The 72,089-nt window shown below is 43.7% G+C and overlaps 1 protein-coding gene, 2 long non-coding RNA genes and 1 pseudogene across 3 annotated transcripts; 3 read left to right on the top strand and 1 right to left on the bottom strand.

Moving 5' to 3' along the window:
• The first annotated feature begins 27,875 nt into the window (after positions 1-27,875).
• On the top strand, positions 27,876-32,666 carry LOC109750643 (eukaryotic translation initiation factor 3 subunit C). The gene is made up of 4 exons (XM_020309607.4): positions 27,876-28,145; positions 28,658-28,718; positions 28,851-30,668; positions 31,506-32,666. The coding sequence occupies exons 2-4, from the start codon at positions 28,695-28,697 to the stop codon at positions 32,448-32,450; spliced, it is 2,787 nt and encodes a 928-aa protein (XP_020165196.1). The 5' UTR covers positions 27,876-28,145; positions 28,658-28,694; the 3' UTR covers positions 32,451-32,666.
• A 10,532-nt stretch (positions 32,667-43,198) lies between these two features.
• LOC109750649 (uncharacterized) lies at positions 43,199-55,072 on the top strand. Its single transcript, XR_012183823.1, has 7 exons — positions 43,199-43,253; positions 44,131-44,308; positions 44,393-44,501; positions 44,568-44,686; positions 48,649-48,716; positions 48,908-48,955; positions 51,327-55,072. It is a non-coding gene; the product is annotated as an uncharacterized lncRNA (long non-coding RNA).
• On the top strand, positions 44,909-47,929 carry LOC120965145 (uncharacterized). The gene is made up of 2 exons (XR_005757438.3): positions 44,909-47,163; positions 47,239-47,929. It is a non-coding gene; the product is annotated as an uncharacterized lncRNA (long non-coding RNA).
• Positions 49,158-53,795, bottom strand: LOC109750669 (glutamate receptor 2.8-like; annotated as a pseudogene).
• Positions 55,073-72,089: the final 17,017 nt, after the last annotated feature.

Below are 72,089 nucleotides of genomic sequence, written 5' to 3'. Positions count from 1 at the left end.
TATCACTAAGCACTTTGAGCAAGCAGGCCATTAAGCAACACCTCATCCCCTCTTAATAGTATTGGCTTTCCTATGGACTCAATGTGATCTTGGACCACTAAAATAGAAAATGTAGAGTCATGTGCTTTGAGCTTGAGCCAATCCTTGGTCTTCAGCATTTTGAAGGGGTTCCACATCCTCTAGTACATGCCACTCCATTGTTGAACTTATCTGAAATATACTAGGTAGGAGCATTAGTCCAACAAGAGATATGTTGACATTAATTACCAAAATCACCTAGGGAGCACTTGTGCTTTCAATCTCCCCCTTTTTGGTAATTGATGACAACATACATCAAAGCTTTTAGATAAAGATATAGAGAATAACAAGTAAAGCTTTGGAAAGACATATAACATGCATAGGCTCCCCCTACATGTATCATATAAATGTGGAACATAGGAGCATGTGAATGCATAAGCATGACAGAGTAAGCCATGTGTTACATGTATCTTGGCTATATGCATCAGAGCAAATGATGTGAATATAGGAAATGTACCTTCATGCTCATGAGTCCCTCTTGCAAACAGTATGTACAACAGCAAGAGATCCTCATACACATGACTGTGATGCATATACTTACCTTGTGGTCTTGAGTTGGCTTAGGAAGATATGAACCTGAGTAAACAAGGTTAGATAATCACAGATACACCTACTAGCCAGAGCAAACAAAAGAAACCACAAGAGTACCAAGACATGTAGAGAGTGAGTACTGAGTACTCTATTGGATATAGACATGTCCCCAAAGGTAAAGATATGCAATGAATTCAAGGATTTCCTTCCCTTAGATGTCTTGCTCCCCCTGAATCTCGCATGGGATATTGGGAGAAGATAGGGAACAGAAAATCAGAGCAAAGACAAGAAACAGAACTGATGTAAACAATCAAATATGAACATGTCTTTCCCCTCTCAAAGACATGTGACTTCTCTCCTCTTGAACGCCACGCATCTAGGGTTTCTTACACTCTCCCCCTTTGATGTGATCTCTCTTTAAGCTTTGATGTGATCTCTCTCCCCCCTTTGACATCAATTTCCAAGAAGGGCTCTTCTGGATTTTTATTACAAATGGGTTTGGTCCTTGAGTCACAAAGCAAAGTAGCAAGTCGAATGTGATGCTGGTAGAGGACAAGAATCATTGAGTGGAGCTGGAGCATAAAGAATGCAGGAACAAATGGCAAGTTGTCTTTTCTGCAGAGAAATCGGTAGCACCGAGTTGTGTGCTTCGGTGGCACCGAAAGAATTCGGTTGGGCCGAAGAAAACAAACCGGTGTGACCGAGTTCATCACAGGGAAAACACTTGTCACCTCAGCTCACTAGGCAATTAAGATCTCACAAGGATTTGCAAGGAATTAGCTGAAAGATTTGCAATGAATTTGATGCAGAGAAAGCAGAACACAAAATAAACAGAAAAAGAATCTAGATGAAGTTTTTTTTCTGAAAGGGGAAATAAATATGCACGAGACAAATGCAAGAGCACGGAGAAACACAAGAGAATTTCATCTAGAATTGGGCGGTGACAAAGTCACCTATGTTAGAGTATACTGACTTAGGAGTCAAGTGAGGGCACTTGATCATAGGTCATACTCATCGTTTAAGCTCAAAATGGGGTTACCATTTTTCATTTAAGCATCTTGATGTATTCACATCTTGTTGAGTTGCTTTGCCCCATGACTTGGAGTAAAGATTCTCTAAGATGGAATAACATACCTTGGGTGGTGGTGTTGATCTTGATCATGTAGTTGAACTTGTGTGGGTTGCTCAAGGTTGATGTAGCTTATCAAGAATTTGGAGCACCACTTGGAATTTGAGTTCATCTACCTACATGGGTTAGTCTTGCAAGGAAGAGCACTTGTGTATCCAAAATGACAATCATAGAATTTAATATAGAATTTGTCAAAGGATATGTTTGAAGGGTTTCGTGCTTCCTTGTCTTCAACCACCATTGTGATGAGACTTGGTGATGTAGAAATTGCTCAAGATATGAGTGAGTTGCAATTTCGTGGATTTAGATTTATCCAAGTACCTACAAGGGTTAGATAGCATGCAAGGGTGCAAGTATATCCAAGACATATAGATAGCATCATGAAGGAAATATCAAGGACTAGTCAAAGGCTCATGCCTTGCATGCATCCAAATGGAGTTCCTACTCCAAGTTTGAAGCATCAATGATGTTCAATTCTCCTCTCAAACGGCAAAAGACTTTCTCATCAAGCGGTTTGGTGAATATATCCGCCAACTGCTTATCAGTGCGAACATGCTTAAGATCAATGTCCCCTTTGGCAACGTGATCTCGAATGAAATGATGAGGAACTTCAATATGCTTAGTTCGAGAATGTTGCACGGGATTGTGAGCAATTTTGATAGCACTTTCATTGTCACAAAGCAATGGAACATGTTTCACATATATCCCATAATCTTTAAGAGTTTGGGTCATCCAAAGTAATTGAGCACAACATGAACCAGCGGCAATGTATTCCGCTTCGGCGGTGGATAAGGATACCGAGTTTTGTTTCTTGGAGGACCAAGACACAAGAGATCTACCAAGAAATTGACACGTACCCGAAGTGGACTTTCTATCAACCTTGTCTCCGGCATAGTCTGAATCAGAGTAACCAACAAGATCGAAAGAAGACCTCTTAGGATACCAAATGCCAAAATTTGGTGTGTGTATTAAGTATCTCACTATCCTTTTCACAGCCTTAAGATGACACTCTTTAGGGGCCGCTTGATATTGTGCACACATGCACACACTTAGCATAATGTCGGGACGAGAGGCACATAGATATAACAATGAACCAATCATGGAGCGGTAAACCTTTTGATCAACCGGTTCACCGTCCTTAGTCAAGTCAAGATGTCCACTAGTAGGCATGGGTGTAGACATACCTTTGCATTCTTGCACATTGAACTTCTTGAATAAGTCCTTGGTGTACTTTGTTTGAGAGACAAAGGTACCTTCCTTAGTTTGCTTGATTTGCAAACCGAGAAAGAATTTGAGTTCACTCATCATTGACATCTCAAACTTCTCCGATGTTAGCTTTCCAAACTTCTCACTAAAATGAGGGTTAGTCGAACCAAATATAATATCATCAACATAAATTTGGCACACAAATAGTTCTCCATTAACCCTTTTAGTAAAAAGAGTAGAATCTATTTTTCCAATTTCAAAGCCTTTTTCAATGAGGAACTTGGTCAAGCATTTATACCACGCTCTAGGAGCTTGTTTAAGACCATAGAGGGCTTTGTGAAGTTTGTAAACATGACTAGGTTTCTTAGGATTGACAAAGCCGGGAGGTTGCTTAACATAAACTTCCTCCTCTATTTCACCATTTAGAAAAGCACTTTTAATGTCCATTTGGTACAAGGTGATATCATGGTGATTAGCATAAGCAAGTAAGATGCTAATGGACTCAAGTCTAGCAACGGGAGCATATGTCTCACCATAGTCCATACCTTCGACTTGAGTGTAGCCTTGGGCGACTAGGCGTGCTTTGTTGCGGACGACTTGACCATCTTCATCTTGCTTGTTGCGAAACACCCATTTGGTACCAATGATGTTGTGGTTGTTGTCGGGCTTCTCGACCAATGTCCACACTTGGTTTCTCTCAAAGTTGTGTAGCTCTTCATGCATAGAGTTTATCCAACCAGGATCTTCCAATGCTTCTTCAACCTTCATAGGTTCAATGCTAGAGATGAATGAATAATGTTCACAAAAGTTAGCCAAATGAGTTTTAGAGCGAGTGATTCTCCCAGTTTGGATATCATTGTAGATTTGCTCGACGGGATGGTCTTTGGCTATTCTTGCTCGAACTCGTGGGAGATTTGGCTTGGCTCGGGGTGGAACATCTTCTTCATCTTGTTCTTCTTCTTGGTCTTCTTCATTGTTGACGTTGTCATTCTCTTGTCGTGGTGGAGAAGGAGGTTGTTGATGTTCATCTTGGTGTACTTCCTCGTTTCCTTCGTCTTGGTGTGTCCCACTTGTGGATGCTTCCGTATCAATTCTTGGTCCACCTTGTCATGAGGTAGAAGCTTCCACTTGGACGGACGAGGTATTCTCCTTCACCTCTGTTGGACGAATCTTGCCAATAGAGTCTTGGATTGCTTCCGAAGGGTCTTTGTCTCCTACATCAATTGGCAATTGCTCTACTTGCAAGCCGTTAGATTCATCAAACTTCACATCTACCGTCTCTTCAACCTTTCGGGTGAAATTGTTGTAGACACGGTAAGTGTGAGAGTTTGAGCCATAACCAAGTAGGAAACCTTCATGAGATTTAGGAGCAAATTTAGAACGATGATGCTTATCAAGAATGTAGCACTTTGAGCCAAATACTCGAAAGTATCCAACTTGGGGTTTGTTACCGGTGAGGAGCTCGTATGCCGTCTTGCCGAGTAGCTTGTGAAGATACAAGCGATTTGTTGCATGACAAGCTGTCTCAACCGCTTCCGCCCAAAAGTGTTTTGGAGTCTTGTACTCATCAAGCATCATTCTTGCCATCTCAATAAGAGTCCGGTTCTTTCTCTCAACAACTCCATTTTGTTGAGGCGTGTACGTAGACGAGAACTTGTGTGAAATCCATTCTTCGTCAAGAAAGGTATCCACATTTGCGTTCTTGAACTCCGTTCTGTTGTCGCTTCGAACCTTCTTGATCTTTACGTCAAATTGATTTTGAGCCTTCTTAGCGAAGTTTTTGAAGATCTTTTGGACCTACAATTTGTCATCAAGAAAGAACACCCACGTAAATCTTGAATAATCATCAACTATGACTAGACCAAATGAGTTACCACCGAGACTCTTGTAGGCATTGGGACCAAAGAGATCCATGTGAAGTAGCTCGAGTGGTCTTCTCGTGGTCATGATGTTCTTCATGCGATGACTCCCTCCAACTTGTTTTCCTGCTTGACAAGCACTACAAAGCCTATCCTTGTCAAATATAACATCTTTTACTCCAAGGATATGATCACCTTTAATAAGCTTATCAAGATTTCGCATGCCCACGTGACCTAGCCTTCTATGCCACAACCAGCCTTTAGAAGATTTAGCAATTAAGCAAGTTCTAGGTTGAGCCTTTTTAGTGAAATCAACAATGTAAAGATCACCTCTACGTATACCGGTAAAGACCATTTTATGATTGTCTCTACGAAACACTTGGCAATCTACTTCAGTAAATAGGACATTGAAACCGAAATCAGCAAGTCTAGATACTGAAAGTAAATTGTACCCAAGAGACTCAACGAGCATGACATTTTGTATGGAGCTATCATGTGAGATGGCCACCTTACCTAGGCCAACCACCTTACCCTTTGAGTTATCACCAAAGGTGACATACTTCTGAGGGTCGTCGTTTTCAGCAAGCTCACGAACATATCTTTGTCTCCGGTCATATGATCAGTACATCCACTATCAAGGACCCATTCCTTTCCTCCAGCCATGTAGCCGCGAAGATTTGCCATAAGACCAAAGTGTCTTATTGCATCATCAAGATCATAGTCACTATCATCATCCTCATCATAATATCCATGTTCAACATCGTCTTGTGATTGATCAATTCCTAGAGAGGGTAATTCATTAGATAAATGATCATTATAGTGGTTATCTTTATGAATTCTAATAGCTTCGGAAATGATATTGCTAATGATTCCAACATCTCCTTTGGCACGCATGAGATTTGTAAGCTCAAATAGACAATCACCAAAGCTAGGATCACTAGAATTCATCTTACTCAAGGCAATAGACTTATGAAGAATTTCGTCTAAATTTTTCAAGGAATAATTTGGAAATTGTTCCTCAAGAAATATCCATATAGTATAGGCACAATCAAGAGTAGGTAAACTAGCAATCAAATTTTTTGGCAATCCTCTAATGATAAGATTGATAGTTCTAAGATTGCGAATCATGTCAAGATCCTCTTTGGGTGTAGGATGCAAAGGATCAATATGAGGTGCACAAGGGCTAGTAATGTACTTGTTCAAATGATATTCATTGAAAATCTCAAGCATTTCATTTTTCCACTCATAGAAAAACTCTCCATCAAGAATAGGCACTCTATGTCTAAGACTCCCCAATGTAGACACATCCATCTTCCTCCAAAGGTGTTTAAACCAAAGCAATGGGGACCAATGCTCTGATACCAATTGAAAGGATCGAGAAGAGGTGTCTAGAGGGGGGGTGAATAGACTCTAATCAAGAAAAGTTGCAGTTTTTAATTCTTTAGGTTGATGTGGAGTTTTAGCACAAGTTTAAGCATTCACAATACATATCAAGCAAGCATGACAAAGAGTATATGAGCAGCGGAAAGTAAAGCATGCAAGTTGCAAGAATGTAAAGGAATGGGATTGGAGTGTGCAAACGCAATTTGGAGACACGGAGATTTTTTATCCGTGGTTCCATAGGTGGTGCTATCGTACATCCATGTTGATGGAGACTTCAACCCACGAAGGGTAACAGTTGCGCGAGTCCACGGAGGGCTCCACCCACGAAGGGTCCACGAAGAAGCAACCTTGTCTATCCCACCATGGTCGTCGCCCACGAAGGACTTGCCTCACTAGGGTAGATATTCACGAAGTAGGCGATCTCCTTGCCCTTACAAACTCCTTGGTTCAACTCCACAATCTTGACGGAGGCTCCCAAGTGACACCTAGCCAATCTAGGAGACACCACTCTCCAAGAAGTAACAAATGGTGTGTTGATGATGAACTCCTTGCTCTTGTGCTTCAAATGATAGTCTCCCCAACACTCAACTCTCTCTCACAGGATTTGGATTTTGTGGAAAGATGATTTGAGTGGAAAGCAACTTGCGAAAGGCTAGAGATCAAGATTTATGTGGTTGGAACGGGATATCTTGACCTCAACACAAGTGTAGGTGGTTCTCTCTCAGAAAATATGTATTGGAAGTGTAGGCATGTTCTGATGGCTCTCTCCACGAATGAAGAGTGGGTGGAGGGGTATATATAGCCTCCACACAAAATCTAACCGTTACACACAAATCACCAAACTCGGTGGGACTGATTCAGAGAACTCGGTTGGACCGAAACGTTACGAAAGGGAAACAGAGTGTTTGCATTGCAATCTCGGTGGGACCGATCGCTCATCTCGGTTTGACCGAAACGTTAAGAAGGGAAACAAAGAGATACAATCCCATCTCGGTGAGACCGAGATCCCTATCGGTGAGACCGAAAAGACTAGTGTTTCTGGCAGTGGCTATGTCAATTGAACTCGGTGGCGCCGGATAGAAATTTCGGTGGGGCCGAGTTGGACTTTTGGTTTAGGACATATGTGGATGTGAGAAAGTGGTTGAGGGCTTTGGAGCATATCACTAAGCACTTTGAGCAAGCAGGCCATTAAGCAACACCTCATCCCCTCTTAATAGTATTGGCTTTCCTATGGACTCAATGTGATCTTGGACCACTAAAATAGAAAATGTAGAGTCCTGTGCTTTGAGCTTGAGCCAATCCTTTGTCTTCAGCATTTTGAAGGGGTTCCACATCCTCTAGTCCATGCCACTCCATTGTTGAACTTATCTGAAATATACTAGGTAGGAGCATTAGTCCAACAAGAGATATGTTGACATTAATTACCAAAATCACCCAGGGAGCACTTGTGCTTTCAGAGTTCAATCTCGTTACCGGCAAGTCTCTTTACTCGTTCTGTAATACATCATCCTGCAACTAACTCATTAGTCACTTTGCTTGCAAGGCTTCTTATGATGTGCATTACCGAGAGGGCCCAGAGATACCTCTCCGATACTCGGAGTGAAAAATCCTAATCTCGATCTATGCCAACCCAACAAACACCTTTGGAGATACCTGTAGAGCATCTTTATGATCACCCAGTTACGTTGTGACATTTGATAGCACACAAGGTATTCCTCCGGTGTTCGAGAGTTGCATAATGTCATAGTCAAAGGAATATGTATTTGACATGAAGAAAGCAATATCAATGAAACTGAACGATCAATATGCTAAGCTAACGGATGGGTCTTGTCCATCACATCATTCTCCTAATGATGTGATCCCGTTCATCAAATGACAACACATGTCCATGGTTAGGAAACTTAACCATCTTTGATTAACGAGCTAGTCTAGTAGAGGCTTACTAGGGACACGGTGTTTTGTCTATGTATCCACACATGTATCAAGTTTTCGATCAATACAATTCTAGCATGAATAATAAACATTTATCATGAATAAGGAAATATAAAATAACAACTTTATTATTGCCTCTAGGGCATATTTCCTACAGTCTCCCACTTGCACTAGAGTCAATAATCTAGATTACATTGTAATGATTCTAACACCCATGGAGTCTTGGTGTTGATCATGTTTTGCTCGTGGAAGAGGCTTAGTCAACGGGTCTGCTACATTCAGATCTGTATGTATTTTGCAAATCTCTATGTCTCCCTCCTTGACTTGATCATGGATGGAGTTGAAGTGTCTCTTGATGTGTTTGGTTCTTTTGTGAAATATGGATTCCTTCGCTAAGGCAATTGCTCCAGTATTGTCACAAAAGATTTTCATTGGACCTGATGCACTAGGTATTACACCTAGATCGGATATGAACCCCTTCGTCCAGACTCCTTCATTTGCTGCTTTCTGAAGTAGCTATGTACTCCGCTTCACACGTAGATCCTGCCACGACGCTCTGCTTGGAACTGCACCAACTGACAGCTCCACCATTCAATATAAATATGTATCCGGTTTGTGACTTAGAGTCATCCAGATCAGTGTCAAAACTAGCATCGACGTAACCATTTACGACGAGCTCTTTGTCACCTCCATAAACGAGAAACATATCCTTAGTCCTTTTCAGGTACTTTAGGATGTTCTTGACCGCTGTCCGGTGATCCACTACTGGATTACTTTGGTACCTCCCTGCCAAACTTATAGCAAGGCACACATCAGGTCTGGTACACAGCATAGCATACATGATAGAACCCATGGCTGAGGCATAGGGAATCTATCTTTGTCCCTTGATTCGAAATCGAGGAAAGCGTGCACTCGAACTCCTCGAAGGAATCATTTTGTCTCTATCTTCTGCAGTGGTTGGGATTGAGTCTGACTCAACTTCACACCTTGTAACACAGGCAAGAACCCTTTCTTTGACTGATCCATTTTGAACTTCTTCAAAACTTTATCAAGGTATGTGCTTTGTGAAAGTCCTATCAAGCGTCTTGATCTATCTCTATAGATCTTGATGCCCAATATATAAGAAGCTACACCGAGGTCTTCCATAGGAAATCTTTTATTCAAGTATCCTTTTATGCTATCCAGAAATTCTACATCATTTCCAATCAACAATATGTCATCCTCATATATATTTGAAATGCTATAGAGCTCCCACTCACTTTCTTGTAAACACAGGCTTCTCCGAAAGTCTGTATAAAACCATATGCTTTATTCACCTCATCAAAGTGTATATTCCAACTCCGAGATGCTTGCACTAGTCCATAGATGGATCGATGGAGCTTGCACACTTAGTTATCACCTTTAGGATCGACAAAACCTTCTAGTTGCATCATATACAACTCTTCTTTAAGAATTCCATTAAGGAATGCAGCTTTGACGTCCATTTGCCAGATTTCATAATCATAAAATGCGACAACTGCTAACATGATTCGGACAGACTTAAGCATTGCTACGGGTGAGAAAGTCTCATCGTAGTAAACTCCTTGAACTTGTCAAAAACCATTCACGACAAATCGAGCTTTGTAGATAGTAGCATTACCATCAGCGTCGGTCTTCTTCTTGAAGATCCATTTATTCTCTATGGCTCGCTGATCATCAGGCAAGTCAACCAAAGTCCACACTTTGTTCTCATACATGGATCCTATCTCAGATTTCATGGCCTCAAGCCATTTATCAGAATCTGGGCCCATCATAGCTTCTTCATAGTTCGTAGGTTCATCATGGTCTAGTAACATGACTTCCAGAACAAGATTACCATACCACTCTGGTGCAGAACGTGCTCTGGTTGACCTACGAGGTTCGGTAGTAACTTGATCTGAAGTTTCATGATCATTATCATTAGCTTCCTCTCTAGTTGGTGTAGGCATCACGGGAATGGATTTCTCTGATGAGCTACTTTCCAATTCGAGAGAAGGTACAATTACCTCATCAAGTTCTACTTTCCTGCCACTCACTTCTTTCGAGAGAAACTCCTTTTCTAGAAAGTTTCCATTCTTGGCAACAAAATCTTGCCCTCGGATCTATGGTAGAAGGTGTACCCAATTGTTTCCTTAGGGTATCCTATGAAGACGCACTTCTCCGATTTGGGTTCGAGCTTATCAGGCTGAAGCCTTTTGACATAAGTGTCGCAACCCCAAACTTTAAGAAACGACAGCTTAGGTTACTTGCCAAACCACAATTCATACAGTGCCTTCTCAACGGATTTAGATGGTGCCCTATTTAACGTGAATGCAGCTGTCTCTAATGCATAACCCCAAAACGATAGTGGTAAATCGGTAAGAGACATCATAGATCTTACCATATCTAATAAAGTACGGTTACGACGTTCGGACACACCATTACGCTGTGGTGTTCCAGGTGGCGTGAGTTCTGAAACTATTCCACATTGTTTTAAATGAAGGCCAAACTCGTAACTCAAATATTCGCCTCCGTGATCAGATCGTAGAAACTTTATTTTCTTGTTACGATAATTCTCCACTTCACTCTGAAATTCTTTGAACTTTTCAAATGTTTCAAACTTGTGTTTCATCAAGTAGATATACCCATATATGCTTAAATCATCTGTGAAGGTCAGAAAATAATGATACCCGCTGCGAGCCTCAACACTCATTGGACCGCATACATCGGTATGTATTATTTCCAATAAGTCATTAACTCGCTCCATTGTTCCGGAGAACGAAGTTTTAGTCATCTTGCCCATGAGGCATGGTTCGCAAGTATCAAATGATTCATAATCAAGTGATTCTAAAAGCCCATCCACATGGAGTTTCTTCATGCGCTTTACACCAATATGACCTAAATGGCACTGCCACAAATATGTTGCACTATCATTATCAACTTTGCATCTTTTGGCATCAATATTATGAATATGTGTATCACCACATGTAAGTGCATCTAGTGCCCCTTAGTGATTTTGGTGTATTGAAGACTTATAGGTTAAGGGACTAATGTGTTTATGAGTGTACACAGGTTTATAAGTCTATGAGGAGTTTGATATTTACAGAGAAAGTCGACCCCTAAAAATGAAGTTCTTCGACTGAAGACTTTGGATTTCTGAAGACTTTTGAAGACTTTGAAAGTGAAGAAATTGGTGTGACCTTGAAGACTTGGTATTCATTCGAGGAACATGAAGCGTGAAGACTCTTGTTTTTGTAGTTTCATTTTCTCTTTCTTGAGTCATAGGAAACACCGTACTGTTAAAGGGGGTCGAGGAATACTAAGGAAAAATTTCCATGTGATGTTCAACTCAAAATCCTACACCTACCAATCCCTTCAAGTGAAGCCATTGGAAATATCATACAGTTCAGTCATATTCTTCAGTGACAGAGACGAAGTTCTTCTGGTCTCTGAGGAATTTGTTCTGACTGAGGAGTTAGGAATTCGCCAGTGCGGATTGCCTACACAGTGAGGAACATGATAGCCCTGAGGAATTTGATACTCAAATTTCCGACCGTTGTTGTGCTACTAAAGATGTCATTCCGGCCGAAGAATCTGCTGAAGAATTCATTCCAGAACATGAAGAACGTCGAGCAAATGCACCTGAAGAAAATGGTAAAGAAAATGGTGCTGAAGAAAATGCTGATCAAATTCCTTGACGACAACCAGCTCATCCTCACGTTGCAAAAGAAGTGCAAATTGAGAAGATCATCGATGACATTGAAGCACCAGGTCCTCTCACACGCTCAAGAGCTTCACATTTATCTAACTTTTGTGGGCACTTTGCTTTTGTCTCTATCACAGAGCCCGCTAAGGTAGATGAAGCATTTCTGGAGCCTGAGTGGATTCAGGCCATGCAAAAAGAATTACATCAGTTCGAGCTCAACAACGTCTGGGAACTGGTCAAACGTCTAGATCCTCGCAAGCACAATATCATTGGCACAAAGTGGATCTACCACAACAAGCAAGATGAAAATGGCCTTGTGGTGAGGAATAAGGCTTGGCTTGTAGCTCAAGGCTACACACAGGTTGAAGGAATTGATTTCGATGAAACTTTTGCACCTGTTGCTAGACTTGAGGCTATTCGCATATTACTTGCTTATGATAACCATCATGATATCACTCCATATCAATGGATGTGAAAAGTGCATTCCTCAATGGTAAGCTTGAGGAATAAGGCCCTCTATGGCCTCAAGCAGGCCCCTCGTGGTATGATACTTTGAAGGAATTCCTCATGAAGAAAGGCTTCCAAACCGGTTCACTCGATCCTACTCTTTTCACTAAATCTTATGATGGTGAACTGTTTGTGTGCCAAATATATGTTGATGATATTATCTTTGGCTGTACTGACCAACGTTACACTGACGAATTTGGTTATATGATGAGAGAGTAATATGAAATGTCTATGATGGGAGAATTGAAATTCTTCTTAGGTCTTCAAATTCGTCAACAGCGCGATGGCATATTCATATCTCAAGAGAAATACCTCAAGGATGTACTGAGGAAATTCGGCATGCAAGATTGCAAAGGCGTCAAAATTCCTATGCCCACAAATGGCCATCTATGCACTGATGAAAATGGTATTGACTTCGATCAAAAGGTATACCGCTCCATGATTGGTTCTCTATTGTATCTGTGTGCATCTAGGCCAGATATTATGCTTAGTGTTTGCATGTGTGCCCGATTTCAAGATACACCGAAGGAATCACACCATAAGGCTGTGAAGCATATTCTTTGATATCTAGCTCACACACCAACACTTGGATTATGGTACCCCAAGGGCTCGGCTTTTGATCTCATTGGATATTCTGACTCTGACTATGCTGGTGATCGTGTGGACCGCAAGTCAACATCTGGTACATGTCATTTCCTCGGACGATCTTTGGTCTGTTGGTCCTCGAAGAAACAGAACTGTGTATCACTGTCTACTGCTGAAGCTGAGTACATTGCTGCTGGTTCTTGCTGTGCTCAATTGCTGTGGATGAAGCAAACTCTCAAGGACTACGGTGTCAACGTGAAGAATGTGCCTCTCTTCTGTGACAATGAGAGTGCCATCAAGATTGCTCGCAACCCAGTTCAGCACTCGAAGACAAAGCACATTCAGATTCGTCATCATTTTCTTCGTGATCATGTGTTGAAGGGCGACATTTCTATTGAGAATGTGAAGACTGAAGAACAGCTAGCCAATATCTTCACAAAGCCCTTGGATGAGAAGAGATTTAGCAAGTTGCGGTGTGAGCTAAATATCTTAGAATCTTCGAATGTTCTTTGAAAAAGACACTCATCCTAACACTTATGCAAAATTGATGACTTAGATGTGCAACACATGAAGAAACGTTTTTCTTAAATCAATGAAGAATAACACTCTAAGTGTGAAGAAATTAATGAAGAATTTTATTCTCAGAACCCTACGACAATTGTACGCGGTGTATGAAATCATCATTCTTATGCGGTGGGTCACGCCACCATCAAAAGTTGAAAATCTTCAATTTGAGTTTTTCTTCAGTTTTGAAATTCCTCAGTTGTTCATATTCTTCAACTTTGCATTGTCTTCTCTGTTTCCGTCCATTTTCTTCATTGGATATATGTATATTAAGTTTATGTCCTCTACAGCATTCACTTATTGCTAATTCTTCAAGTTGCTATTTCTGCTAAGTGAATGTGATCGGACCCTTCCCCCTCTATGCTAAACTCAACCCAATCTATTCACAAATTCTTCATGTGCGTTCTATTTGAAACTCATTCAAAGTCTTCACTGTGTCCTTGTCAGCTGAAGAATTTGCGAACGGAACGTTAAAACTTATCTTTTCCAAATTTTCTGCTTTGCCGCTCAAACCGTTCCGCATCCCATGATAATACTTATCTATTCACCCACGATCACACACGATCTCCACTTCTCAGTACATGGGTGACACATGTCAAGCGAATGAGAAGGGTCAGGGGCACGTTCATCCAAATTCTTCGGGCGAACGGTTTTTCACCATGGCTATAAATACCCCTCCCCTTCCTCACTTCTCTTTTACTCCGCTCGACCTCACTCCAGCTCGAGCTTCTCAAACCCTAGCGCCGCCGCTACTTCATCGTCGCCGGTGAGGAAGAGCTTAACTGCCTCGACCTCGTCGCCGTCGTACTCGCACCGGCCGCGGAAATCTTCACTCTCCCGCCGCTGTAGCTGTCTTCCTCTGCCGAGTTAGGGCGTGGAAGATCTGCACTGACGAACTTCACATCTCCACTTTACAATTCGTCGTGTTCTTCATCCAGGGTAATTAGAAGTTACTTTTACTGCCCTTTTTGATTCAAGGTTTTCTACAAAATCTTCAAAGGTGTTTATTCTTCAACTTCTTCACACACTAAACACCTCACATGTCATCTATTCTTGATTCATTTATCTAAGCTATATTTTTCTTCAAGATTCCTCAATTGTGTGGATTTCTGATCTGTACAACTCTGGAACCTAAGACAAAGAACGCTTAGTGAAATTCTTCAAGACTCATCTGGTCAAAATCTTCAAACTTGTTCTTTTTGAAAAACCTCTGAGAACGCATATGACCTCTCCAAATTCCTCGCAACTATACTCTTTTCACAGGTACTCATGTCCGCTGCTGAATCATTAGGTTCTCATCAACTTAACTCATTTGCAGCGTTCCTCGAAGAAAAGTTGCATACATCTTCAGAGAATTCCATTGTTCAAATTCCTCATCTGAAGAAAATGGCTGATGGAAAGAAGCCACAGAAAGGAGGAAAGAGGCCTGAAATCAATACTGCTTTTGAAATCCCTAATGACATATATAAGGATTATTGCACTCCTGATGAGGCCAAGTTTGGAAAGGAGGACAAAAATCAGCGCAAGGTGCGCATCCAAAGGATAGAGAGGAGATGGGCAAGAGAGTGGAGGGAGTACATATATGTTACTCCCAAGTACATGAGGAAATTCGCACTCAATCCTCCATTCCCAAGACCTCCATTGGCATCTGGCCAAATTGCTGATCCCACCAGCCTCAAGGGCGGTGAGGATTATCCTGAAGAATGGGCCAAGCGCCAAGCCAAGCTGGCTAGACAAGCCAGAGAAGCAGTGAGGAAATTCAATAAGGACTCTACCGCTGCTGCTGCCTCTGCTGAGGCCTCTACTGTTAAGCTGAAGAAGGCCATGGCTAAGAAGCCTGCTCATAAGCCAAGTGCTTCACCTTCAATGACTTCAAGGCCAAGTTCCTCAGCAATGCCCTCATGGCCAGAATCTTCAAAGCCTTCACGGCCAACTCCTCATGCTGCTCCCGCTCCAAAGTCCTCAGCTGCTCCGTCCAAATCCTCAGCACCCGTGCATCTCGCCACGTGCCAAGGACTACAGGCATCTCTATTGCCTCAGGAGCATCTGCTAGTTCCTCAGCTCCACCAAATTCTTCAACTGGCCCCTCTCTGCTGAAGAAAAAGGCCACTGCTGGACGAGGCACTAGACCAAGTCCTCACAAGAAGCAGGTCGCCTTTCAAGTGTTGTCTGATGAAGACGAAGCTGATGATGAAGAACTTGCTGAAATCATCAGAGACAGGCAGGTTAAGGCCGCTAGAGCCAAAGGCAGCAATGTGCCTCTTCTTCTGGATCCAAAGCTGACCCTAGACTTCATTGACTTATGGCACAAAGATCCCAACACGCCTTTGCCGGAGATGAACCTCACTCCTGGTCAAAGTCATGTTTTGACTGCCTTCATTGAAGAAGAAAAGTGGAAATTTGAACAAGGAAGAAGAGTGAAGAAAGCGCAGTACAAGAAAGAGCGCTTTCTGAAGCAAAATGTCCTGAAGCTTTCCCCTGAAGAATTCGTTGCCTTGCAAGCTGAGATCAAGCAACTGAGTGATGAATTTGATCGTTACTATGCTGAATGGCTTGGAGCCAAAGTCCGTTTTGTCAAGATTATTGAAAAGTTCACGTCCAATGTTGCAGCCCCAATGCAACAAGAAATTCCTCAGGCTGAGGCTTCTGCTCAGCCGACTGAAGAACATGCCAGCACCGCTGATGAAAATCAGGCTGCTGAAGAAAATGTGAGTTCCAGGGCTGATGACTGCATTCCAGCCGCTGATGAAATTGCCAGGGCATCCACTAGTGGTGCGCCTGAAGAAAATGACGAAGTCAGGGCAACTGCATCAGTTGTGCCTGAAGAAACTCAACCAAATTCCTCTGCTCCTCCTGCGCCTACCCCAACTATGATCCTTCCATCTGCATTAGATGTGAAGAAGACCAAGGCTGCAGAGCGTGCAACAGTGAAGAAAAGGAAAGCATCAACTACATCAGATTCTTCAGTTCCGAAGAAGATGAAGCCTTTGACCAGCTCATTTGCTAATCCCATTGATGTTGTTCCTATCTCAACCATGCCATCAAAGGATCTTGTTCCTTTTGATGAAGAATATGTGATTCCTAGTGAATCAGATGAAGAGATTCCTTCTGCTGCTTTGTCAGAGTAGATGGATGAAGAAATTAAAGCGGATGCAATCCCTTCAACCCCCAAAGTTTCCTCGCCTATGCCTCAGTTCACTGCTGAAGAGGCCGGCGTTGAAGAAATGGAAGATGAAGATGTGGACATTGGCTGTACCACACCTGTGCTGAACGATGACTTTTGGGAAAGTCAGCACCCCAACTCTCCACTGTTTACACCGTTGCAACAATTTCCTCAATCCCCTGTTGCTACTGAAGTACAAATGGGATCTGATGAACCACATGCCACACCATCTGTCCATGAAGAGATTCCAGCCACTAGTGCTGAAGAACATGAAAATGAAGAATTGATGACCCAGGCTATCACTGAAGAAGAAGCTGAAATTCCTCAGCCTGAAGAACCTGAGATTGTGATTCCTGAGGTGATAATGCAATTGACTGACACTCCTCAGCCCCAGCCAAAGGATCCATTCTCAAAGAAATAGAAATTCAAGGCTGATGACTTCTTCGGCGAGCACGTGTTCTTCACTGACTACAATCCCTATGACTATGCTCGTCTTAGAAGGAAGCGCTTCTCGACCGCTAGCTAGGCCAACTTCTATTCTTCACTACTTTTCAACAAGGACAAAGTCTTCGACCACGAGCATATTCCTCATGTGGACATGGAATCACTGCCATGCTTCACTCCTGTCCTCAGTGTGCTTCATGACGCAGGCCTCCTCAACTTTTGCACAGACATTGTTGATTGGAATGAAGAACTTATTCTTCAGTTCTATGCAACCCTGCACATCACAGGCGATGCTGATGACATCAACACATGGGTTTTGGACTGGATGACCGATAACACTCATTACAAAGCACCGGCCTCTGAATTACTTCACGCCCTGCCAATCAGTCCTCCACCTGAAGGAGCTCGTTGCCTATACCAAGAGCCTGAGTTGACTGCTCATTATATGCAAGTGCTTATGAAGCCTCTGAAGCCTGGTCAAGCCCCAAGGACCAAATTCCTCGTGAAGGAATTGCTCTATGTGCCAAGAACAGTCTATCGCATTCTGACGAAGACTATGAGTCCAATCAAAGGCCACGACTCATCTGATGAGGAAATTGTTGGCACCATGAAGAATCTGCTATTCAACATCATGCATGGCATCCCTGTCAACTATCATGATTTCTTCATGAGGACTCTGGCAAATGTTGCACTTTCTCCGTTTGAGCTGAAGCCTTATGCACCGTGGATTATGAGATTCCTCAGAACAAGGTCTTCACTCAACTATAAGGCTGATTTTCAGAATCACCTCAGCTACTTGCCCCCGATTGAAGTCCTCAAGCAGACCTATTCCTCAGCTGATGATAAGGGCAAGGCACCAGCTGTTATTGATGAAGGCATTCGTCCATTGGATGGTCAATTTTGCAAAGCTGCATCCTACTCCACCAATGATGACTCTGCCACCCATGATTCTACTGCCAATGCACCCAAGTCTACTCCTCAAGCCACAGCTCCAATAGTGATGACTCGCCGTAAGCTTCTTCTTAGCCTTCACTAGAAGGTGGATCGAAATCATAAATGGGTTAAGCGTCAGTTTGGCGCTATTCTTCACAACATGACTGCTACACACAATGCAGTGAAGAAAAACCATTACTACCTCCATGAAGTCTTCGGTCGCACCTAGGTTGTTCTGTCTCACCTTTACAGTGAAGAAGATCGGAAGAAAATGGGTCTCAAGGAAGATTTTGACTGGTCTGCTCCTCCATCGAAGAAATACAAGAAGGTCAAGGTTCCTTCCTTGGTGGCCAGCTCATATTCTTCATCGCGCGACACCGACGAGTATGAAGACTTGGACGACACTGCGGCAGGCCCTACATCAACACACGACCCCAACAACGCTGGCGCTCCTTCATCAACTTGATATTCTTCAGGGGCGTTAGTCCTCATTTTCAACCCTTTTGGTCATTCGATGACAAAGGGGGGGATTTTAGTTAGTCTTCAAGCGGTTCTATCTTATATGGGCGTTTTTTTCTAAGTTACAACTCTCGTTCTTCTGATGATTTTGCTGGATCGAGTTGTAAACTTAAACTCTATGGTGGCCTGATACTTTTGCTGTAGTTTTCTGCATGCTTATTCCTCATTAATGTTTATGCACGCATGCTGAATTACATCAGTCACCATATTTCATCATGCATTTCAAATTCTTCATATCATATGTTAAATGCGTGTATGAATTACAAGATATAGGGGGAGATCTCCTTGATTCAACTCTTCAAGTGTGCATTGCTTCAAAAGCAAATTCCTCACTATGCACATCTTCAGGGGGAGTTCTTCTATATCTTGCAATCAAATTCCTCAATATCAGTATTTACACTTCATATGTTTATCCCCGTTGAAAACTTAACCTATATTGTCATCAATCACCAAAAAGGGCGAGATTGTAAGTGCATCTAGTGCCCCTTAGTGATTTTGGTGTATTGAAGACTTATAGGTTAAGGGACTAATGTATTTATGAGTGTACACATGTCTATAAGTCTATGAGGAGTTTGATATTTACAGAGAAAGTCGACCCCTAAAAATGAAGTTCTTCGACTGAAGACTTTGGATTTCTGAAGACTTTCTGAAGACTTTGAAAGTGAAGAAATTGGTGTGACCTTGAAGACTTGGTACTCATTTGAGGAACATGAAGTGTGAAGACTCTTGTTTTCGTAGTTTCATTTTCTCTTTCTTGAGTCATAGGAAACACCGTACTGTTAAAGGGGGTCGAGAAAATACTAAGGAAAAATCTCCATGTGATGCTCAACTCAAAATCCTACACCTACCAATCCCTTTGAGTGAAGCCATTGGAAATCTCATACAGTTCAGTCATATTCTTTAGTGACAGAGACGAAGTTCTTCTTGTCTCTGAGGAATTTGTTCTGACTGAGGAGTTAGGAATTCGCCAGTGTGGATTGCCTACACAGTGAGGAACATGATAGCCCTGAGGAATTGATACTCAAATTTCCGACCGTTGCTGTGCTACGCGCCAGCTGTCCCAAAATATCTTATCCACCTAACGGTCATATCATTGAAGGACATTTATGTCTTATCATGTCGGGCTGCTCCCTAGGCTATAAATAGCCGCCCCCTACAACCACTAGCTGGTTGGCTGCTCCGATAGAAACTGACACTTGTCATTTGAGAGCATCCCATCCTCCGAGGACTTTGAGCGAAAATCATCAAGTGAGGAAAACCCAAACCCAAACACCTACAAACCCAAAGTGATTGAGCATCACTGAAGAGATTGATCCTGCATGGATCCGACGCTTGTTACCTTTCAAGACTGTGCTTCTTCCAGACGGTTAGGCGTCATGGTCTAGAGCATCCAAGAGGAAATTGTGGATCGCCGAGTGACCGAGTTTTGTGAAGGTTCAGAAGTCACCTGAAGACTTACCGCGAGTGATTGGGCGAGGTCTGTGTGACCTTAGCTCAAGGAGAATACGGTGAGGACTGTGTGTCCTCAGGTTTAAATACCTAGCCGCTCCAACCAGATGTACAACTGAGACAGCAGTTGGAACTGGTCTACCAAATCATTGTCTTCACCAAGCTTACTGGTTCTATTTCCTCAACTCCTTTTCATTTCCTCATATCCGTGTTTGAAGACTTTAACTGAAGACTTTCTCAATTTCCTCAGTTCAATTTCTTCAGTCTGTTTGTCTTCATCCTATGTTATCCTGTGCTTACGCTTTCTGTACACTGTGCTTGTCTTCATTTCATCATGATGACCATGCTTGTGTTCTGTTATGTTTACTTTTGAGTACTTATTCCGCTGCAAGTAGTTCTTCTCTAAGGAATTTCCTCACCCGCAAATTCCTCAGTGAAGAATTCATAAAAATCGCCTATTGACCTCCCTCTAGTCGATATAACGCACTTTCACCACAATCGAGATTCAACAAAAATAGACCACTCTTTAAGGGTGCATGACCATAAAAGATATTACTCATATAAATAGAACAACCATTATTCTCTAATTTAAATGAATAACCGTCTCGCACTAAACAAGATCCAGATATAATGTTCATGCTCAACGCTGGCACCAAATAACAATTATTCAGGTCTAAAACTAACCCCGAAGGTAGATGTAGAGGTAGCGTGCCGACGGCGATCACATCGACCTTGGAACCATTCCCGACGAGCATCGTCACCTCGTCCTTAGCCAATCTTCGTTTAATCCGTAGCTCCTGTTTCGAGTTATAAATATGAGCAACCGAACCAGTATCAAATACCCAGGCACTACTACGAGCATTAGTAAGGTACACATCAATAACATGTATATCAAATATACCTTTGTTCACTTTGCCATCCTTCTTATCCGCCAAATACTTGGGGCAGTTCCGTTTCCAATGACCAGTCCCTTTGCAGTAGAAGCACTCAGTTTCAGGCTTGGGTCCAGCTTTGGGCTTCTTCCCGGGAGTGGCAACTTGCTTGCCATTCTTCTTGAAGTTCCCCTTCTTTCCCTTGTCCTTTTTCTTGAAACTAGTTGTCTTGTTAACCATCAACACTTGATGCTCCTTCTTGATTTCTACCTCCGCGGCCTTAAGCATTGTGAAGAGCTCGGGAATTGTCTTGTTCATCCCTTGCATATTATAGTTCATCATGAAGCCTTTGTACCTTGGTGGCAGTGACTGGAGAACTCTGTCAATAACACTATCATCTGGAAGATTAACTCCCAACTGAGTCAAGTGATTATGATACCCAAACATTTTTAGTATGTGCTCACTGACAGAACTGTTCTCCTCCATCTTGCAGCTATAGAACTTGTTGGAGACTTCATATCTTTCAACTCGGGCATTTGCCTGAAATATTAACTTCAACTCCTGGAACATCTCATATGCTCCATGACGTTCAAAACGTCTTTGAAGTCCCGATTCTAAGCCGTAAAGCAGGGCACACTGAATTATCGAGTAGTCATCAGACCGAGCTTGCCAGACATTCATAACATCAGCATCTGCTCCTGCAATAGGCCTTTCACTAGCGGTGCATCAAGGACATAATTCTTCTGTGCAACAATGAAGATAATCCTCAAGTTATGGACCCAGTCCGTGTAGTTGCTACCATCATCTTTCAACTTAGCTTTCTCTAGGAACGCATTAAAATTCAAGGGAACGGTAGCACGGGCCATTGATCTACAACATAGATATGCAAAAACTATCAGGACTAAGTTCATGATAAATTAAGTTCAATTAATCAAATTACTTAAGAACTCCCACTTAGATAGACATCCCTCAAGTCATCTAAATGATACGTGGTCCAAATCAACTAAACCACATCTGATCATCACGTGAGATGGAGTAGTCATCAATGGTGAACATCTCTATGTTGATCATATCTACTATATGATTCACGTTCGACCTTTCGGTCTGCAATGTTCCGAGGCCATGTTTGTATGTGCCAGGCTCGCCAAGTTTAACCCGAGTATTCCGCATGTGCATAACTGTCTTGCACCCGTTGTATTTGAACGTAGAGTCTATCACACCTGATCATCACGTGGTGTCTCAACACGACAAACTGGAGAACTCTGTCAATAACACTATCATCTGGAAGATTAACTCCCAACCGAGTCAAGTGATTATGATACCCAAACATTTTTAGTATGTGCTCACTGACAGAACTGTTCTCCTCCATCTTGCAGCTATAGAACTTGTTGGAGACTTCATATCTTTCAACTCGGGCATTTGCCTGAAATATTAACTTCAACTCCTGGAACATCTCATATGCTCCATGACGTTCAAAACGTCTTTGAAGTCCCGATTCTAAGCCGTAAAGCAGGGCACACTGAATTATCGAGTAGTCATCAGACCGAGCTTGCCAGACATTCATAACATCAGCATCTGCTCCTGCAATAGGCCTTTCACTAGCGATGCATCAAGGACATAATTCTTTTGTGCAACAATGAAGATAATCCTCAAGTTATGGACCCAGTCCGTGTAGTTGCTACCATCATCTTTCAACTTAGCTTTCTCTAGGAACGCATTAAAATTCAAGGGAACGGTAGCACGGGCCATTGATCTACAACATAGATATGCAAAAACTATCAGGACTAAGTTCATGATAAATTAAGTTCAATTAATCAAATTACTTAAGAACTCCCACTTAGATAGACATCCCTCAAGTCATCTAAATGATACGTGGTCCAAATCAACTAAACCACGTCTGATCATCACGTGAGATGGAGTAGTCATCAATGGTGAACATCTCTATGTTGATCATATCTACTATATGATTCACGTTCGACCTTTCGGTCTCCAATGTTCCGAGGCCATGTTTGTACATGCCAGGCTCGCCAAGTTTAACCCGAGTATTCCGCATGTGCATAACTGTCTTGCACCCGTTGTATTTGAACGTAGAGTCTATCACACCTGATCATCACGTGGTGTCTCAACACGACAAACTGTCGCAATGGTGCATACTCAGGGAGAACACTTATACCTTGAAATTTAGTTAAGGGATCATCTTATAATGCTGCCGCTGTAATAAGCAAATAATATGCATAAAAGATAAACATCACATGCAATCAAATAATGTGACATGATATGGCCATCATCATCTTGTGCTTTTGATCTCCATCGCCAAAGCATTGTCATGATCTCCATCGCCACCGGCTCGACACCTTGATCTCCATTATTGCGTCGTGGTCGTCTCGCCAACTATTGCTTCTACAACTATCGCTAACGCATAGTGATAGAGTAAAGCAATTACATGGCATTTGCATTTCATACAATAAAGCGACAACCATAAGGCTCATGCGAGTTGCCAATAACTTTTACAAAACATGATCATCTCATACAATAACACATATCACATCATGTCTTGACCATATCACATCACAACATGCCCTGCAAAAACAAGTTAGACGTCCTCTAATTTGTTGTTGCAAGTTTTACGTGGCTGCTACGGGCTTCTAGCAAGAACTGTTCTTACCTACGCATCAAAACCACAATGGTGATTTATTTTAACCTTCAACAAGGACCGGCTGCAGTCAAATTTGATTCAACTAAAGTAGGAGAAACAGACATCCGCCAGCCACCTTTATGCAAAACTAGCTGCATGTTTATCGGTGGAACCGGTCTCATGAACGTGGTCATGTAAGGTTGGTCCGGGCCGCTTCATCCAATAATACCACCGAATCAAAATAAGACATTGGTGGTAAGCATTATGACGATCACCGCCCACAACTCTTTGTGTTCTACTCGTGCATATAACATCTACGCATAGACCTGGCTCGGATGCCACTGTTGGGAAACGTAGCATGTAATTTCAAAAAAATTCCTACCCTCACGCAAGATCTATCTAGGAGATGCATAGCAACGAGGGGGAAGAGTGTGTCCACGTACCCTAGTAGACCGAAAGCGGAAGCGTTTGACAACGCGGTTGATGTAGTCGAACTTCTTCTAGCTCCGACCGATCAAGTACCGAACATACGGCACCTCCGAGTTCTGCACACGTTCAACGCGATGACGTTCCTCGCCCTCTTGATCCAGCAAGGTGTCGAGGAAGTAGATGAGTTCCCTCAGCACGACGGCGTGGTGACGGTGATGGTGATGTGATCCGTGCAGGGCTTCGCCTATAAGCACTACGAAGATATGACCAGAGGCGTAAACTATGGAGGGGGGCCGCACACGGCTAGGAATAGATGTTGTGTGTTCTAGGTGCCCCCTCCCCACGTATATATAGGTGGGAGGGGAGGGGAGCAGCCATGGGGCGCCCAAAGTAGGAGGAAGAATCCTACTTGGGGTCCTATCCCAATTCGGCCCCCATTTCCATATTATCGGAGGGGGAAAAGGGAAGAGGGAAGGGAGGAAGCAAGGGGGGGGGGTCGAACCCCCTCTTCCTTCTCCCACTCGGCCTCCTTCCTTAGGGGGGCACCCCTTGTGGGCTGGTGCGCTCCCCTCCTATGGCCCATATGGCCCATTATTTCCCCCGGGGGTTCCGGTAACCCCCCCCCGGTACTCCGATAAATACCCGATACTATCCGGAACACTTCTGGTGTCCGAATACTATCAGCCTATATATCAATCTTTATCTCTCAACCATTTCGAGACTCCTCGTCATGTCCGTGATCTCATCTGGGACTCCGAACAACATTCGGTCACCAAATCACATAACTCATATAATACAAAATCATCATCGAACGTTAAGCGTGTGGACCCTACGGGTTCGAGAACTATGTAGACATGACTGAGACACCTCTCCGGTCAATAACCAATAGCGGAACCTGGATGCTCATATTGGCTCCTACATATTCTACGAAGATCTTTATCGGTTGAACCGTTATGACAACATACGTTATTCCCTTTGTCACCGGTATGTGACTTGCCCGAGATTCGATCGTCGGTATCTTCATACCTAGTTCAATCTCGTTACCAGCAAGTCTCTTTACTCGTTCTGTAATACATCATCCTGCAACTAACTCATTAGTCACTTTGCTTGCAAGGCTTCTTACGATGTGCGTTACCAAGAGGGCCCAGAGATACCTCTCTGATACTCGGAGTGACAAATCCTAATCTTGATCTATGCCAACCCAACAAACACCTTCGGGGATACCTGTAGAGCATCTTTATGATCACCCAGTTACGTTGTGACATTTGATAACACACAAGGTATTCCTTCGGTGTTCGGGAGTTGCATAATGTCATAGTCGAAGAAATATGTATTTGACATGAAGAAAGCAATAGCAATAAAATTGAACGATCAATATGCTAAGCTAACGGATGGGTCTTGTATTTATAAAATGTTAAATGTGTACATAAAAATTGTTGACCATGTATTAAAAAAAGGTACACTTGTATTTAAAAATGAGGCATTTCCAGAAAAAATTGAATATGTATAAAAAATATTGAACATGTATTAAAAAAATATGTTAATCTGGTATGTGAAAAATGTTAATCAAGATTTTTGTTAAACATAAACATGTATTAGATATATAGCAAAAATGTGTATAGAAAACCATTGAAACCCGATAGATAACAAGAAAAACCAATGAAAAAAGACAAACGAAACTGAAGTAAAACAAAGAAAAATAAAGAAAAGTAAAAAAAAAACCAATGAGAACCATGGAAAGAAATAAAGAAACCAAAGCAAAAGAAAGAAAAAAGGAAGAAAAGAAGAGAAAGTAAAGGAAAAAACAAAGAAAAACCCGTGAAAAAATAAAATAAAAAACCAAAAATCCAATGAGAAAACCGGCTCAATGCACCTCAAGTAAGTAGCGTGCCTATTACTTATCACGTGGAACATGCCGTCGCAATGGCTAGTAGCGCTGGCCATCTTCCAGGAGAGGATGGAACCTTGCTTCTCTCTCTTTTTTTTTTTGCGGATGGAACCTTGCTTCTCTCCTTTTCCTTTTCTTCCTTTTCATTTAACTATGCATGAATGGGCCGGTCTGATTACTGTAGATCCTCGCGAGACATCCTACCATTTATACCTACTAATAAAGCAAGGTGTGTTTCGCTATTTTTTTCATCCGTTCACCGTCAAAAATATTTTGTTTTCTATTCAAGATGGTACTAAATTCTTATGCGTTTATCTATTAGAAAAAGAATTTTTGTGCATGGCCGCGCGCTGTGGCCCAGCGAAGCCAGCCCACTTATTTATTCTGCCCACGCAGCTGGCAAATTCTATTTTATGCACTGGGAGAGAAGTAGTTGGAGTTTCGCACAGGACAACCAATTATTGGCTGGCCTTTTTCTTAATTTGTGTGTTTTACATATATTTTTATTCTCCTTTGCCTATCTCTTTTTATCAATCCAAGTTTTTTTAAATGTATTTCTTCAATAAAAATACTATAAAACGTTCAGAATTCTAAAATTCTGTTTCTATTTTGAAAAATTATTCGAAACTTGCAAAAAGTTTCCCATTTTTTCCAAAACAATTTTTTTTCAATTTTTTTCCATATTTCTAAAAATAAAATGGCATTTAAAAAATGCTCCAAATTCAAAAAATATATTAGTTTTATTCAAATTTGAGGCCAAATACCTCGTGACAGCAACTTCCCCAGATAGCCACTAACCATATGTTACAAGACACAATAGAGACAAAAAATACACAACTCCTAGGCTACACCTTCAAGAAGAAAATAGCCGGACGTGCATCAATGATGACGAGTCCACCACAAGGTTGAACTCTGGATTCTCATCCCCAAAGCCAAGTTTCGATCCACCACCTTCAACAAGGACACGACACAGGCGCGAAATGACATAGCCCGATTTGAGATCTTGTATTTCCACCGAAGTGCATAAAATCGTCGTTGAAGCCTCCGGTACCATCCGCCCTTATACGTGTACCAATGCCTCGATATTCGGATATCTCTGGAGAAGACAATGGAAGATAAAGGCGTCCCATACCGCCTGCCTCCTGCTACTGCCGCACCACCTTCGATCCAACAGCAATAGGCTAAGCATGAGCCCTCCACCAGAGCCATCGTGTGTCACCTGCCGATAGCAAGCATGATTTGATGTCTCCACATAAGACATTGTGCGTAACTTCCTCCGGTAGCACATCCACCCGGTAGCTTCACCTGCCGACGACGGGTACTGCCTAACAACTCCGAAAGAGTCACATGTGTCACCTGCCGAGCCGCATCGAACCCGATCAGTTGATGGAAGGGACGTCCCATACCGCCACCAGCCTCAGAAGGCTGTCGCCACCTCGAGATCCAGACTCCGATTCGCCCACACGACCCCGGTGTCTGCCGCTGTTGATGAAGAGGGGCCGCCGCCCCGATTCTCGGTGCTACAGGGAGCACCCACCACCGCGTTAGCCGCTGTCGTCGCCCATACAATGGCAATCGCCGCCGCAATCCCGCATCAAGCATGGTCGACGCCGAAGAAAGCTCCGGCCGCCATGTGTGCCCTGCACGAGCTCGGAAACTGGATCCCAAGATCCACCGCCACTGGCGCTGCCACAACATCCCGCATCAAGCTCTGACGTACGATGACATAACAAAACTCTTAAATGCCCTTGATCAATGAATAAAAAAATAGCGGATTGATTCCTTCACACACGATGAAACCGAGAAGCTAAATGTTCCTTTTTCATGTGCGCACAGGGTTTTGCATGCACATATACTTCTCACTGACTTTAAATGCATATTATTTTATCTCCCGTTGCAACGCACGGGCATATGTGATAGTCTCCTGTGAGACATAGTCGCCGCATATAAAACGGCCCCTATTTCGAGGGGTACACAGCCCCTAATGGGCCACGAGAAAAAGCAGGGGTTATGTTTTTTTAGGGGTAGCAGGGGGTTTATAGTCTGGGCCCATGCCCCAGAGAACCTAAGCCCAGCCCATATTACCCCAAGCACAACAGCAACCCAGCCTGCCAAAAAGTCCAGCGTGCCACCCAAAGAATCCAAGCAAACCCTAGCCTCTCTATCTCCACCTCCATCCTCCGCGCCCCCGCTCTGCACGCCGCCGGTCCTCAACACCATCCATCCTCGTCCGCCGTCAGCCGCCGAGTGCGTGGCCGCACCCGTCTACTCCGCCGCTCCAAGCCTCCGTTATCCGCTGGATCTGCACCTCATCCGCTCCACGGCCGCGACTCAAGGCAAGTTAACCGACCTGATTGATTTTCTATCAGACTTGTCGTTGCAGGCCGCCGCGTCCTGCCTGCAATCTCGCCGCGCGCCGGGCCTAGGTTCCAGCTCTAGCCGCCGACGAGCAGGCTAGCGCTGCGCCGAGCCCCGGGGATCTCACTGACCAAACGTCAGGTCGAGTTCTCTTGCTTGGGTTGCGCCCGTGCTCGTCGCATCTCACAATTTTTCCAGTTTAGTTGGTTTGTTATGTTTAGGGTATAGGTCTGGCTCTCTGCTCATACACGCGAACTTACATCTTCTGCCGGTATTGTTTAGCTGCCTTCGATGAGCTATTTTTTTCCTCACGGGGTTTGATTCGTTCATCTGAGTCATTCCGTAAGCATTGTTTTACCTTATTGCTACTGTGTCATTTATGTGTTCCGAGGATAGTTTTCCCCCCTTGTTTAATTGCCTGTGATGCAATTTCGCGTGCTTCCTTCTGTGTGTATTGATGATATCTTTCTTACTTGTGTACTTTGCATAGCTCGAAGACAGTTGAAGGTAATTTGCAAGCAGCAGCCATGGCGTCTCGTTTTTGGGGACAGGTACTTGCTTTCTCTCCTGCACTGAGCTGCTGAATCAGACTCTATGTTGCATAAGTGTAGTAGTATGCATATATGTTGTCCTTGTCAAATGCAATTACTTAGTACCTTTTATCTTTTTCTACCCAACATCAGGGAGACAGTGACTCCGAGGAGGAGGTGGACGAGATCGAGTCAGAACAAGGGAGTGATAGCGAGAAATCAGAAGCCGGTGATGGGGGACGCGATGGGTCCAAGAACCGCTATCTGAACAAATATACACAAGACAGTGACGACTCTGATACTGAGAGTCACCGCGTGATTCGCTCGTTGAAGGACAAGCGCAATGATGAGATGAAAGCCACTGCCGACCAGATGCGCAATGCAATGAAGATCAATGACTGGATTAGCTTGCAGGAGTGTTTTGACAAGTTAAACAAGCAGCTTGACAAAGTTGTTCGTGTCAATGAATCTGCGAAAATTCCAAATGGGTATATCACCACTCTTGTGCTACTGGAGGACTTCCTTGCTGAGGCTCTTGCAAATAAGGAAGCCAAGAAGAAGATGAGCAGCAGCAATGCAAAGGCGCTAAATGCTGTCAAGCAAAAACTTAAGAAGAACAACAAGCAGTATGAAGACTTGATCCAGAAGTGCAGAGAGAATCCAGAGAGCTTTGAAGATGATGTTGCAGATGATAAGGATGTGGATGATGATGATGATGAGAGTGGTGACGATGTCGTGGATCCGGATAAGATGGCCTCTGACTCAGAAGATTCAGGGAATGAAGACGATGTCAGTCAAGATGGTGGAGCCTGGGAAAAGAAGTTGAGCAAGAAAGATAAGATTATGGACAAGCAGTTCTTGAAGGACCCGAGCGAGATTACATGGGATATTGTTGATAAAAAGCTCAAGGAGATTGTGGCGTCGAGGGGTAAGAAGGGAACTGGGAGAGTTGAACGTGTGGAGCAGCTAACGTTTTTGACACGTGTGGCAAAAACGCCTGCCCAGAAACTTGAAATTCTTTTTCATGTGATATCTGCCCAGTTTGATGTCAACCCTAGCTTACTTGGTCATATGCCAGTCAATGTGTGGAAGAAGTGTGTTAATAATATGCTTCTTGTGCTTGATATTCTGCAACAGTATCCTAATATTGTAGTAGACACCTCAGTGGAGGCTGATGAGAAGGAAACTCAGAAGGGTGCCGACTATGATGGAACAATCCATGTTACTGGTGACCTAGTTGCATTCCTGGAGAGAATTGACTCGGAGTTTTTTAAGAGTTTGCAGTGCAGTGATCCCTATACCAAAGATTATGTTCAGAGGCTTAGAGATGAACCCTTGTTTTTGGTACTTGCGCAAAATGTGCAAGAGTACCAGGAAAGGGTTGAGAATCATAAGGCTGCTGCGAAGGTTGCATTGCGTCGTGTTGAACTAGTCTACTACAAACCTCAAGAAGTATATGATGCAATGAGAAAGCTGGCTGAGCAAACTGAGGTTGTCATGGAGGATGGAGATATTGAGGCCGGCGATGAGCATCAAGCAGCTGATGACAATAGAGGACCACCACCGTTTATTGTGATTCCGGAGGTTGTACCTAGGAAGCCTACTTTCCCCGAGAGTGGCAGAGCTTTGATGGATGGATTGATGTCTCTAATTTACAAGTATGGAGATGAAAGGACCAAAGCCCGGGCAATGCTGTGTCACATATATCACTATGCAATCTCTGATGAATTTTCAGTTGCTCGTGACTTGCTCTTAATGAGTCGTTTACAAGATGGGATTCAACTTATGGACATCTCATCTCAGATTTTGTACAACCGGGTCATGGCCCAATTGGGGTTATGCGCCTTCCGAGCTGGTTTGATAGCTGATGCTCATGGTTGCCTGTCTGAGCTATATGCAACAGGAAGAGTGAAAGAGTTGCTTGCACAAGGTGTCCAGTATAGTCGATACCATGAGAGAACTCCTGAACAGGTGAGTCTCCCTCTTGTCTATCATGTGAATGCCTGCACACATGGCAGCTAGTTTCCTATCTAGTTTCCTATGCAACAATGACATGACACATAGACAGGGATCCACCATTTTCCCAAGAGATACATATATATTTATATAATCAGCAATAATTTTCACTTATGTTTTTGACACATGCTCAGGGAACGTACTGCCCAGTGGTAGGATAGGTTAAGTTGTTTATATTGTGTTATTGAGGGGTAGGCTGTATTGTTACGTATTGCTGCCCTGTCGAAATGGAACCACGAGTCCAGTTGATTTAAATGAGTTTTGCTATTTACCTGAGCCTTACTGGTACATATTGGTGGTTTTTAGATGACGCATCGGCATCAGATACGACTACACTGTCTTGCTCTGTTATCATTGTATCTGAGCTAGTCTGACAGATATTTATTTGTAGTTGCAAAATGTCACTGTTAGTCATAATTGTATCTTAGTTTTTTTTTGCCAATAGATATCTTAGCTAGTCTAATAGAAGAACCTGTCATTCTGGCCATATTCTTTCATTTATTTTTATTTTTTAGGTGTGAAAGTTCAAATTCTTAATGCATAGTTTCTACAAAGTACCTCTGGTTACATTTACAATGACATCTTCTCCTTTCTTGAGCTCCTTTAGTATTTTATTTATCTAGATAAGGTCCTTCAAGAGTATCTGCTCTTTTTCTCTTGGTTTTCCCGGAATTGACTTGCAGGCTTCAACTCTTCATTTTAGCAATACGATCTAATTGATATGATCACTGTTGACAATGGAAATACAACATACATATTTTCTGCTCATGATGTATTTACTTGCTACTGCAGGAACGGCTTGAGAGGAGAAGGATGATGCCTTACCATATGCATATAAACCTTGAACTTTTGGAAGCCACACACTTGATCTGTGCAATGCTAATCGAGGTCCCGTATATGGCTTCCAGTACTTATGACAAGCGGAGGCCTATGAGCAAAACATTCCGCAGGCTTCTTGAAATGAGTGAGAGGCAGACCTTCGTTGGACCTCCAGAAACGGTGAGGGATCATGTAATGGCTGCCACGAGGGCCCTCAATAAGGGTGACCATGAAAAGGCTTTCAGTGTCATCAGCTCTCTGGATACCTGGAAACTTTTGAGGAATAAGGAGCATATCCTTGAGATGCTGAAGCTTAAAATCAAGGAAGAGGCTCTTAGAACCTATCTCTTCTCTTACTCGTCTTGCTACGAGTCCCTGAGCCTTGACCAGCTCACTACTATGTTTGACCTCAGCGAGGCACACGCTCACAGCGTTGTTAGCAAGATGATGATGCACGATGAGCTTCATGCAAGCTGGGACCAGCCAACCAAGTGCATTGTATTCCAGAACGTGGATCAAACCAGGCTGCAGGGACTAATCTTCCAGATGACTGATAGGCTCTCTGTCCTTGTGGAGAGCAACGAGAGGGCGTATGAGGCCAGGACTGGTGGTGCCCTCGAGGGTGCACCGCCCAGGCGCAGGGGTGATCAAGACTCGTCCAATATGGGAAAGTGGCAGGAGAACTTTGTATCGTCACAAGGAGGCCGCCGCGGCGGTGGGAGGTCTGGTTACGCTGGCAGAGGAGGCTCTGGGCAGGGCGGTGGGTACCAAAATGACAGGGGTGGCCAGGGTTCCCGTGGGGGCTATGGTGGTGGTTCTCGGTTCCAGGATGGAAGGGCTCGCAACCAGTCTGGTTCCTCGTCTAGAGGGGATGGCAATGGACGCATGGTGAACCTAAACAGGCCTGGTAGAAATTAGAAGTCTGATAGATTGAGATAAAATTCCGAGCAAGGTTGCCTTGAAGCATTGTTTCCGCACCGTTCAGAACTTGAGTCGTTGTTTGCTCTATTTTGTAGCTTCTGTTGTCTGTCATAAATCTACCAAGAAGTCTCGAGTAATAGTTGTCTGGTTTGTATCATGGGAGTGAGGACTACATATTCACTCCTTTATAACATCAAGTTACTATTTTCCACATTTCCTGTTTTCTGCAAGTTAGTTTTGCCATCTTCCAGTCATGTCATGAATGTTTTTTTTGAGTGCAAGTTAATCTTTTATCTCTGCAAGCTGCTTGTGACAGCGTAGAGCCACAAAAGAAGCAGGATTTTACTGTTGATCTTCAAAACTGTTGGTCCTGGTTTCGTTATTGGCACAAGATTACACAGTACAGTATTCTTTTAGTTTAGAAATTGGTTGAATCATGCATGTGATTGGTGACACCATTGCTCTTCCAGTACCCAAATTGCAGTTCAGTTCCAGCTACAAAGTGAACACTATAACTGCATTAGTGAAAATGGAAATCAGCTGTCCACTAGAAATCAGAAATCATGTACTCCCTCTATAAAGAACATAAATATTAGCACAATGACCGTGCTTGTTGCTACGAAGCTATGAAAAGTTATGCCACTGCTTGAGAGCATAATTTTGAGCTGGAGTCATATGTTTGCATTTGTTATTTGTGCTTTTGCAAGTGTTGGTCTCACATGTGAATAGTAGTATACTTGTTTATTTGTTTTAGGTCCCACATGTAAGTAAAAGTGCACAATGTTAGTGCGTTGCTACAAAGCTATAAGAAGTTATGTCATTGCTTAAGAGCATAATTTTGAGTTGAAGTCATATGTTTGCATTTGTTATTTGTGCATCGTATGAAAGTAGTAGTGTACTTGTTTATTTGTTTTAGATCCCACCTGTAAGTAAGGGCGGAGCCAGGCTAGCGCTGGGCCCCGGGCCTTCTTCGTTGCTACAATAATGTACAGTGACCAATAGTAACAATACCACTACAAGAATACTCCTGCCATGACCTGGGCCCAGGCCCCCAGGCCTGGGGTGTAGCTCCATCACTGCATGTAAATAAAAATGCATTTGTTTATTTATGTGTCTTGAAAGGTTGCTAGTCTCACATGTGATAAGGGTATATTTTTTATTGATGAATGTTGGTTTCACATGTGAACTCACTATCGACTCTAACTTTTATAAGCAGGAAAGATATGAGTGTCTGGATCACTACAGTAGTGATTTAAACGCTTTTATATTTCTTTACAGAGGGAGTAAGTATCAGTTTTTTTTGGTGAAGATAGTTTTGTGCATTTTTTGGCGGAGATCGTTTTGTGCGAGGTAGCTTCATAAATCTATGAAGTCTGAGTAATACTTCTTCCGTCCCGAATTACTTGTCTTAGATTTGTCTAGTACATATGTATCTAGACACGTTACAAATAATTTGGGGGAGGAGATAATAATAGTTATCAGGGGAGTGAGGACTACGGTATTCACTACATCAAGTTCTCATTACTTTCAACTTTACCTGTTTTCTTCCATCGTGTCATGAAAGAAATTGATTCTTGTTTAAGTTACTCCCTCTGTAAATAAATAACTATAAGAGCTTGTGAGGGGCGGGCACACGGTTTTATAGTTATTTACAGAGGAAGTAATAATCTATCACGACAAGCTGCTTGTGACAGTGTAGAACCATGAAAAAGGGAGAATCTTAGAATTGATCTTCAAAACCGTTTCATCAAGTGGTCGAATCTAGCATGTGGTCAATTTAAGCGATACCATTGTTCTTCCGGTCCCCTAAAAGCACCAATAGATGATGTAAAACAACAGTCGTATAAAAAACATGTTCCAACAGACGGTGTATGTCCAGATTTTTTTACATCACGCTTAAAATTTTGTCACAAGTGATGCAAATATACACCACCTCTAACTGCTGCCCTAACACCTTGGCCGGAACCCAACCGCCATGGTATACCTTTGATCAACCACGACGACACCAAAAACGTCTTGGCAGCCTCCATAACTAATATGAAGTGTGCTTCATATGCATTTGAAGGATGTGGTGGCGCAAACACATACTCTTCATAGTGTCGTGTCAATATTTTCCATGCAAGTAGGACCCGTCTGTCGTTGGATCATAGGTTCTTCCCAGTCCAAAATTCAAAAGAACACATTTAGAAAATTAGTCACACTATAACTTACATTGTTAGAACAACTAAGACTTAGTTAATCTAGTAGCTAACTAGTTGTGACCAGGGCCATGACCACCATGATGGTGGCAGCTGAATTGCCCCACAGGGTCGGGGTCAGCGTAGAATGCAGCAATGCGGACCCCGATGGCCCGAAAACTCGCTTCTGCGGCCTCATCGGACTCCGCCCATCCGTTGACACCGACGGCGACATTGTCCTAGACCAACCACGCGTCGTCGACAACGGCGTGGTTGAGGGAGGGGCGGACACACATTTCCAAATCTATTGCCCCCTTTCCTCATCCTGCTTCCGACCCTCCTCCATGGCCATGACATACAACTCTCAAAAGAGGGCCAGGTGATCCGACTTCTTCTCCTCCTCCCCCGGAATTCGAGGAAGAGGTTGTGCCATTTAATAGTCGGGTGGTTGACGTCACGTCTCTCCCCTCACACGTGGTGCATGGGAGGCCGCACTGCTTCAAATTCCGCCGGTGGAGCGAGTAGGAAGAAGATAATTTTTCTCTCTTACACAATTGGGTTTGGACTAAGCTCCAAACGAGGCCTTCATACCCTCCTTCAAATATAGAGTCAAAGAGGCCACGTATGGAAGGAGCTAAAAATATGGCGACTGGAGGACAGATGACGACTCCGCTCGACTTTTTTTGTCCGTACTCCATGGGATAGTTACTAGAGCATCTACAATTGGGCTCCACAAACGCCCCATAAGGCCAGGCAGACGGTCGAGTTAGAAAATCTTGACCCAGCCGCACCCCTCGTACCAATCTTATACGCTCGGGCTGACCAACACCCCTCATATCTGATACGTCTCCAACGTATCTATAATTTATGAAGTATTCATGCTATTATATTATCAATCTTAGATGTTTTATATGCTATTTTATATGATTTCCGGGACTAACCTATTAACCTAGAGCCCAGTGCCAGTTTCTGTTTTTTCCTTATTTTTGAGTTTTACAGAAAAGGAATACCAAACGGAGTCCAATTGACGTGCCAATTTTTGATGATTTTTTATGGACCAAAAGAAGACCCCGGAGTAAAAGAGTTGGGCCAGAAGAGTCCCGGGCCGTCCACGAGGGTGGGGGGCGCGCCCACCCCCTGGGCGCGTGGGCCTGCCTCGTGGACGACTCGGGAACCTCCTTGACGTGAAACCAAGGCCAAAAATTCCTATAAATACAGAAACCCCAAAAAATAACCTAGATCGGAAGTTCCGCCGCCGCAAGCCTCTGTAGCCACGAGAAATCAATCTAGGCCCTCTCTGGCACCCTGCCGGAGGGGGCCATCATCACCGGAGGCCATGGGGGAGGATCCCGGAGGGGCCATCATCGCCATGAAGGCCAAGGACCAGAGGGAGAACCTCTCCCCATCTAGGGGGAGGCCATGGAGGAGGAAGCACAAGGGGGAGAACCTCTCCTCCTCTCTCTCGGTGGCGCCGGAGTGCCATCGGGAGGGGAATCATCGCCGCGGTGATCGTCTTCATCAACATCACCATCCTCATCTCTTTTACGCGGTCCACTCTCCCGCACCCCGCTGTAAACCCTACTTGAACATGGTGCTTTTTATGCCACATATTATGATTCAATGATGTGTTGCCATCCTATGATGTTTTGAGTAGATATCCTTTGTCTTTGGGTTGATTGATGATCTAGATTGGTATGAGTTGTATGTTTTATTTTGGTGCTGTCATATTGTGCCCTCCATGTCGCGCGAGTGTGAGGGATTCCTGCTGTAGGGTGTTACAATACGTTCATGATTCGCTTATAGTGGGTTGGTGAGTGACTGAAACACAAACCCGAGTAAGGGGGTTGTTGCGTATGGGAATAAAGAGGACTTGATGCTTTAATGCTATGGTTGGGTTTTACCTTAATGATCTTTAGTAGTTGCGGATGCTTGCTAGAGTTCCAATCGTAAGTGCATATGATCCAAGAAGAGAAAGTATGTTAGCTTATGCCTCTCCCTCATATGAAATTGCAATGACGACTACCGGTCTTGTTAACAATTGCCTAGGACAATTCCGCATACCGATCCACCATTATTCCACACTCGCTATTTATAATATTTAGTAATATATTCTAAATTTATGATAACAACACCTATTTTTATATTTTAGCTCTCCGACATCATGCAAAGTTATCCTCTTCATACCCACAACGTAGTTTTATTTCTCGTTTCTAGCTGGAAGCAAACTTTCGGTGTACGTAGAGTCGTATCAGTGGCAGATAGGACTTGAGAGAATATTGATCTTACCTTTAGCTCCTTGTGGGTTCGACACTCCATTCTTATCACTTCCATCTTTGGGAATTGCTACGATCATTCCCTGCACTTGGGGATTATCAAGCTCTTTTCTGGCGCCGTTGCCGGGGAGCAATAGCGTGGGGTTGATATTCTCGTGTGTGCTTGTTTGCTTTCTTCACTAAGTAGATTTTGTTTTTCCTTTTTGTTTCTTTTTAGTTGTGGGTGAAACATACAATTTTTTAAAAGAATGAAAACACAAAAAATTATTACTTGCCTCTCATGCCTAAAAAGTTTTTCAAAAAGAGAAGTGATTGGAAAGTTATGCATGGAAGAAGTGAGGGTCGACCTTGAGCACTTGTGTTCATGCTCACGGAAACAATGTAGATTTTTTCATGGAAGTTTCTCTGTAAATAATTATCCCCTTGTATATATCCATTGTATTATAAAAATAATGTGCCAAGCTTTGGTTTTAGGATGATTAGATTGCTTGTTTACTATGTGCAGAACAAAAACAGAAACTTTGGCTGTAGCGCGTGATTTTACATTTTTTACTGGAAGGTCAAATGGGTCTGAAACTTTTTGCACATTACTTCTGTACAAAAGTTTCAAATTGTAAAATTTATTTCATAATTTTTAGAGTTACAGAAGTTTACTAAACTTCCAGATTACTTCAGACTGTCCTGTTTTTCACAGATTCTGTTTTTCGCGTGTTGTTTGCTTATTTTGATGAATCTATGGCTAGTATCGGGGGGTGACCATAGAGAAGTTAGAATACATTAGGTTTAAAACCAATATAAATAAAGAATGAGTTCATTACAGTACCTTAAAGTGGTAGTTTGCTTTATTACACTAACGGATCTCACAAAGTTTTTGTTAAAGTTTTGTGTGGATGAAGTGTTCGAAGATCGAGGAGCTATCAATATGAGAAGAATAAAGAGAGGCAAGAGTTCAAGCTTGGGGATGCCCAAGGCTCCCCAAGTAAATATTTCAAAGGATACTCAAGCATCTAAGCTTGGGGATGCCCCGGTCGGCATCCCATCTTTCTTCTTCAACAAATATCGGTATACCTCGGTTCTTGTTTTGTTCACATGATTTGTGTCCTTTGTGTTTTTGTCTTTTCTTTAAGAACCATGCTAGCATGAGATAGCCCTTCATTGATTCATAGAATACTTCATGTGCTTCACTTGTATCTTTTAAGTATGATCTTATAGAATTGCTCTTTGTGCTTCACTTAAATCATTTGGGTATGGTTTTATAGAATGCTTCGTGTGCTTCACCTATATATTTTGAGCTTGGATATTGGTTAGTCAATATTAATTGTAGAATGCTCCATGAACTTCACTTATATCTTTTGGAGTATGAATAATACTATCATCTAAAGCGGGTTTGGAAGAGTGTCAACATTAGGAATTAGTGATCCCACTATTCCGAATGAGAAGAATTTTGCTTATGTGGAGAGTAGACAAATTTCTATGCTTGTAGATCATGAAAAGAATGCTTTATGTGATGGTTATATTGTTGAACTCATTCATGATGCTACTGAAAATTATTATGAGGGAGGAATACATGCTTGTAGGAGTTACAATAATATCAAGTTTCCTCTCTATGTGCTTAAAGTTTTGAAGTTATACTTGTTTTGCCTTCCTATGCTAGTTGATTCTTGTTCCTATAAATTGTGTGCTCACAAAATCCCTAGGCATAGTAAGTGGGTTAGATTCAAATTTTCTAGTCATATTCTTCATGATGCTCTCTTTATGTTTCAATTCTTTTCTTTTATGTGAGCATCATTGAAATCATCATGCCTAGCTAAAAGGCATTAAAGAAAAGCGCTTGTTGGGAGACAACCCAATATTTACCCTTACTGTTTATGTGTGATTACATGATTAAGCTACTGTAGTAATCATGTTTTATAACTTTTGTTTCAATAAAGTGCCAAGTAAGACCTTTGGGAAGACTTGGGTGAAAGTTAATGTGATCTTGCTGTAAAAAACAGAAACTTTGCGCTCACGAGATTAGCTGTCATTTTTTACAGAAGAGTGATTTTTAGTTGATTCTTTTTGCAGAAGATTAATAGAAAAATTCCTCACGTCCACCAATTTATCTCATAATTTTTGGAGTAGCAGAAGTATGGTTTATGTTCAGATCATTACAGACTGTTCTGTTTCTGACAGATTCTGTTTTCATTGCATAGTTTGCTTGTTTTCTAGTTTCTATGGCTTATATTTCTCAATATAAATTATAGAAATGATACGGTACAATAGGCATTGTGTGATAACAATTATGAACCTTGTCTTTGACAGCACCAAAGTGAATGGTTTACTCTTTATCATACTAACCTATCTCACGAAGTTCCGTTAAGTTTTGTGTGATTGAAGTTTTCAAGCTTTGGGTGAGATATCGATATGAGGAGAATAAGGAGTGGAAAGACCCTAAGCTTGGAGATGCCCAAGGCACCCCAAGGTAATATTCAAAGAAGACTCAAGCGCCTAAGCTTGGGGATGCCTTCCGGGGCATCCCCTCTTTCGTCTTCAAAACTATCGGTATACCTTACTCGGAGCTATATTTTTATTCGTCACATGATATGTGTTTTGCTTGGAGCGTATTTTCAATTTTACTTGCTGTTTGAATAAAATCATTGGATCTGAAATATTGAATGAAAAAGAATCCTCCCATGGCTAGTTAATTATTTGACTACTCAGTGTTCTTCACTTATATCTTTTGGAGTAGTTTGTCATTTACTCACGTGCTTCACGTATATCCTATGAGTAAATGGTTGAATGAATTGAATATCATAAATCTGAATTTATATATGTTTCATATGCTTATAACATGGGGGGTAATGACTTCACACATAATAAGTATAGGTAGTAAACTTATTGAAAGTTAGCAAACGTAGAATTGGCCACTTGAACAATTCATGAAAGAATATTGAAGGAAGAGAGATTTCACATATAAATATACTATCTTGGACATCTTTTGTAATTGTGAGCACTAATTAAAATATGACATGCTAAAAGGTTGATGTTGGACAAGGAAGACAACGTAATGGGTTATGTTTTCTTATATCCGAAATAAAGTATGTTGTCATGGATCATCCAACATGCCGAGCTTGCCTTTCCCCCTCATGCTAGCCAAATTCTTTGCACCAAGTAGAGATACTACTTGTGCTTCCGAATATCCCTTAAACTAGTTTTGCCATGAGAGTCCACCATACCTACCTATGGATTGAGTAAGATCCTTCAAGTAAGTTGTCATCGGTGCATGCAATAAAAATTGCTCTCTAAATATGTATGATGATCTATTAGTGCGAAGAAAATAAGCTTTATACGAACTTGTGATAGGGAAGAAATAAAAGCGACGGACTGCATAATAAAGGTCTCTATCACAAGAGGCAATATAAAGTGATGTCCTTTTGCATTAAGATTTTGTGTATCCAACCATAAAAGCACATGAAAACCTCTGCTTCCCTCTGCGAAGGGCCTATCTTTTACTTTTATTCTTCTACCTTATGCAAGAGTCATGGTGATCTTCACCTTTCCTTTTTACATTTTATCCTTTGGCAAGCACATTGTTTTGGAAAGATCTTGATATATATATATATCCAATTGGATGTAAGTTATCATGAACTATTATTGTTGACATTACCCTTGAGGTAAAAGGTTGGGAGGCGAATCTATAAGCCTCTATCTTTCTCTGTGTCCGATTAAAACTTTGAACCCATAAATATCACGTGAGTGTTAGCAATTGTGAAAGATTAAATGATAGTTAAGTATGTGGAGTTTGCTGAATCAAAGCTCTAACATAGACCCTTCCGGAAATAAGATGAATTGCAATTGTTTGATGACTAAGAATATAGTTTGTTAGTTTCAAGAAAGTTTATGATCTATACTTTAACATGTGAATAGCTTGTTACTTGATCATGAAAAGTTTTATGAGATGAGCTATTGTTATGACATATAATGATGCTAGAAAAGGGTGATTGAAATTATCATTGATCAAACTTGTGCGCCTGCTAGCATTCACACTTCATAAATTATTTCTTTTATCATTTACCTACTCGAGGATGAGCATGAATTAAGCTTGGGGATGCTGATATGTCTCCAACGTATCTATAATTTATGAAGTATTCATGCTATTATATTATCCATCTTAGATATTTTATATGCATTTATATGCTATTTTATATGATTTTTGGGACTAACCTATTAACCTAGAGCCCAGTGCCAGTTTTTGTTTTTCCTTGTTTTTGAGTTTTACAGAAAAGGAATACCAAACGGAGTCCAATTGACATGCCAATTTTTGATGATTTTTTATGGACCAAAAGAAGACCCCAGAGTAAAAGAGTTGGGCCAAAAGAGTCCCGGGCCGTCCACGAGGGTGGGGGGCGCACCCACCCCCCTGGGCGCGTGGGCCTGCCTCGTGGACGACTCGGGAACCTCCTTGACGTGAAACCAACGCCAAAAATTCCTATAAATACAGAAACCCCCAGAAAATAACCTAGATCAGAAGTTCCGCCGCCGCAAGCCTCTGTAGCCACGAGAAATCAATCTAGGCCCTCTTTGGCACCCTGCCGGAGGGGGCCATCATCACCGGAGGCCATGGGGGAGGATCCTGGAGGGGCCATCATCGCCATGAAGGCCAAGGACCAGAGGGAGAACCTCTCCCCATCTAGGAGGGAGGCCATGGAGGAGGAAGCACAAGGGGGAGAACCTCTCCTCCTCTCTCTCGATGGCGCCGGAGTGCCATCGGGAGGGGAATCATCGCTGCGGTGATCGTCTTCATCAACATCACCATCATCATCACCATCCTCATCTCTTTTATGCGGTCCACTCTCCCGCACCCCGCTGTAATCCCTACTTGAAGATGGTGCTTTATGCCACATATTATGATCCAATGATGTGTTGCCATCCTATGATGTTTTGAGTAGATATCCTTTGCCTTTGGGTTGATTGATGATCTAGATTGGTATGAGTTGTATGTTTTATTTTGGTGCTGTCATATTGTGCCCTCCGTGTCGCGCAAGCGTGAGGGATTCCTGCTGTAGGGTGTTACAATACGTTCATGATTCGCTTATAGTGGGTTGGTGAGTGACTGAAACACAAACCCGAGTAAGGGGGTTGTTGCGTATGGGAATAAAGAGGACTTGATGTTTTAATGCTATGGTTGGGTTTTATCTTAATGATCTTTAGTAGTTGCGGATGCTTGCTAGAGTTCCAATCGTAAGTGCATATGATCCAAGAAGAGAAAGTATGTTAGCTTATGCCTCTCCCTCATATGAAATTGCAATGACGACTACCGGTCTTGTTAACAATTGCCTAGGACAATTCCGCATACCGATCCACCATTATTCCACACTCGCTATTTATAATATTTAGTAATATATTCTAACTTTATGATAACAACACCTATTTTTATATTTTAGCTCTCCGATATCATGCAAAGTTATCCTCTTCATACCACAACGTAGTTTTATTTCTCGTTTCTAGCTAGAAGCAAACGTTCGGTGTACGTAGAGTCGTATCAGTGGCAGATAGGACTTGAGAGAATATTGGTCTTACCTTTAGCTCCTTGTGGGTTCGACACTCCATTCTTATCACTTCCACCTTTGGGAATTGCTACGATGATTCCCTGCACTTGGGGATTATCAATATCCAACCCATATATGGGGCGGATAGGGTGAGGCTCGCACATCTGGCACGTCGGACTGACGTTGGAGGCCTGCGGGACACCCGTCGTTACCAAGTGGTCCGGTGAGGATGCCGCTCCAGCGCGCCGCCCGAGGGGCAAAATTCGGCTATTTTAAGCCGAACGGTGACCCTCAACCCTATCCACAGTACCATTCCCATCCCTTCCGCGCCTCCACCCCTTACATCCGCTCGCAGGTTAGAGCTCGTCACCCCCCTGTATCCACGGCCCGGGAGCGGATCACCACCTACGTGATGCTCACTCTAGAGCGCCGATTGCAGCTCCTAGAGGAGATCCGAGCCCTACACATCGCTCGAATTGCACCCGCCACCTCCGGACTCTCCGGAGCATGATAGTGATGACGACGAGGAGGAGTAGGCGTCAACGCGAACATGGAGGAGGGGAAGAGGAGAAAGGCGAGGCGGATACGGCGCCTCTGGCCGTCGGATTCGGCATCGACGAAGCGCAAGTGGAGTATGTGGTCGCCTAAGCGGAGGAGGACGCGGAGCAGCAGGCCATCCTTGACTCCACCCACTCGGAGGCGGAGGTGGAGGTAACTTCCACAACCTCCGCGAGGCACCGACGGAGGTCAACGAAGTCTTCGCGGACATGGAGTCCGACAAGGAGCAAGAGCTGTGGGAGGCGGCCAATGACCGGAAGTGTCGTGGAATTGTCGCGGCAGATGTCCTAGTGAAAGGACTTAGTCGTGGAGCCATCGCAACTAGGAAGCAAGAAGGGGTTAATCGGGACAAAGGACACGAGGTTTATACTGGTTCGGCCCCTTACGGTGAAGGTAAAAGCCTACGATCCAGTTTGAGTGGGATTGCGTATGTCTCGATAACCAGGGAGCGAATCCGCTTGACCTAGCTCTCGATCTGATGTTACTTGCCCTAAGCCGCCGCGGGGTCGTCCCCTTATATACACGGGTTGACGCCCTGCGGTCTACAGAGTCCCGGTCGGCTCATAAGCAGTATCCGGCTCGGTGACTAGTTAATCTTGCCTTATGATACAAGTCATACCATTACGACGGTTTATCACTACGAGCCTTAAGTCGTCTTTGGGCTTTGGGCCCTTAATTGAACCACCATCTTCAAGCTTGGTCTTGGGCTTCGAGAGTCTTCGTAGGTATAACCCGGTCCCTCCTGGGCGAGTCATACCTAATAGTTATATCCCCAATAGGAAGGCAGGTCCATCCGGGACTACCGGCACAAAGGTCGTCTACATCTCCGATGACAACTAATAGTAGGTTTTAGCTATGTAGTGAAAGGTAGCTTTTGGTTGCATGGTGTAGTACGGATTTGAGGTTACGTGGTTGCACCGAACGCAAAATGAGGGGTAACCAGGCCATTTCCGCCTTTGCGCCCGGAGGCGTCCACAGACGTATAGAGGACCGGATTAGCTAGGTCTGGCTGCAGATGCTCTTATAGATGTATTTCTTTGAGGCAATCTTATTTTTTGAGGCACTTTGACTCTAGCATACAGTTTTTTTTAGGCAACTCTAGCATAGAGTTGCTCTTAAATATTGCGAAACATCATCACAGACTGTTGCGGTAAGTTCGGCCCAACTCCTCCTTCCTCGGGTCTGGGCCGCTACTCCCACTGTCCTGACCGGCCTCTGCGTCCTCGGCAACAAAAAAACACCGCGGCATGGCGCGTTTGCAGAGCCTCGCCGCCCTCGCCGCGGCGGCGGCGGCCGCCGTCCTCGCAGGCAGTTCGCAGGTACTCCCTCTTCCCCCTAACCTCGTGGATCCAAGTGTCAAACACTTGCCTCTCCTTCCTCATCGGTGCACCTACTCTCCGCAGGCCTGCTCCACAAACGCAAGTGCGGCCGCTTGACCGCGCGGCTGCGGGAGCTAGAGGACTCCCTGGCCGACGCCGTGGAGAAGGCCGCCGCAGGATTCGGGCTCAGCAGGTCGGTCCCCCACGAAGCTCCGCACCGCAGGTTCAACTTTGCGCATTTAACTCTCGATTCTGGCAGTCACTACGGAGGGCCCTCAGCGAGCAGGGGGGCAGCCCGGATAGGGGGAAGCCGGCCAAGGCCCCGGCGTTGTACCCGATGTCGGCGACCGGCACCGTGCAGTCCTGCTTCTCCACCAGGTGCTGTTCTGTCACTCAACGAGCTTGATTACTCGGAGCAGCTCCCCACCACGAGATCCTACACAGTACCATTTTGTAAGAAAAATTGGAAACAAACCAAAGAAAAGAAACTCCCCACCACGAGATTTGCCATTTATTCCGCACACACAAAATATTTGTCGCACATAAACTAAATCTTGACCTCTAATTCAAAATAAATGAACTCATGAAATTGCTTCAATTGTGAATGATGATTTTCTTGTAACAGTAAGTAGCAAAGTGGCCCGTGCAAATGCGCGTATATGTATCTCTACCAGTTTTATGGCCTCCCCTAGCTAGATAGTCAGTAATATTGCACTTGGAGTCATATGGCTCATGTGTGATTTTTGTGCATGTAGCAACACGAAACACATGATATAGAAGATGATTTATAAACTACATCACTTAAAAGCCTCAAATTTCATTTGAAGACCAAAAGTATAGTGATATTATTTCAGGAGAATATATGTTTCCGAAGCCGACGTAGATAGTATCTATCTCATTTCATTCTGCAAAGTTATTATACAAAAATTTCGCCTGAATTGCATAAATTTCAAATTGCAACCTCTGAACCTCAATTAGTACTTCACATCAATACAATGAAAGATCAGTCATCATCCATGTCCTAATGAGTTAATAAATTACCCCAGGAAAGCAAAGAATCAAGTAAGGAAACATTTCATACACTGAATGTGATGTAGAGGAAATCTCTAACAAGCATCATACACTGAATCAAGTAAAGAATCAAGCAAGTATCTTCAATCTGATGGATCACCTGCTGCCAACGACGCATCCGGCACCTTGGGCACCGGGATTGACACATCCGGCGCCTTGGGGTCCGGGGTTGGGACATCCGGCGCCTTGGGGGTCGGGGTTGGGGCTGCCGGGGACCTGCCCATCGCGTCCGGCCAGGGTCGAGGGTTTCGTCGAATTCTTGATTGGAACAGCGGTGAGGCGGAGTAGGGAGAAGCTGCGAGGTAGGGGAGGGGCTAGGTGCGAGCCGGAAGAGGCGGGGTGCGAGGAGGAAGAGGCAGCCGTGCAGCGGCGGCTGCCATCGATCGGCGGCGGCGGTGGGAGTATGCTGCGGCGCCGCCCTCCCTGTACCAGAAGCTATCGGGATGGACTAATAGGGTAAAAGTGGGGTTCCAGTGGGCTAAAGGGGCTAGCCCACTTAATTTCTTTCTTGTCCAACGGGCTCCCACTAAGGCGTTTTAAGTGGGATGGGAACTCTAGTCCCACTTATTCCCGCTTCCACCTGCAGCGTGATCGGAGCTGGTGATGTATGCGTGAAGGCTTGTGGTCTTATGTGTATGGGTGTTTGTTTCTGCAGGAATGGTACACCGAGACAGCCTTTGGTAGTGCCGCTGCCAGAGCAACTGTACTTCTTAACCCTGCCTGTGTCCCAATTGAAGCGCTAGAGGGATTCGCTAGTTAATCGCATTGTTGGATCCTCTCTCTATAAAGATTAAAGATTAACAACTTGAGCAAAACGATATCTTCAATTCTGATCAGCTAGAAAGTCTCCATTGTGAAGGATAAGTTCCTGTAAGAAGGTATGCATCTACTACTAGGTTACTACTTCAGCTAGGATGCATGCTATCATTCACCATCTCAACGTAGTAACCTAATAACCTGTTCTGACTGGAGGTTATTGGCCTATGATCTCATAGAGGATGAATGGGATTCAATCAATATATCATGAAACCGCATCACTTGTGTACTTGATCCAACTATAGAAGATTTTTGCTTGGATCTGTGAAATAGGTATCCTTCCTTCTTTCCTATTCCTACTTAGGGCATCTCTAGCCGATCCTCTAAAACCGGTTACTTGGCCGCCCAGCCGCCCGAGCACCTAGCCGAAGTTTAGACCTCTAACCGGCACCTAGCCAAAGTCATAAACCGAATAGAGCTCCTCGGCACTGCGGGCTCCTATTTTTACTTGGCCGTCCAGCTGCCCAAGCAAAAGCAGCCCCCCTCTTCCCTCGGCCTCACCAACCCCACCCCCCGCCGCATCTACTCCGTCGGCAACCACGCGCCACCGCTGGCCCCCGGAGGACCCACCGCGCTCCTCCCCCACCCGGATTTCGTCCTCTCTCGCCGCCAACGGCACCTAAGTCGGCAGATCTATGGCCCCTCGTCATCGGCGGCGGATTCGATGCATCCCAGCCGCCGGCGCCATCACGTTTTCGATGGATCCGACGGGGACTGAACCACGCAGCCCCCTCAACCACTCTGCGCCGCATCTCGGTATGTCCTCTCGGCGCTCGGATCTCACTCATCAACCTACCAACGGCAGAGCCATGTCTGGCCGTCGCCTGGGCTCAGCACTAGTCCAGCGGCTCGTCGGCTCGCTGCTGCCGGTCATCAAGTGTGACCACTACCCGCGGCTGGTGCTGCGCCGAGTTTCAAGCACGCCGAAACATCCTGGATGAGTGTTCTTCAAATGCGAAAACAACGGGGTGAGTGGCTATTTTGTGGTTTTCTTCAGATTCGTCGCAATTTGGGACTTATTGTTTGCTCAAAATTGTATGTAGGAAGGATGCAAGTTTTGGTATTGGGAAGAAGAATACATCAATCTATTGGTAGGGAGAAATTTGCTAGATGTTCGTACACTACTTGCTAGAGTTGAGACTATAGAGACGACGCGATGTCCAATTGTGTGTAGGCGGAGAAGAACAAAGTGTGCAAGCTCAAGAAGTCGATAGAGAAAAGCAATAATGTGGGCACTGAAGATATAGAGAAAGTATTAAACGAACCAGTGGGAGCAGTTAGGGCACTTGGATTTCTATTAAAGTGTCTAATTATTCTTGTAGTTTTCTTCGGTCGGTTCTCTTAGAGAAGACTTGGTGAAATGTGTAACCATCATGTCGTTTAATAAAGTAATATAAGAGAAGTTTATTTCGGTTGCCGGAAATTAAATGAATTTGATAAAAACAAAATTTTACTCTGAATTTAGGGGATCGGCTAGAAACGACCAAAACTTAGAGGAGTAAAAATACTCCACTAAGGTTTACACGGCCATTTACTCCTCTAAAATTTAGGGGATCGGCTAAAGATGCTCTTACAAAGGTTGGAGTTGGTGGTGAGTTCACATGTGAGACCAACAATCTTTGTCAATAAACAAATGCATGCCTACCCACATGTGGGACTAGCAACCTTCGAAGATACATACATAAACAAATGTGCTTTTAGTCACATGTGGGAACTAACACAAATAAACAAATACACTACTACTTTTATGTGACACCAACACTTATAGATGGCACAAATAACAAATGTGCTCTTGTTTTCAGTTTCTTTTCCCAACCAAGTTCTTCAAGTTCTATATCACAGGACAAGAGAGTGAACAAATTGTAATTCCAAAGCGACGATAGACCTTGCCCTCCTACCCGAACCCGATCCATGAACTTGTGCGGTCAACATATTAATGCCCAATGTTATGTCTTGCAAAGGACCTACTATGATCGCTTAAGATTCTCCAATGCCTGCTGCATGATCTTTCATTGTATTTTCGCTCTTTTTAATCGTGAACCGCGTGCAAAGACCGCAGGACACCAACATATTTTGACAACTTCCTAAGCCAGTGACATAAGTCCTCATATTTGCAGTTTCATAGCAATGCATGAGCATTGTGCTAGTACCAAAAAACATGCCACATACATATACATAATTTATTTAAATTGCAGGAATCATAAGGGAGTTATGGCAAAGTAAGCCTGCTATAAAAATGCAACTGGTCAGTTTGAAAATGCAAAATGGATGGGGGTTTATTCAAGCTGTATTTGAGAAAAACATGAGATTGGTATCCAATCAAATAAAATGAGATTCTGCAGTTCTAAGTGGTTACAAATTAAAACCCTGCCGCAAATAACTCTTAGCTAAGCTCACTGTGAGAACAGAGGATCTTAAAAATGTATTGAACTTCACATGAGCTCCACTTGCAGGCCAGTAGTTCTTTTACCCCTGGAAATGACAGTTGACCCATTGCTGGACATAACTATGCTTGTCTCAGGTGCCAGTTCTAAACTGGTTTGCTGTTCTAGCCCATTTTCCTCTTGGCCTGCTCGCTGTGTATTTTGTTCAACTCTTGTTGAGTCTTGATTTCCTTCTTGCAGCTCACTGTTTTCCTCATTTATTCCATTTTCTTCTGGTCGATTTGTATTGTCTAACATGATCTTTGTTGACTTGTGCTTCTTTTTGTAGAAATAAATTATCAATGCAATCAAAAGGGAAGAAGTTGAAGCAACTCCAGTAAGTATGAATAGTCCCCTGAAGTTCGCAAACGTGAGTGTGCTTGAGCCAGTGAGAGGGCCAACATTCTGGCAATTGTTTTGATCCCCAAACCATTTCTTCTCAATTTGGATCATAGTATCCCCCCCGGTTACGTTGAGGATTGCATTTGAGATGTCCCTAAGTAAGGGATTTCCCTTTGATAATGCCTGTGCAACAAATGTGGTCATTTTATTGTTCATTTACACCAACCATCAAAACTGAATCATATCTTATCTGACTGAGGTAAAAGTATAACTCTATAAGCTTAATCAAACATTATAAACTATTTAGTAATCTGTCTGGCCCTAACCTCTTATCACATGAATACATGATTGCTAGTAGGCAGTAGGAACCATAATTTAGTAGGTTATCAGACCAAGATAATTAGTATAGGATGTTCAGATGTATTTATGTGATTGCTAGTTGAATTAACTTTTTTTTTGAGAACCAATTGATTTTGTTATAGTTACTTTCTCTGTAGGTATATAGTGTGAAAGAAGCATATCTAATGTAGTTAAACTTACATATCCAAAACCTGCAGCCTTGTAAATTGGGCCCACCATTGTGTACCCCTTGCAGTGGTTTGACAGGAATAGTTTAATGTACGGAACCTCATGCACAAGAGCAGCAATACCACCATTGTTGCTTCCTCGGGAAAGTGCTTCGTGAAAATCATCAGGATCGTAGGGCTTGATCTTCAACCTGTCAAAACCGAGCTCTTCTAAAAGTCCCTTGACGTATGAGCCATGTTGATATCCTACACATTCTCCACTTTTTAGGAGCTCATGCACATCTGTTACTGTTGGCTGAAGCTGTTGTACAGTTAGCATTGATGACAAGCTCGCAGTGTAACTTGATGTAAGCACCATCAGAAATACTAGCCAAACGATCAAAACTATCCGGGACAGAAAGCGTTGCACAAGCTCTTCTGCAGAAGTCACAATAAAATAAATTAGATAATTTTTGGCCATCTCAAGTCCAAAGTTGAAAAATGCAACATCCATATCATATTATTTTGTCAGTTATAGTACAACATGATTCTATGATAATTATTTTTCCTCTGTTTACTGCATATTAAATATCTAATATTATAAGTGTATCGATGAAGTTACCGGTTTTTTTTTTAAATGCAAAGTTACCCAGATATGTTCGGGAAATATCATATGCATTATATGTTTGTTAATAGTTGTGTGGCTGTTAGTTCTTCACACGAAACCTCTCAGCTTGATGTTGTATATTATGCACCAACATAGGAAATGGATAGATCGTGGTAAGTGTACTCAACTCCCTTCAAATATGGAGAAAAAGATCATAATCCCCAGCTGGCTGGGAATTGGCCCCCGAACATTCTTGTTGTTTCCTAGAAATTCCAATATCAATACGACCACACCGGTGTAGATAAAGAATACAACGCTTCCAAACCACATGCCAGGTGCTAGTGGCTTCAAGAAAATCCATGTGTTCCTGTTTATGCTATCCCTTACTGGAACAATCATTGCTATTCCCGATTCTGTGTATGGCAGAGTGAAGTCAACGTAGAAAGTTCGGTTATACCTTATTGTTATATCTCCAATTGCTATATCATATATCTGTAAGGGCAAAAAAAAAAAAACTGTTAGCTTGCTGATAGAAAATAGTTTCTGCCTTGAGTCTCCTTTTGGTAAGAGTGCTAGAGTTCGGAATATAAAGAATTAATTAAGAGTAGCACTCAATAGATAGTTGCACTTGCTTCGTATGTTGTTGCCATGTAAAATAATTGTTTGTACTATCTCCTCTCATAAAAGGGGTTACTGTTGCTGTCAGAATTTTAATACCATGTAACTGGTGTTACGCACCGAAAATATCATGTGGCATCTTTAGGTGGCTTCTTACAAAAACTACTGAAAACAGATAATGGAACAAGCTTATATGACCAGTGCTCGAAAGCAGAGAAGGATGGCAATGGTTCTGAAGTACAGCATGAAATAAGTTCAAAACATCCATCATCCAATAAAAATATTTGGTATCTTGCCTCTAACATGTTAAATGACATGTGTGCATGATGCTTCATGGTCTCAAATTGTTACTAACTAAAGAAAATCAATTGGGAATACACTTGTATGTATTCATACCTCAAGATAAACTTGGTAGACAAAATCATTGTAATCTTCGCTACTTCGATCATCTGTAGTACTGAATATTACATATTCATAAGGGACTGCATAAGGAAGTCTCTTAACTGCCTCTTCAAATACATCAACTGAAAAACCACTTGCTTTAGTTGCACCTGTGATATAATCCTTTTCGACCTTCATAAATTCCGGATATCCACTTGTGCACACACCAACTTGAAGTTTCTTCCCGCTTACAGGAATCTGAGAACCCCGGGGTACCTGTGTGGACTCTCCTGGCCAGATCACAGGATATAGGTCATGCGCTGAGCCCGAAAGTGCTGTTGCAGGTTTGGTTTTATTTAATTGCTGTGAGATTCCATTTTGTGCAGTCCAGAATCCAATTTCTCTCCATCCTTTCCCTATCACATTTATTATTTGAAATGTTGAAATTTGCAGCTGCCTGTCTGAAAGGTCAAAATTGCCACTGAGGCCTTCAAATTGATTCTGCAAGATTTCTTGTAATAGTTTTGGACCATTACTAGATGTTTCAAGGTTTCCAAGCTTGTTGAGTTTCTTGTGACACCTGGTTTTGTAAATGTGGCATTTTTAAGTCCAACTTTTTCTGCAGCTTGTGCTACTACCCAGATTGTATCATAGCTCCACATTCCAAAGGTGCTTAATTTCAACGGTAAATCAGTTGGGTTGTCAGTTTGGAATCTCTTATTCCATCTCGTGGTGAAGTCATCAAGTTTCGTTGATTTGGGAACATAAAACTTGACACCTAAGATACCACTCAATGATTTTAGAACAGAAGGATTCAGTGAATCTATGAGATTGGTTACTCCATCTGTCATGATCCATGCATATCCTTTGTTCATCATCCCTACATCTTTTGCCTTGATGAGGACACGGGAAGCCATGGTAAATGACATATGCACAACAAAGACCGTCGTTTGCATTGTCATCAACTTGTAGAGTTCTAGGGTAATTTGTAAACTAGTTGCTGATGGAGGGAGCACACTTTGGTAGGGAACATGGGCATCGATGTCTTCTAGGACATCGACAAGGTATGGTATGATACCTCTCCCATACTCGGTATCTTCATAGATAGTCACGACCTTTCTCCACCCATAGCTTTTAACTATGGAGGCAATGCAATTCAGCTGTGCCGAGTCATTTACTGTTGCTCGCACAAAATATGGAAGACTTTTAGATGACAGAGATGGGCTTGTTGCTGTGAAGGATATAACTGGGACATGACTTCTATTTCCCAGCTTCGAGATAAATACAGCTTGCGAAGATTTCTGAGGACCAATAATGGCTTCTACATTGTAATCTTCCAGCAGGTTAATAGCTGTAAAATTGCATATGAAGGAAAACTTTAGTTGAAGATCCTACATAAAAGGAATAACAGAAGATGAAGAAGCCTCTAAGTTGCACTCGTCTGAAAAGTGAAGCTTCAGTCCACATGTTGCCACTCACATATATTAATAGCGTGTAGGAGAGCAGAATAGGTGATAACTAGTTAACTGGTTCCAATTAGGATTATTTATCTTGCACATATTTTATATGTATGGTTTCCTCTTGATGGCTCCGAAATATTAGTTTTGGTAGCACACGATAAATTGTTTGTCACTCTGATCTCATGAAAGGATATGTTATGAAGCAGATTCTGCTTTGTATTACAGAATAGTACCGCAAGCAATTACACAACTTAAGCATGGATAATTGTTTTTTGTCCAATCCATTAAACAGTTGCTATAGCTACTGCTTCTGTAGTTTGCAGGTATTTACTTTCCCTAGTTTCTGCATGTATGCTACTGGCTCCCTTATTTTTCTTGATAGACACTACTATTACTAGTTTCAGCTTTATTATTAATCCTCTTCAAGTGTACATCTCAGGGAAGCTCATCTAGCAGTATGCAGTTTGTTTTCACTGTACTTTATTTATCATTCGTAGTTTTTGGAACCTGCAGGAATTAACCCAGGGTTTTACTCCTTTCAGTTGGAAGCTGACACATACAACAATATGCTCATTATATGAGCAACAAAACTGGCACCTGTGAGTGAGTCATTGTTTCTTCTCTGCACACTAACAAGTCAACCACTGCAGACCAAAATTCTGAACACCAGATTTGCCAACTATTACCATTACAGTAGCTAAAAGTTGCAATTCTTGATTTTCAGGGTGTGTCATCGTTTCATTTACCTTTTGTATCGTGTTTTTAATACATCAAATTTCATGTCGTAATAATGCAAACTTTGTGCTTGTTGTTAGAGCTCTTCTGCATGTCGGTTTACCCATAACCACTTACGAGTACATCCACAATCCCAACCCAACTGAGCTAGGCTCAGGTCCTAAGATGCACAATTGACGGACGGAGTGCTCAGTTAGTCCATTTCAGCAGTAAAAGTGTAAAGCAGAATAAGCCAATGCAGTGAACTCATGACAAGAGTTCAGAGCACGTACCTTGAGATGCAGCTCGGACATCATCCCTCATGGAATCTCTGATGTGGAGGACTAGCTTGGTGCTATAGTTGTGATGAACAGCATAGAAGTCCTCCATAGCCAATGAAATGCTGGTCCGTGCTATTTTGCCAACCATGGTCTCCAAGTCAAGGATAACGCCGACATGGAGTTCCTGTGCTGCCCTAGAAGCATTTTGGGCGACGACAAAGTTAAGTGGCAGCAAGAGGAGCAGGATGACTCTACATGCAATCTCCATCTGCTGAGCCAGAGGTTTGCAGACTCTTCTTGCATTCAGGGGGTGTGGTTATATAGACGTTTTTACAGTAGTCCCTGTCCGAGGGTCAGTCAAGCATTCAAACTGTAGTTTTAGTATGACGGTGAGCTCATTTATTGAGTGGTATGAAGCGCTGTTTCTAACCTGTGAATTGCTTGGTAAAAAGGATTTTGACGAGGTGCTCGATACAATTGGTGCCATCAGTTTGAAGACCTCGCAAGTCATTATTCTATAGACATTCATCCAGTGATCTGTTCTCGGTAATTTACTCCGCTTACTAATGCTGGTTAGTCCCGCAAAAAATGCAACTTTACTTGAAACTCATTTGCGTCTTATTGGGCGATGAAATGGTCTCACCATCAAGTTATTTCTCAAAGCCAGTCACACAGGCTCCTACTGCACATCTTCCCGGCTGGCGCATCTGACGGTTGACTTGACTGTACCAGTGAAATGGTCTACTATGTACTCCAGTTAGGATTGGCTCAATGTGTTATCGTTTACCCCAGTTGGCATTTGATATAGTAGTTGTTCTCGCTTGTCAGCAGAACGTACATGTTCAACTTGGAACAAGTCCTACAGCCTGATCTCACCACTATGATTTCTTTCGCTCTTGTTGATGCAGGGGACAAGAAGTGCTGATGTCAGATGGTTTCCCCTGTTATGAAGCACGGCAGTGCGCCAGTGCCGCAGTAACCTGGTGCATGGGTCGCGAGACGTCTGCGTAGAAGCCCGCTGCAGTTTTTTGCGAAGCTGATACGGGACGGCACTGTTTATGATCCGGCACCGAGGAGGCCTGTTGAACGGCAAAGGGCAAGTGAGACGGCGAGAAAAAAGAAAGCTCAGTCAGAGCTGGTCGCCGCAGATGGGGCTTCTGACAACGGTGAGCTGGTGGCGCGCGGGTGCCGGCGTGGCGATCCGTGAAGAGCAAGGCCGCGCGGTGGGTGATTTGGTGGCTCGCCGGTGGTGTGTGCATGCAACGCACTGAAGGAACCCGACTGGCTAGCACGGGATGAGCCGCGCTGCTTCTGTTGGCATGCTGCAACCTGCGGGGCTAGCTCCAGATCGGTGACGGCTTGTGCACGACAAGCAAAAGAGCCGGTGGACCTCCGTGAACTGATTGGCATAATTATGTGTGTGCGTGTGTGTGGCTGACTCAGATTCCTGCCTGTACCTTGTAGATGACCCAAAGTGCAAAACCTCTCCCAGGAGAGAAAAGGAGAGGATGAATTGTTTTAAAGAAATCAGGGGAGAATTTTTGATTTCGTGAGCACCTAATCATAATGCGGAAAAGTACAAGTATGCTACTGCGGCGAGTGCGCATCACCGCCATAAAAAACACTCTTATATTATGGGACGGAGGGAGTACATATCTACACATACTAGCGAATCAACCTGTGGTTGGATGGTTAGGAGGACAGTGGTATCCCCAGCCCATTAGGGTTTAGGTCCTGGACTTACATTGATGCTTGCATTATTTCTTGATTTATTTCAGTCTTCCGGCGATATTTGTTTAGTGGGAGGAGATGTTCCAGGCGTATGTGGTGTTTGTGGTAATCAATAATCCACAGTCTAGTTTTAAGTTAAATTTTTGTTTCTGAAAAAACATCTTGATGTTTCTGGTTATCAAACAGCAGTCAGTTTTAAGTCCCATTTCCATTTTTGCAGGAAACCCCTGATATTTGGGTTAATCAACCAGCAATGCATATTAAATGTATTTAAAAAATATTTATATCTTTTAAACCCTAATTTTAAATTTGACACATTATATATATGAAATTTAATTAGAAAAATATGTACAATCTGAATATGATGTTATTTTACCTGTTAACACTTGAAAAATGCTATTCAAGGTGCAATCTTAATCAATATCGCATAACCCAGTCATTTTTTTACCGGTGTCGATCCAGATTGAAAATGAACACCTCAACAAAACCATGATTGGAGGCGAAAGAAATCATCTATAACCACACATGCAGGCCCCATCAAAACCTCACACGAAAAAAGCGGATTTCTCATCTTATAGAGAGACGCCTTATGATTGACAACATTCAAACATGTTGTGATTGTGTAGCACTGAGGCCGCCGTCATTGAGGATGTGTAACACCCTGGCCATATATAGCCATCGGTTCCCGGCCGTTACACCTGGAGAGATCTAGATTGACCCCACAGACCAACACTAGTTTCTTCTGCGCACTTTGTCCTCACTCATGCACACCCGGGACCAACTTCCCGGCCGGTCACCCATCCTAGAATTACTCCAAGCCAAGCACAGTTAACTTTGAAATTCTTTTCGAACGGCTCATGCCCGTGTAACCGCAAGGGTCGGCTCTGATACCAATTATAACGCCCCGGCCATAGCCCACTGGTTCCCGACCGTTACGCTTGGAGGCTAGATTGGCCCCATAGACTAACCGTAGTCTTTTCCGCGCACTTTGTGCTCACTCATGCACACCCGGGACCAACTTTCCGGTCGGTCACCCATTCTAGAATTACTCTAAGCCAAACACGCTTAACTTTGGAGTTCTTTTCGAATGGGCTCCCAGAAAAGAAGGAATTCCTTGTTGATATAAGTAGTCTATCATTCCTATTAAGCCGACCTCTCACATGATGGGAAGGGGAGAATAAGTGACAACACAAATGAGACGTCATATGTTGAAATAAATGATGTGGACCTATTGGGGCTTCGAGTCATGATTATTGGGTTAGGAGAGTGTAGTATTTTTTGTTGTTGCAACGCATGGGCATTTTTACTAGTAAATAGTACAAAATAACATGTACGCCCACACTTGCACCACAAGTACAAGTGCACTATCTTTTTTTTGCAGGGTAAAGGGAGTTTTATTCCAAAATTATCGAGTTACAATCGCGAGGTATGAAATGCTCAGTACAAGTGCACTATCATGAGATACATATATACTATCTTGAGAAGTGCAACTACACTGTCATGGTAAGTACACGTGCATTACATGGTGAAGTATAGCAATGGCCGGGCGCTGCTGACATTCGGCAGTTCCGACCAATCACGGTTCTCAACGTGCTTTTTCGGATTGGCCAAAGGGTACGCCACTAGGGCGGCCCTAATGGCCCCCCGGATCCACCATCCGAACTAGACAGCCTTCACGAAAGGCCGGTTTATTTTGGATGGGATCCTCGTTCTCCATGAGGTCATTCATGAAGTCAAGAGCAAGCGCCTCCGCGTGGTGTCCTTTAAAATTGACTTTCATAAGGCATACGACACTGTGCACTGGTCCTTGCTTCGGGAGGTGATGATGAGGCGTGGCTTCGACCCCCACTGGATTGCTCGGGTTATGCAACTTGTCACGAGTGGGCGCACGGCTGTCAACATAAATGGGGAGATCGGCCTGTACTTCTTGACTGGCCAGGGGGTACGGCAAGGAGACCTTATCTCCCCATTTCTCTTCAACCTTGTGGTCGATGCTCTGGCAATGATCCTAGATTTGGCCAAGCAGGCTGGCCACATTAGGGGGATTTGCCCCCATCTCGTGGCCAATGGAGGTTTGACCCACCTCCAATATGCGGACGACACCATTATGATGGTGGAAGGCTCGGACGAGGATATTCGACACCTCAAGTTCCTCCTCCTCTGCTTTCAGGAGATGTCAGTGTAACACCCACGATGCGACTATATCTCTCACATGTCGAGGCACGACTTAGAGACATAACCGCATTGTAGGTTTTGTCGCAAGAAGGGTCATCTTCACACAATCCCATGTAATGAACAAGAATGGGATAAAGAGTTGGCTTACAATCGCCACTTCACACAGTACATAAATAAATTCATACATCATTCAAGATACACACATAGACCGACTACGGTCAAATCCAGATAAAAAGAAGATAACCCCAAATGTTAGGTCCCCGGTCGTCCCAACTGGGCTCCACTACTGATCATCAGGAAAACGAAACATAGTAACGACCAAGCTCTTCATCGAGCTCCCACTTGAGCTCGGTTGCGTCATCTGCACTGGTATCATCGGCACCTGCAACTGTTTGGAAGAATCTGTGAGTCACGAGGACTCAGCAATCCCATTACCATGGGTATCAAGACTAGCAAAGCTTAATGGGTAGGAAAGGGGTAAAGTGGTGAGGTTGCAGCAGCGACTAAGCAAATATGGTGGCTAACTTACGCAAATAAGAGCGAGAAGAGAAGCAACGGAACGGTCGTCAACTAGTAATGATCAAGAAGTGATCATGAACTCCTACTTACGTCAAACATAACCCAAAAACCGTTTCACTTCCCGGACTCCGCCGAAAAGAGACCATCACGGTTACACACGCCGTTGATGCGCTTTAATTAAGTCAAGTGTCAAGTTCTCTACAACCGGATATTAACAAATTCCCATCTGCCACATAACTGCGGGCACGGCTCTCAAAAGTTTATACCCTGCAGGGGTGTCCCAACTTAGCCCATCACAAGCTCTCACGGCCAACGAAGGATATTCCTTCTCCCGGGAAGACCCGATCAGTCTCGGAATCCCGGTTTACACGACATTTCGACAATGGTAAAACAAGACCAGCAAGACCGCCCGGATGTGCCGACAAATCCCGATAGGAGCTGCACATATCTCGTTCTCAGGGCACATTGGATGAGCCAGACGTCGGGTTGGCATAGACCTTGGTTGCCCAGGGGGCGCCGGACATCGCTCGGTTTGGACCAGCACTCAGAGGAGCACTGGCCCCCGGGGGGGGGGGGGGCTAAAATAAAGATGACCCTTGGGCTCCGGAAACCCAAGGGAAAAAGGCTTAGATTGTTAGGCAAATGTAAAACCAATGTTGGGCCTTGCTGGAAGAGTCTTATTCAAGGCGAACTGTCAAGGGGGTCCCATAAATCACCCAACCGCGTAAGGAACGCAAAATCAAGGAACATAACACCGGTATGACGGAAACTAGGGCGGCAAGAGTGGAACAAAACACCAGGCATAAGGCCGAGCCTTCCACCCTTTACCAAGTATATAGATGCATTAATTAAAATAAGATATATTGTGTTATCCCAACAATATCAATGTCCCAACATGGAACAAACTTCATCTTCACCTGCAACTAGCAACGCTATAAGAGGGGCTGAGCAAAAGCGGTAACATAGCCAAACAACGGTTTGCTAAGAAGGGTGAAAAGGTTAGAGGCTGACATGGCAATATGGGAGGCATGATATAGCAAGTGGTAGGTAGCGCGACAAAGCGATAGAGCGAACAACTAGCAAGCAAATATAGAAGTGATATCGAAGGTAATGGTCATCTTGCCTGAAATCCCGCTAGGAAGAAGAACGAGTCCATGAAGTAGACGAACCAACGTAGTCGAACGGATCCTCACAATCGCAACGTTACCGGAACTACCAAGGAGAAGCGCAACCGGAAAGAAGCAAACATCATGGTAAACAATCATCACATAAACATGGCATGATGCACAATCAAGTATGATGCATGTCCGGTTTAAATGAGGCATGGCATTGCAAAATGCAACAAAAAATACTACAAATTAAGTGGAGCTCAATATGCAACGAGTTGCATATTGACAAAACACCACATCAATTATTTAGTTCTCTCCCGTTTATGTACCCAACAAAATTAACTGTGGTTAAGCATGGCAAGAGGTGAAGCATAATAAAACTATCTATTTAGGCAAGTTTAAATGAGGCCGGAAATAACAAATAACAATTCCGGAAAATCCCCATATGTCATTTAGCAATTTAAAGCAAACAACAATTTTAAACGTTTTAAATGTTATTATCATGATGCGGATGACATATGCAAGTTTTAAGCAATTTTATGGAAATGTTGACATGAGCATGATACGAGGCATTTGTCGCCATGGCGGAAGGAAAAGGGTGCCACGGCGGTGAAACAGAAATGGTGCCACGGCAACATCCCGGTTCCGGCAACTCAATTGAGATGCTGGTGCAAAGGAACAAGTGTGGGTGCGCGAAACGTGCAAGAGTGACGGGGAGTGATCCCGGATACCGGGTGTCCCACATGTCGGTGACATGGCTTACGGCGAACGTGCAAGGAACAATTCGGACACGGTCCAAACATAGGGTGCATCTCATACAACACATGCATTCGGTCCACGAACGTCGTCTCGGGGTTATACCTTCGAAGCGTGCCTTTTCGGAGCGGGTCGGGTTTGTAGTGGAAGTAGTGGAAGTAGATGTTCTCGCGACAGTAGTGGAAGTAGTGGTACTATCGGTCCTCGACGGTAGTGGTACACGTTTTTCTGTAGATGTTCGGGTCATCGTGGAGGGACTTGCCGCATCGCCGGGCGTAGTCGTACACTTGGTCTTGTCGGATGCACGACAACGGTAGTGGAACTTGGCGCTTGAGGTTCGAATACGGGGTCGGACGTGCAGCCGTTCGTAGGCAAACTTGGCGCATCCGGGTCGAGTACTTGGCGAGTCCGCACGTAGAGGTACTTGGCAAAAAATCCTGGAGACGATGTGTCCGCGTACGGTTCTTGGCGGCGTTCTTGCTGGTCCAAAAGAAGCAAGACAGGAGGCCGGCGGCAGGGACTTGGCGCTGGTCGATGCGGGCAAGCGGAGGCGCGTTCTCCTCCCCGCTCGAACGAAGCAGAGGCGGGGCAGGGGGCTTGGACATGTAGAGGCGCTGGAGGTGACGAGCTCCTGGTCGAGCAGAGGGCTCGGGCGCGGAACTTGAGGTGACGAAGGCGAAGGGGAACGCGACGAGGCGGATGGCAGCGGCTTGCTCGCCGGCACGGCTGGAGGCGGAGGTCACCAGTGCCGGCGCATGGTGAGGTGAGGAGGAGGCGAGATGGCGCGGCAGCGGCCTGGTTCTACGGTGGCTGGCGGCGGATGCAGGCGACGAGGAGGAGGCAGAGGGGACGGGATGAGGGCGCGACTGCTGATGGAAGGGGGCGCGACGGCGGCGAGGAGGCCGACGGGGCTCCGGCCTGGTTCTCTTCTCTGGCGGGGCGGAGCGCGGGTCTCGCACTGGAGGCGCGCGGATGCGGGAGCGAGGGGATCAGGCGCGATGCGGGTGTGTGAGTGGCGGCGGTGTGGGAGGACGAGAGGGAGAGATCGAGAGGAGGGGTCGGGGCTAGGGTTAACAGGGCACCGGCTGGGCTGCGGATGGGCCTTGGAGGCTGGGCCTAGGAGGTTAGACGGGCCGATTGCAGCTTGGGAGCAAAAAGGCCAACCTTCTCTCTATTTCCCACCTACAGAAAAATAGACAGAAGGAAAAGGGAAGGAAAGAAATAGCTAGGGGTTTTGGAAAATGCTGAAACTTCTCCTACAGAGTCTAAGAATTATACTTAGCCCAAGAAAAGAAGTTTCACGCGATATGGAAGAGTTTAATTCAAACTCATTTGAATTTAATTCAAATGGTTTAAACTAGGACGAGGTTTTAGGAGTGCCCCAAAATATTGAGACTTTAGGAGGAGCCTCAATAAAAGAGATAAGAATTGTTGGCAAAGTTTGAGGCAAGGAATTGAGATAGAAAATGCATGGAACTTAAACTGCAGGTGTGTTATGGTGATTCCAAAGATAATGGAATATTTTTAATATAGCTCCCTAAATATTAGGAGGATATGTTATAAAGAGAAATCACCATGTGAATTCCCTCGATTTAAATAGATCAAAAGATCTATGCAATTTATTTAGTTGAGGTTTTAAAAATTAAAAGACATGCTGGCATGATGACATGATGCAATGCAAAAATAAATAGAGCAAGCACAAAAGAAACACACGGTGATCACGAAAATATGGAAGTCTTCTGAAGCGTCGGTCTCGGGGCGTCACAACACTCCTCCACTAACAAGAGATCTCGTCCCGAGATCTAAGGATGGCGCCGTAGAGAAATGGAAGAGGAAGAGGTAAAACAAAGTTGCTTCTTTGACAAACGAGTGAAACCCATAAACCTTGAGAGGTTGAACAAATCGAAAGAAAGAATACAATGGAGGTGAACGAGATTGCAAACACTGCGTTAGCAGAGAAGAACAAAGAACATGATGAGAACCAAGAGCTTAGGGGACAAGATAGATTTTGAAGCCACTCCGGTTAAAACAAGATAGAGTAGGATTAAGAATGATATAATTTGGACAGCACTCCGACTGAAAATGGAAGGAATTAACATGAACTTGAGAAGATTGGATGATACTTGATGAAATCAACAACACACTGCCTCCGGAACGAAAGAATGGAAGTTAAATGGTTGGAAGAAAAGAACGGAGAAGATAATGGCAACTTCAACCATAGTTGAATTTGGAAAGCATCCTTCCAAGAAGGTTAGAACGGAGTTGTTGGAAAATCAACAACAAAGACATGATTCCCGTGGGCTTATGTAACCATATCAATAAATTGAGGCTAATTCTGCCACCAATGAAAACAAAGATTGATTGAGATCAACGAAGAGATGAAAACTTCTTCACCGAGATGCGAAGGAGAAATTTGGATCATTGATGAGCACCACAATAGCAACATTCCTTAGGGAAGGCTTTAGGTGAATTATAACCCAAGATAACTCCAATGAAGAAACGATGGGTTTAAATATCTCATTCTTGATAACTTGAATCACGAAGGGAAATTGTCAAGAATGACATAACACCACCTCAATGTTGGGGAACATAGCAGAAATTCAAAATTTTCTACGCATCACCAAGATCAATCTATGGATTAACTAGCAACGAGAGAGAGGGGAATGCATCTTCATACCCTTGAAGATCGCGATGCGGAAGCGTTGCAAGAACGCGGATGAAGGAGTCGTACTCGTAGCGATTCAGATCGCGGTTGATTCCGATCTAAGCACTGAACCACGGCGCCTCCGCGTTCAACACACGTGCAGCCCGGTGACGTCTCCCACGCCTTGATCCAGCAAGGAGAGAGGGAGAGGTTGGGGAAGACTCCGTCCAGCAGCAGCACAACGGCATGGTGGTGATGGAGGAGCGTGGCACTCCAGCAGGGCTTTGCCAAGCACTGTGAGAGACGAGGAGGGAGAGGGGTAGGGCTGCGCCAAAGAGAGAGATGTTCTCGTGTCTATGGCAGCCCCAAACCCCCACTATATATAGGGGAAAGGGAGGGGCTGCGCCCCCACCTAGGTTTCCACCTCTAGGGGTGGCAGCCAGCCTAGATGGGACTTGGAGGGGCGGCCAAGGGGGGAGAGAGGGGGGCGCACCACTAGGTGGGCCTTAGGCCCATCTGAGCCTAGGGTTTCCCCTTTTTCCCTTCTCTCTTCGCCTTGGGCCTTGGTGGGGGGGGGGGCGCACCAGCTCACCTGGGGCTGGTCCCCTCCCACACTTGGCCCACGTAGCCCTCTGGGGCCGGTGGCCCCACCTGGTGGACCCTCGGGACCCTCCCGGTGGTCCCGGTACGTTACCGATCGCACCCGAAACTTTTCCGGTGACCAAAACAGGACTTCCCATATATAAATCTTTACCTCCGGACCATTCCGGAACTCCTCGTGACGTCCGGGATCTCATCCGGGACTCCGAACAACATTCGGTAACCACGTATATCTATTCCCTATAACCCTAGCGTCATCGAACCTTAAGTGTGTAGACCCTACGGGTTCGGGAACCATGCAGACATGACCGAGACGTTCTCCGGTCAATAACCAACAGCGGGATCTGGATACCCATGTTGGCTCCCACATGTTCCACGATGATCTCATCGGATGAACCACGATGTCGGGGATTCAATCAATCCCGTATACAATTCCCTTTGTCAATCGGTATGTTACTTGCCCGAGATTCGATCGTCGGTATCCCGATACCTTGTTCAATCTCGTTACCGGCAAGTCTCTTTACTCGTTCCGTAACACATCATCCCGTGATCAACTCCTTGGTCACATTGTGCACATTATGATGATGTCCTACCGAGTGGGCCCAGAGTCACCTCTCCGTTTACACGGAGTGACAAATCCCAGTCTCGATTCGTGCCAACCCAACAGACACTTTCGGAGATACCTGTAGAGCACCTTTATAGCCACCCAGTTACGCTGTGACGTTTGGTACACCCAAAGCATTCCTACGGTATCCGGGAGTTGCACAATCTCATGGTCTAAGGAAATGATACTTGACATTAGAAAAGCTCTTAGCAAACGAACTACAGGATCTTGTGCTAGGCTTAGGATTGGGTCTTGTCCATCACATCATTCTCCTAATGATGTGATCCCGTTATCAACAACATCCAATGTCCATGTTCAGGAAACCGTAATCATCTATTGATCAACGAGCTAGTCAACTAGAGGCTTACTACGGACATGGTGTTGTCTATGTATCCACACATGTATCTGAGTTTCCTATCAATACAATTTTAGCATGGATAATAAACGATTATCATGAACAAGGAAATATAATAATAACCAATTTATTATTGCCTCTAGGGCATATTTCTAACAGTCTCCCACTTGCACTAGAGTCAATAATCTAGTTCACATCGCCATGTGATTAATACCCAAGAGTTTACTAGAGTCAATAATCTAGTTCACATCACCATGTGATTGTAATGAATCCAACACCCATGGGGTTTGTTCATATCTCGCTTGTGAGAGAGGTTATTAGTCAACGGGTCTGAACCTTTCAGATCCGTGTGTGCTTTACGAATATCTATGTCATCTTGTAGATGCAGCTACCACGCGCTACTTGGAGCTATTCCAAATAACTGCTCTACTATACGAATCCGGTTTACTACCCAGAGTCATCCGGATTAGTGTCAAAGTTTGCATCGACGTAACCCTTTACGACGAACTCCTTTTCCACCTCCATAATCGAGAAAATTCCTTAGTCCACTAGATACTAAGGATAAGTTCGACCACTGTCATGTGATCCATTCCCGGATCACTATTGTACCCCTTGACTAACTCATGGCAAGGCACACTTCATGTGCGGTATACAACATAGCATACTGTAGAGCCTACGTCTAAAGCATAGGGGACGACCTTCATCCTTTCTCTCTCTTCTGCTGTGGTCAGGTCTTGAGTCTTACTCAATACTCACACCTTGTAACACAGCCAAGAACTCCTTCTTTGCTGATCTATTTTGAACTCCTTCAAAAACTTGTCACGGTATGTATTCATTTGAAAGTACTATTAAGCCTTATAGATCTTGATGCTCAATGTTCAAGTAGCTTAATCCAGGTTTTCCATTAAAAACACTTTTCAAATAACCCTGTATGCTTTCCAGAAATTCTACATCATCTCTGATCAGCAATATGTCAACAACATATACTCATCAGAAATTCTATAGTGCTCCCACTCACTTCTTTGGAAATACAAGTTTCTCATAAACTTTGTATAAACCCAAATCTTTGATCATCTCATCAAAGCGTTCATTCCAACTCCGAGATGCTTACTCCAGTCCTTAGAAGGATCGCTGGAGCATTGCATACTTGTTAGCATCTTTCAGGATTGACAAAACCTTCTGGTTGTATCACATACAACCTTTCCTCTAGAAAATCGTCGAGGAAACAGTGTTTTGACATCCTATCTGCAAGATTTCATAAATAATGCAGTAACTGCTAATACAATTCCAACAGACTCTTAGCATCGCTACGAGTGAGAAAATCTCATCGTAGTCAACTCCTTGAACTTGTCGGAAAACATCTTAACGACAAGTCGAGCTTTCTTAATGGTGACATTTACCATTATTGTCTGTCTTCCTTTTAAAATCCATCTGCACCCAATAGCCTTACGACCATCAAGTAGTTCTTCCAAAGTCTATACTTTGCTTTTATACATGGATCCTCTCTCGGATTTCATGGCCTCGAGCCATTCGTCGGAATCCGGGCCCACCATCGCTTCTCCATAGCTTGTAGGTTCATTGTTGTCTTGCAACATGACTTCCAAGACAGGATTACGTACCACTCTGAAGTAGTACGCATCCTTATCGACCTACGAGGTTTGGTAGTGACTTGATCCGAAGTTTCATGATCACTATCATAAGCTTCCACTTCAATTGGTGTAGGTGCCACAGGAACAACTTCCTGTGCCCTGCTACACACTAGTTGAAGTTATGGTTCAATAACCTCATCAAGTCTCCACCATCCTCCCACTCAATTCTTTCGAGAGAAACTTTTTCTCGAGAAAGGACCTGTTTACTTCCAGATCTGAAATAGGAGGTATACCCAACTGTTTTGGGTATTCTATGAAGATGCATTTATCCGCTTTGGGTTCGAGCTTATCAGCCTGAAACTTTTTCACATAAGCATCGCAACCCCAAACTTTTAAGAAACGACAACTTAGGTTTCTCTAAACGGTGTCGTCTCAACGGAATTGCCTGGTGCCCTATTAAAGTGAATGTGGTTGTCTCTAATGCCTAACCCATAAACGATAGTGGTAATTCGATAAGAGACATCATGGTATGCACCATATCCAATAGGGTGCAGTTATGATGTTCGGACACACCATCACACCGTGGTGTTCCAGGCGGTATTAATTGTGAAACACTTTTCACAATGTCTTAATTGTGTGCCAAACTCGTAACTCAGATATCTCTATGATCATATCATAGACATTTTATCCTCTTGTCACGACGATCTTCAACTTCACTCTGAAATTACTTGAACCTTTCAATAATTCAGACTTGTGTTTCATCAAGTAAATATTCTCAGCATCTACTCAAATCATCTGTGAAGTAAGAACATAACAATATCCACTGCGTGCCTCAGCACTCATTGGACTGCACACATCAAATGTATTACTTCCAACAAGTTGCTCTCTTGTTCCATCTTACTGAAAACGAGGCCTTTCAGTCATCTTGCCCATGTGGTATGATTTGCATGTCTCAAGTGATTCAAAATCAAGTGAGTCCAAACGATCCATCTGCATGGAGTTTCTTCATGCATATATACCAATAGACATGGTTCGCATGTCTCAATCTTTTCAAAAACGAGTGAGTCCAAAGATCCATCAACATGGAGCTTCTTCATGCGTTTTATCCCAATATGACTCAAATAGCAGTGCCACAAGTATGTGGTACTATCATTACTATCTTATATCTTTTGGCATGAACATGTGTATCACTACGATCGAGATTCGTTTTAGGTGCAAGACCATTGAAGGTATTATTCAAATAAACAGAGTAACCATTATTCTCCTTAAATGAATAACCGTATTGCGATAAACATAATCCAATCATGTTTATGCTCAACGCAAACACCAAATAACAATTATTTAGGTTTAACACCAATCTCGATGGTAGAGGGAGCATGCGACGCTTGATCACATCAACCTTGGAAACACTTCCAACACATATCGTCATCTCACCTTTAGCTAGTCTCCGTTTATTCCGCAGCTTTTATTTCGAGGTACTAACACTTAGCAACCGAACTGGTATCTAATACCCTGGTGCTGCTAGGAGTACTAGTAAAGTACACATTCATATAATGTATATCCAATATACTTCTGTCAACCTTGCCTGCCTTCTCATCTACCGAGTATCTAGGGTAGTTCTGCTTCAGCGATCGTTCCCCTCATTACAGAAGCACTTAGTCTCGGGTTTGGGTTCAACCTTGGGATTCTTCACTAGAGCAGCAAATGATTTGCTGTTTCATGAAGTATCCCTTTTGCCCTTGCCCTTGCCCTTCTAGAAACTAGTGGTTTTACTAACCATCAACAATTGATGCTCCTTCTTGATTTCTACTTTCGCGTTGTCAAACATCGCGAGTTGCTCAAGGATCATCATGTCTATCCCTGATATGTTATAGTTCATCACGAAGCTCTAATAGCTTGGTGGCAGTGACTATGGAGAACCATCACTATCTCATCTGGAAGATCAACTCCCACTTGATTCAAGTGATTGTAGTACTCAGACAATCTGAGCACATGCTCAACGATTGAGCTTTTCTCCCTTAGTTTGCAGGCTTAAGAAACTTGTCAGAGGTCTCATACCTCTTGACGTGGGCATTAGTCTGAAATCCCAATTCCAGTCTTTGGAACATCTCATATGTTCTGCGACGTTTCAAAACCGTCTTGTCGCCACAATTTTAAACCGTTAGCATCACACACTGAACTATCATGTAGTCATCAAAACGTGTATGTCAGATGTTTCGTAACATCTACAGACGACGCTCGAGGTTCAGCACACCGAGCGGTGCATTAAGGACATAAGCCTTCTGTGCAGCAATGAGGACAATCCTCAGTTTACGGACCCAGTCCACATAATTGCTACTATCAACTTTCAACTAAATTTTCTCTAGGAACATATCTTAAACAGTAGAACTAAAGCGTAAGCTATGACATAATTTGCAAAGACCTTTTGACTATGTTCATGATAATTAAGTTCATCTGATTATTTAATGAACTCCCACTCAGATAGACATCCCTCTAGTCACCTAAGTGATACATGATCCGAGTCAAACTAGGCCGTGTCCGATCATCACGTGAGACGGACTAGTCATCATCGGTGAACATCTCCATGTTGATCGCATCTACTATACGACTCATGTTCGACCTTTCGATCTCTTGTATTCCGAGGCCATGTCTGTACATGCTAGGCTCGTCAAGTCAACCTAAGTGTTTCGCATGTGTTTTGAGGCCATGTCTGTACATGCTAGGCTCGTCAACACCCGTTGTATTCGAACGTTAGAATCTATCACACCCGATCATCACGTGGTGCTTCGAAACAACGAACCTTCGCAACGGTGCACAGTTAGGGGGAACACGTCTCTTGAAATTTTAGTGAGGGATCATCTTATTTATGCTACCTTCGTTCTAAGCAAATAAGATGTAAACATGACAAACATCACATGCAAATCATAAAGTGACGTGATATGGCCAATATCATCTAGCGCCTTTGATCTCGATCTTCGAGGCGCGGCATGATCACCTTCGTCACCGGCATGACACCATGATCTCCATCATCGTGTCTTCATGAAGTTGTCTCGCCAACTATTACTTCTAGTACTATGGCTAACAGTTAGCAATACAGTAAAGTAATTACATGGCGTTTTCATTGACACGCAGGTCATACAATAAATTAAGACAACTCTATGGCTCCTGCCGGTTGTCAAACTCATCGACATGCAAGTCGTGATTCCTATTACAAGAACATGATCAATCTCATACATCACATATATCATTCATCACATCCTTTTGGCCATATCACATCACATAGCATACCCTGCAAAAACAAGTTAGACGTCCTCTAATTGTTGTTGCATGTTTTACGTGGCTGCTATGGGATTCTAGCAAGAACGTTTCTTACCTACGCAAAGGCCACAACGTGATATGCCAATTTCTATTTACCCTTCATAAGGACCCTTTTCATCGAATCCGATCCGACTAAAGTGGGAGAGACAGACACCCGCTAGCCACCTTATGCAACTAGTGCATGTCAGTCGGTGGAACCTGTCTCACGTAAGTGTACGTGTAAGGTCGGTCCGGGCCGCTTCATCCCACGATGCCGCCGAATCAAGATAAGACTAGTAACGGCAAGTAAATTGACAAAATCGACGCCCACAACTACTTTGTGTTCTACTCGTGCATAGAAACTACGCATAGACCTAGCTCATGATGCCACTGTTGGGGAACATAGCAGAAATTCAAAATTTTCTACGCATCACCAAGATCAATCTATGGATTAACTAGCAACGAGAGAGAGGGGAATGCATCTTCATAGCCTTGAAGATCGCGATGCGGAAGCGTTGCAAGAACGCGGATGAAGGAGTCGTACTCGTAGAGATTCAGATCGCGGTTGATTCCGATCTAAGCGCCGAACCACGGCGCCTCCGCGTTCAACACACGTGCAGCCCGGTGACGTCTCCCACGCCTTGATCCAGCAAGGAGAGAGGGAGAGGTTGGGGAAGACTCCGTCCAGCAGCAGCACAACGGCATGGTGGTGATGGAGGAGCGTGGCACTCCAGCAGGGCTTCGCCAAGCACTGTGAGAGACGAGGAGGGAGAGGGGTAGGGCTGCGCCAAAGAGAGAGATGTTCTCGTGTCTATGGCAGCCCCAAACCCCCACTATATATAGGGGAAAGGGAGGGGCTGCGCCCCCACCTAGGTTTCCACCTCTAGGGGTGGCGGCCAGCCTAGATGGGACTTGGAGGGGCGGCCAAGGGGGGAGAGAGGGGGGTGCACCACTAGGTGGGCCTTAGGCCCATCTGAGCCTAGGGTTTCCCCTTTTTCCCTTCTCTCTTCGCCTTGGGCCTTGGTGGGGGGGGGGGCGCACCAGCTCACCTGGGGCTGGTCCCCTCCCACACTTGGCCCACGCAGCCCTCTGGGGCCGGTGGCCCTACCTGGTGGACCCCCGGGACCCTCCCGGTGGTCCCGGTACGTTACCGATAGCACCCGAAACTTTTCCGGTGACCAAAACAGGACTTCCCATATATAAATCTTTACCTCCGGACCATTCCGGAACTCCTCGTGACGTCTGGGATCTCATCCGGGACTCCGAACAACATTCGGTAACCACGTATATCTATTCCCTATAACCCTAGCGTCATCGAACCTTAAGTGTGTAGACCCTACGGGTTCGGGAACCATGCAGACATGACCGAGACGTTCTCCGGTCAATAACCAACAGCGGGATCTGGATACCCATGTTGGCTCCCACATGTTCCACGATGATCTCATCGGATGAACCACGATGTCGGGGATTCAATCAATCCCATATACAATTCCCTTTGTCAATCGGCATGTTACTTGCCCGAGATTCGATCGTCGGTATCCCGATACCTTGTTCAATCTCGTTACCGGCAAGTCTCTTTACTCGTTCCGTAACACATCATCCCGTGATCAACTCCTTGGTCACATTGTGCACATTATGATGATGTCCTACCGAGTGGGCCCAGAGTTACCTCTCCGTTTACACGGAGTGACAAATCCCAGTCTCGATTCGTGCCAACCCAACAGACACTTTCGGAGATACCTGTAGAGCACCTTTATAGCCACCCAGTTACGTTGTGACGTTTGGTACACCCAAAGCATTCCTACGGTATCCGGGAGTTGCACAATCTCATGGTCTAAGGAAATGATACTTGACATTAGAAAATCTCTTAGCAAACGAACTACACGATCTTGTGCTAGGATTAGGATTGGGTCTTGTCCATCACATCATTCTCCTAATGATGTGATCCCGTTATCAACGACATCCAATGTCCATGGTCAGGAAACCGTAACCATCTATTGATCAACGAGCTAGTCAACTAGAGGCTTACAAGGGACATGGTGTTGTCTATGTATCCACACATGTATCTGAGTTTCCTATCAATACAATTTTAGCATGGATAATAAACGATTATCATGAACAAGGAAATATAATAATAACCAATTTATTATTGCCTCTAGGGCATATTTCTAACACTCAAAAGATAAGATATAAAGAAGTGCACTTCGGAATGGAAGAATGCTTGAGCTCCAACAAGAATCTTGAAGAACACTTCGAGAATGAATTAAATCCTTGATGAACCACCATGTATAGCCTCCATGAAGAACTCCGGTAATAAAAGGATGATAAAAGAAAGAGAAGTTGAGAACACAAGGTGAAGTCTTGCAATGATTTAGATGGAGCTTCAGGCCGAGATAATGCGGAAAACTTGGAACTCCGGAAAAGAAAAGATGAAGGATCTCGAACCGAAAAGTGTGACATGATGCACAACTCTCGAAAGAAGAAACTAGATCACTTGGAAGAAACAATAATAAGAATTACGTTATGCGTATCCTTCACCAATTTAGATTGATGACAAGCAACGAATTTGGCATACTACTTATTCTCGTAGAAAGGATTGAGAGAGATATAGCGTAAGCTTGAGAAGGTCTTCAACGAACCACCGGTAGGATTGAAACAATGAATAAATTAATATGAGAACAAAGGAAGAGGAATCATGAACAAACCGCCGTAAGAATTAAAAATGAAAGTAGCAAAGGCACAATTCACCGGGAAGAATTTGAAAACGAATGAAGATACTTGAGGGGATATAGATACAAGTGAACGAATAGATGACGAGCTGATTAGAGAATATTTGAATGATGCACCGGTAAGATTTGGAGAATGAGATCTGAAAGCTGAGAATAAATACTTCTGAGATGATGGCTCCGGAGAATCAAGCTGAAAAGACTCCTGAATTGCTCCGGATGGGTGAAAAGAATTCTCACAATCAAAACAATTATGAGAGGATGGCAACAAGTTAGAACCACGCATCTTTGAGAGAACGGATTAGATTGAAGAGAAACTCTTCTTCAGTCTTCAAATGTTGAGAATGATGACACGAAACACCACCATGAATTGTTGAGGCACTCCGGAATGAAAATTGGAAAGGTTGAACCAACGATGAAAAGAATTTGAAAGATCTTGGAGAAGGACATATGACTG

Source organism: Aegilops tauschii, chromosome 5 (assembly GCF_002575655.3).
Source record: "Aegilops tauschii subsp. strangulata cultivar AL8/78 chromosome 5, Aet v6.0, whole genome shotgun sequence".
Lineage (NCBI taxonomy): Eukaryota > Viridiplantae > Streptophyta > Magnoliopsida > Poales > Poaceae > Aegilops > Aegilops tauschii.
The sequence above is the reverse complement of the archived record's forward strand: the minus strand, read 5'-3'. Positions and strand labels throughout refer to the sequence as shown.

Excerpts from the sequence above, each read along its gene's own strand:
- LOC109750643 (XM_020309607.4), top strand. The coding sequence starts at position 28,695 with ATGGCGTCTCGTTTTTGGGGACAG. Across the intron at positions 28,719-28,850 it reads CGTCTCGTTTTTGGGGACAG|GGAGACAGTGACTCCGAGGA; the intron begins GTACTTGCTTTC and ends ACCCAACATCAG. Across the intron at positions 30,669-31,505 it reads ATGAGAGAACTCCTGAACAG|GAACGGCTTGAGAGGAGAAG; the intron begins GTGAGTCTCCCT and ends TTGCTACTGCAG.